General features: G+C 42.6%; 3 pseudogenes; 1 reads left to right on the forward strand and 2 right to left on the reverse strand.

The window, feature by feature from the left end:
* Positions 1-8,553: 8,553 nt before the first annotated feature.
* Positions 8,554-10,588, reverse strand: LOC147442565 (high affinity nitrate transporter 2.5-like; annotated as a pseudogene).
* Positions 10,589-31,194: 20,606 nt separating this feature from the next.
* Positions 31,195-35,097, forward strand: LOC147442566 (uncharacterized; annotated as a pseudogene).
* A 1,819-nt stretch (positions 35,098-36,916) lies between these two features.
* Positions 36,917-39,316, reverse strand: LOC147442567 (uncharacterized; annotated as a pseudogene).
* Positions 39,317-72,089: the final 32,773 nt, after the last annotated feature.

Raw genomic sequence — 72,089 nt, forward strand, 5'->3', positions numbered from 1 at the left:
GCACAAAAATGAAGTAGTATGCATGCTTAGATCAAGTTTGTGGGGACGACGTCTCCCAAACACCAAAGTAGAGCTTGTCACTTTACTATGGAAGACTGATAGGACTAATGTGCAAACATGCTTGCGGCAGCCTCAGGCTCTCAAGCGCCAAATGGACTAGTCATCCATTATGGAATGATGTCGTAGGGTAACATAGGGATCCTCTACCCACTAAGAAAAGGACTCATGCATATGGTTTATCTTCTCTACACCATAGTCGAGGACGACTATGATTTCAAGAGAGAGGTAATGTCATAATAATCAATATCTAATTCTCCTAAATGATTTTCTCATATTAAACTGATCATTTAATGTGGGGAAGTGCCAAGGGAGAAAAAGCTAGAATATTGGTTAAGTTAGCAGACCGGCCACAGTAGGGATCCAAAGGAGGGAAAATAGGGATCCAAAGGGGGGGCCATCTACAAAAGAGCCATGTGAAACAATGGGCCAAAAAGACCCTAAGGTTCAGCCCATTAAGACTTCCAAAATGCTAAGGTTCCAAAATTCAAAGGTTGTGTCCAAAGGTCAACCCTAGGGAAAATTGGATGCTTTGTGTGTGCCCTAAAAGTCTTTCTACATCCCTACATGGGAGGGGGCGAGCCCCAAAGCTAGGGGATGAGAGAGAAAGCCACACACACACACACAGGCTCCCTTTACACAAAGGGAATGAGGGACACATGTCAGCTCCCTAGGCCAGATGCCCACAAGGTGTGCCTAATTCCTATTGGAAGACCCTTGAAGTGGACCAATGAGAATTAAGCTAGAGTAAATCTAGTTTAATTAATTTAAAAACATTTAATAAAAGAAACCAATGAGAATTAAGTCTCCTAGAAGACTATTGGGCAGTCTCCCAAGGGGTCCAATGAGCATTCAGGAGCCCCATGGCTTGCCTGATTCCTATTGGCCAGGAGGCAAAGGGGTCCAATGAGAGTTTAGTTTAATTATTTAATTACCTAAAGCTCTCACAAAAGGGGAAAGGGGGACACATGTCTAAAGGCTATCACTTATGCTGCTTAATTCCTATTGGCTTGACCCGGGGAGGTCCAATGAGGCAAAGGCCAGACTTATTTAGCAGCTAGGGCTCGCCCAAGAGAGAGAGGGGGATGATTTTTGCTTGGCATTGACACACACACTCTCACACTTGACCATGTGTGAAGGGAAACTACTCTATCTCCTCCCAAGCTTTAATGGAGAGCTCATCACCTACTCCAAGCTTGTGAGATAGAAGCCTACATCAACACTCTCTTGGCATGTGGATGCAAATCCAACCAAGAGCCAAGCTTCAATGCATGCTCATCTTCTCTACCAAGCTAATTACTAAGCTAAGCTATGCTAATATGAGTGATTATGTGAGGAGATGTACTTCTTTCTCGTAAGTTACTTCTTTTTCGTCTCAATCTACTCTCATACCCTGCTAGCTCTCACCATCTTCGAAGGTGTGTGAGGTCTTGGGTCTGAGAACGGGGATAATTCAAGTTGTGTTTGATTAAGTGTTTTGCTTGGTGTATGAAGCTTCCATCTTCATTGCACTAGCTAGTCTTGAAGGAACACAAAGAATTGTATTGTACAATGTCTCTCTTGATGGGAGAAACCATAATACAAAGCCTTTTGGAGGGGGGACCGGCTCCATGCAAATCCGGTCCTCAACTGTTGTCAATAGCTTAATTGCTCTCTCTTTTGAAAGTATTGTCGATGCTATCTAACTAGGTGTTATGCTTTTTGTTGCTCTCTCCACCCAAGCACTCTTGTAATTCTCATTAGGAATCAACTCTAATGAAATGCCCACTATGTTCATGCTAAATTCCGCTACACATAAGATTTTAGGCCATTAAATGTTACATGGTACCTTTTCCCACTAATGTGCCTCCTGGAGGTATTCCTTTTGTTCCCTAGTGTGTACAGGAGTGTGTTGATGTTGATAGGATTTGGACCTTCATGGAACCTTTCTCTCGTTCACACTTCAAATCAAGCGCGACCATCAACACAAACAGGTGTTTTATGTCCATTAACATTGCCCTTATCTTTTTGCATCCATGTTTGTCTGCTTTGATTGTGATTGGTAGCATAATATTCAACGCATTTGCCTAGTATCAAACATTTAATTCAATGTAATGTTTTGTCATAATCACTTGTCTAGGTTTAAAAATCAAGCAGTCCGACTATAGTAGTTTGACCAAGCTAGGTATTAGAAATCTTCTCTTAATACCATGGGGAATGCCTTCCTAATACGCAATGGTTACTTAGGTTCTTAATCCGATTTAGGCAGCATTGTGTGAAATGTACTAGGGCTTTCTAGTGGGCTTAACCCTATTGACCTTTAGCTTAAGTATTATAAAGGGAGTTTACTAATGTGATGAGCCTGGGGAGGGTAACAGTGTTATATAACCCCCCAAAGTTACAAAATTAAAATGCTGAAAATGAACAAACAAAAAATCAAAGTGCCACAATGTAAAATTTTAAGCTGGAAGAGAAATCCCTGCTTAAATTGATACTTCACTCACATGTATCGCCTATGGTACTAGAGCCCTAGAGGTTCCCAGTGTGGGCGCTTTTCCTTGAAAAGCAAAAAACCCAAGGCATACAAAATAAGCACACACATCAAAATTGAATCATTGTGAAAAGACTTTGGGGGGTCAAAGAAAAGGTAATCAGTCAGGCGATGATTTCATGAGAAATTACTTTTATCGTAGCTTGACTACAAGGTCTTCTAGGTATAGCCTCTAGTCAGCCCTCGAACATCAAATACTTGGCTCTCGCGATTAAACAACTTAATTGACCAGAAAAAGTTGAGAAGTTACCCATGGTATTAATAGTCTAGCTCTAGTGCCTTTTGACCATTAAATTAACGACCCCCGACTTGTTTAATTTTTTACCTTTACATCTGTTTATGCATTTGATTATATTGCAATTTAATGTTTATTGCTGACAAATTGTCTAAAATTCTGTTACCAATCAATTTGTCTGTCTAAAATTGCATATGATTTTTAATTGTATATGAGAATGCAATTACTGTGGCACTGTTATTTGATTTTGCAGTGATTGAAGAAGGCTACGCACATCCATGTCAACTGCTCTCCCATCTCGACGAATGAGATTCAACTGGATAGCTTTCGAGGACGGAATCTACATCAGGAAGGGGGGCATGTTAACCCTCACGGCACACAGACACCCTATGATCTATAAACGTTGTATTGTTTAGAGTCAGGTACCGGGCTTGTCGGACCAATAGGAACAGGGTAAGGGTGATCGCCGATGACAGGCGCACTCTAACTGGAATATTCAAGGAGTTAGTTGGCTAAGTATGGGCGCCCAAGTGTGAATGGGGTGAGCTCATATAAAAGCCACTAAACCTAATTTTTACTCATTCTCTCATTGTGCAATAGAAGCCGCTCTTGCTCCATCTCCACCTTCGCCTTCACCATCTCCTTGTGTGTGTGTGTGTGCGTACGTGTGAGAGAGAGTGTGAGAGTGTGTGTGTGATCGAGTGTTGCGGCGGCACGACGGCGGCGAGGCGGTTGAGCGCGGCGTAGCGGTGTCTCTCTCTTCTTTGCGGCACGGGAATCCTTCATTCGCAACTACGCAAAAAGGTGAGTGACACACCATTCTTCCTTGTGAGCTTGTCTGTTGTATGACTGTGTGCTAGGAGCCTTTGTGGCTCGCACACGGTGTGTAGCAAGTCCCTAGCCGTGACATCTAGGTACCTGTCTCCGCTATAGCTTACAGGCACCAAGTCCCTGAACTCGCTTGGTCTATCTTCTATTTTCACACAGTAGCGGTCTATACCGTCTTTGTATATCTTGGCACCTTGCTTGTTGTCATATTGATACTTGATGAACAATAGCTTTAGTGTGGCCGAGGGGTCTGATGGTCCTGCGGCCATGTTTTCTCTTCCGTTTAGTTTTATTTGCCCCAAGTGTTCTGCGAAGCTCTCTGAAGATCTCTCTGAAGAAGTATCGGAAATGACTTCTTCAAGGATCGGTTCCAACTGGCGTACTATCCCTTGGTTTACACTCCCCTCCGTTGACGCGACACTCGTTTGATCTGCTAAATCTAGGTGTCTGGTGTTGATTTGTTTTCCCGATCTCAAAAACATGAAGAAAGTGGGATTTACTGACCGAATCCAAACCTCTTACCTGGAGATGGAAAAATCTTTCAATTCCGGTGACTGCATGGGCTGTTACTTGACCGGTCTTTGCAAATGAATACACTGGATGGCTATGAGATCACTGTATCATTCCAACTGTTAGCAGATTCAACACTTCAAAATGATCTCAACACAATTTTGCTTGCAGATTATTGACAATATGTCCAATTTGAGTTTTGAAAACTCCTGGTATCTCGTGTAACCTAGGTTTATGATCAGGTAAAAAATGAGCTAGATCTGGGCCAGAGGTACACCGATCGCGGTCGTAGTACTGGGTCCAAATCAGATGAAACTTCACCAGCTTGTTCACTAGGCTATTTTAAGACTACCTGCCAGACACTTTTGTATTTGGACTCACAAAAGTCAAGTTTTTATCATTTCTTGGTTGGAAGTGCCTGTTTCTCCCATATTTATCAGTTTGACTGGATTTTGATGTTTGATTTGAGATTTGAAGGATATCAGGGGTTGCTCTGTGTACAGGCTATTCCTCTGTATGGTTCCTTCCCAGTTTGGATGTGTTTTGGTCAACTGAAAGTCAATTTCTAATCCAGTTCAACAATTTTTGACTTGGTTCTGTATTCAGGTGAATTGATAGGCATCCTGAGGTTTCTGGTTCTAGGTCCTTTAGACTTTTATGTTTGTAGACACCCGGGGATTCCACAGATGAATTCTGGTCAAAATCTGGCACATAGGTACACCGATCGCGATCGTATTTCTGAGTCCAAATTAGACCAAATTTGGCATGCTTGTAGACACTGATGTTTTAAAGCTATCCCCAAAGTCTTTTTACAAGTGGATCACCAAAAGTCAATTTTTTTCAGTTTCTGAGTCTGTCATGCTAGTTTTCCTGAAGTGGCCTGATTTTCTTGATTTTTGATGTTTTTGGGTGTGGTTGCTTTAGACAAACTTGTTTAGAATCTTATCAGGAAGGCACATGTCAAATCTTGTCCAATTCTGGCTCTGAGGTACACCGATCGCGATCGTAGTACTAGAGCCAAATCTGATGAAATTTTGTCTGCTCCCTCTGACAAGTGTTTCCTAGTGTTTTGTGCTACCACTCTGTTGTTTGAATCAATGTTAGCCCTGTTTGGTCATATTTTCAGAATTTCAGAGTCTTATGGCTTTTTTGGCCAAGGTTTTTCGACTCTAACTTTTGTCCCAAATCTGATTGGAATGTGAATTGCTTATCCTACTCCTAAGTAAAGATCTGAAAAAACATAAGAATTTGAATCAAACATAACAAACACAACGGATTTCGGGTGAGATTTCACTACTCAATCGAATTAGAGAAATTGAAGAGCAAAATTTCTTATACACGTTCACTCACAGCTCCCTAAATCTCCTAAGAGAGGATCTGGACGGTCCACTGGCTCTAGATTCCCCTAGGCCCCAAACTCTTGTCTAGCAACCTAACTGAGGTGTAAAATGGATTTGTGGATTGATCTTTTTTAAGGAGTCTAACTGCGCACTCTGTCACTCATCACCTTAGGTGCATTCCCCTGCAACGGCGCCAATGTTTGCGGGTCACCGCGACGGACGTCCATAGCATAGCTTTCAAGCATCAACATATTTATCCATACAGGGGAAGCGACTCGAATGAGGCATGGAAACTCACTAGGTTGTCACTCCTAATGAAGTGAACTCGATGAGATGCATCTACTAATTCTACAAGTAAATCAAACGCGTCACTGCCAAGTAATCTGACTATGTCCTTCTACTCAGCTCTATAGTCGCCATGCCCGTTTACCATGCAACTCTATTGGGAATCGCACGAAACTTGAAGGGAAGCTTCAGGGGACTATTAGGATCATAACCTATCACTGTCACAGTATTTTGAAGAGGTACCACGATCACGATTGTTCGTTCCAAAGTCAACAAAAACAGCAAACAGTTGATCCTAATGGGTCGTTTTAGGGTCCCTAAAGCCCCTCCTAGGGTCGAAACGACATATAATACGCATATAAACACTCAAAACAGCGATTTAAAGCTTCAAACATGTAGTCAAAAACCTTCACCGAATCTTGAATGATTATACTTGAAAGAAAGAGTAAGAGGAGAGGAACACAATGCAATAATCAAAACTGAATTTGGATTACCGTAGCCGCAATGGCGAAGATTACAAGTTTGAACAAGAAGAAGCTCTCATTCGTACGCTGTTTTTTCCAGTTTCTTCTCCAAAAAGATTATCCAAAACTTACAAAAATTGACCTTTATAGATTAGGTCTTTGCAAAAAATGGCTTGTCCGGCCATAAGCTCCTACTCTTAAAACTGGCTCTCTAATATACAATTGCTCCCAAAAGAATAATCATACATCCTTGACAATTTCCCGGCTTAGAGATGCTTCTTTACAAAAGAATTTTACAATAGTTTCTCAGGAAATTATGGTCCTTCTAGCCACGGCCGCCTGTTGCTTCTTCCGCCAAACACTAGGGAGAAAACTGCAGCCAACTTGAAACTAGCTTTTCGTCCATATGCTAGGTCATGGTTTGAAATTACTGTATTGTATAAAGATTGGAGCATGCTATATGACATCTTTGCTAACAATCTAGAAATATGTCCTTCCTACATGACGGTATACCTCACATATATAGAGATAACTGAGATCGTCAGACAAATGAAAAAGACACTCTTGCTGCTCCCACTTTTGTATTATTGTTGGGGGCTTTGCCATCAGAACGGAAACAACAAGACTTAGCAGCATTGCATCTACAGTCCATTACCAATTCAAGAAACCAACCATGAATCAATTGTATCCCCTCTCTATTCATGAGATCGATGAGCAATATTTGGACATGAAAGAGGCAGATATTATAATTATAGATGAGCTACTCATGTTAACCCAAATGACTTTTGACCTTATTGTAAGAAAAAATGTCAACATAACAAGCAGTACATTGGCAGATCCCTTCAGCAAAAAATGTGTTTTCTTGCTCGGTGATCTTGCCCAACTATCCCAGTTTGTAGTCACGTACGGGAGCTTTGTAACACATGCCATATCACAAGCTCGGTCCACTGGCTACATACAATTTTGTACAAGATGTCATACTCTGTAAGGCATGCAATAGACCCTGAATTGCTTCAGTTCTTGACCATTATTCGTGAAAGAAAACCAGCCATAGATGAGATCAATTGTACCTTGGGTGCATGTATTATAGATGAAGCTCATGTGCAGGACTGCATCAACAATTCTACTACGATAATTTATCTGTACTCACAAATGAGACATCCAACAATAAAACAACCTTGCCTTGAATAAGTTGTACAATCAAATTGACATTGCAAAAGTTGAAATGAAGGCGGATGCGGGTAACAATATAAATGTCCTTCAGTTATGGCTTCTAATGTCCTTCAGTACTGGCTTCTAGACCCTAAGCTCAATGAGGTGGATTCGATCGCAATTGGCATGTGCTGCATGATTATTCTATAGATGTTATATAGCAAGGCCCACCAAGCAAGACTAGTTTTATAAACAAGTGATAAAATCACAAGGCGTGCCTGTTAGAAGATACGTGTATATATATATATATATATATATATATATATATATATATATATATATATATATATATATATATATATATATATATATATATATATATATATATATATATATATATATATATATATATATATATATATATATATATATATATATTTATATATATGTAAATAGAAATAATAATTTTACAAAAAATTCTGCAAGAAATTACATTGCATCCACTACATGCTCTTGGCAAGGTTCATTCAAAGAATGTGCAAAGGCATTTATTCATCAACCAAGTCAAAACTTAGCATATGCACAAAGACAAGGCTTGTCCTCGTCACAACAAAAGCTTCAGAATTAGTGCCAAAACTAGTGCCAGGGCCCAGGACGATTGGACAAATATTTCAGGAATAGAGCCAAAACAATCAGACATTACCCACTCTATGAGGAGTTTGAACAAAAACCCATAACATACTTTATAAGGATTTTGTAGAAATTGCCTGGCTAACTTTTTGACTTCTTTAGGCCAAGTTGCACTCCAAAATAAAGTCTGTTTGTCAGGTCGAATCTACAGATGCCAACAATTAGAACAAAGGAGAGATTTATGATAAACAAGCCTTGTCATTCAAAGTTTTTATATTTCATTCAAACATGGGAAACAATTTTCCTGATTTGAGGTTCAAAACCCATGTCCAGCATTCGATCCGCCTCATCAAGGACAAGATATGTAACCCTACGAAGGTTGGTTTGTTTACCATTGAGCATATCAATCAAGCGGCCTGGTGTGGCTATAACTATATCCACACCTGATTAAAAGACTTTTCCTTTGCCTGTGTGTGTGTGTGTGTGTGTGTGTGTGTGTGTGTGTGCCTATATATATACCTTTTAAAGATCCCGTATCTGCGGTCCTTTTGGTCCACCCCCATAAACGCATGTACTCTTTGATGAAGCCCCAAACTTTGTTGCCTCTTGTTGAATTTGGACAGCAAGCTCTCTAGTGGGTGCTAAGATGAGAACAATCGGACTATCACCTGGTGCTACACTTTCACAAACATACAAGTGAATCCAGGTTATTTCTAAGAAAATTTATATTTCAAAACAAGCTAGACATACATAATGCAGGCTGGGCATTGACATGTAGAGTTGCTGGTAATAGGTAGGCAAGTGTTTTCCCTAACCCGGTTACCGCAAGCCCAATAATATCTCTTCCTTTCAAGGCCATCGGCCAGCCCTGAGGTTGGATTGCTGTTGGCTCTTTGAAACCAGCTCTGATGATGCCTCCAAGAACATAATCTATACATCAAAACATATTAAAACACCCAGAGATCATGTAAATGCTCCATTCTTGGTGAATGTCACAACTGATGCACATAAAACAGGGAGCAATGTTGAGACGAACCAGGAAATGAAGCTTCCTCAAAGGAGGGAACCCACAAGCGCCCCCTCATACCAAACCTTTGAGCTACGAAATCGGAGAGCGCGCCTCCAAAGGGCCTTGTCACAAAATTGGCAAGTCCAAAGATGGAGGCCATCACACCAGCTACAAATAATGTTAGCTTGAACTTGTCGAAAAAGTACTCTGCTATCACATTGTGTATTATTAGCTCCACACCAAAATAGAACCCATGTATCATGCCGAGCACCGCACCCACATCCTGTAGTTCTTCACCCCGTTAATAATGACCTGTTATGGGCACAACAAAAAATCAGGATAAGATCATGCTATCAATTGATCTGAAAGTGCCATTAATACGCGAGTGCATTCAGATCCATAAGACATGCTTGGACATCCACCGGAAGATTTGGAAGGTGGTCATAAGCAGAGGTATAGATGACCAACATAATATATAAGGAGTAGCGCCATATGGGAGAGGCATTTACAGAAGTCATTCCCTTAAGCCAACCATCTAGAAAACTGTTCAGATTGGTAATGTGTACCTTGACATAGTTGTCTTTGATGTGATTGCCCTTTCTTCGGAGTTGGCAGTAGTTTCCGAGCGGAGTGTCTTGGGTGCAGGTAAGCATAATGATCCCTATTAAGACTTGCACGATACCCGGGATGAAAAACAATAAGCGCCAGGCTATATTGAAATCTGGTGAACCAATAAATCTTGGACTTGCAATCAGATCAAAGAGAACAGGCATAAGGAGCTGTGCAGCACCACCCCCCAAGTTTCCACACCCAATTGTGATCCCTGTGGTAAGACCAACGATTGGTGCACTGAAGATGGGGCCATCCAGAATTGACATGTCACAAATGTTGCAAGCGAGAACCCGATGAAGAACCTACATTTGCATGAAATCTTTAAATCTTGCTTCATGTGCTTATATGAAGGTGTTAAGTTGTAGCATGAGCAAATTCACACAATTTTGATTCGAGCAAGAAAATATAGGAAAATACCTGCACAGAATGAAGCCTGTTGCAGTGGACACTGTTGCCATGTAGAAGACGGCTGGTGCCGTCAACAATATAGCACATGCACCTGCATATCTCGGTCCCACCATATCACACGTGAATCCCATGACAAGTTGTGATGCAATGGAGACACACACTGATGCAATCCCCGCTTTCCCAACCTCGTCCTTTCGGAGATTGAGATATCACGGGTAGCATAGGGCCTGCTACAAACCTAGATACAAAACATACAAAGAAAGAGAACTAGGAGATATGGAAACTCCTCAAATATGGTTGGGCCAAGGAGAAGAGCTTGATCCTCTTGGCCTTGTATTCCCAATCCACAGGCAAGGGGAATTTGGTTAAGTGAGGCTCTACGTCATACAGATTTGACTCCAAGGACACAGCTACATCTGTAGTAAGCACCTTGTTGTCATCGACGGGAAGGTGATTTGAGGCCGATGCTACAATTGGAGGGAGCTTGAGCTCGTGTGAGTTTTGATCTGCAAGCTCGAAGATGCCGTGGGAGTGATTGGAGGGTTGATGTCACCAGAGCTGAGAGATCTCTTCATCTTGGCAGGAGGGATTATTGGGGAGTCTAAAGTGGATCTGCCTCACGATGATGATGACGATGGAATTAACTAGTGCACGTAGTGTCCTGGAAAGTCTATTTCCAAGTCTTACGTGCAGCAATGCAGCAGGCTGCGAGGCGCGTGCAATTGGAAGAGTGCAAGAAGCTGAGCTGCAGAGGATCCTCAATACCCGCGTCGTGCGGACATGCCCATAATTACACACCACTTCCTCTCAAGGAAAACAGAACTGGCAATCATAACTCAAGGTGGAAATTTACAATAAGGCTATGGTCACGCGAGGCGAGGCTTAGTTCTTCGTAGATCAGCCGACAGGCATGGCAGCTTTCCAAAGCTTCTCACCGGCTTAGTACGCCAACTATGCCTATTTAGGCATAGTCACAAAATTATGCCGGTGTACTCCCGGTCAACTCTTTCTCTCTCTCTCTCTCCTACCTGCGCCTTGCCTTTTCTCTCTCTACTTGCTGTCGACGGTGGACGCTCTGCGCTGCTGTCAGTAGCTGTCGAAGCTTAGTGAGAACTAAGCCTCGCGTGACCATGCTCTAATAAAGAACAATATGCACATACGTATCTCCCACTTATCACCTTCAGTAAAGAGTTTCAATCATTTTTCCTAATGAAAACCAAAACTATTTTTCCCCAAGAAAACAAGTGATAAAATCACAAGGCAGGCATGATAAAAATTTCTTTTCGACATCCAAATTTTCAAGCCCCCTTTCATATGCTTTGTGTAATGCAAACTTATATAATTTGTCATATATAACGTTAACTTAAAGATATAAATACAAAAAATGACAAGCAATTTTGAGATTGTTTTGATAGGCAAAATAGCCCTTGACAAAAAAGTAGGCGTCAATTTTAAGCCTTGATCTGAGGTTAGATCTCACTTTAAAATCATTACATCTCTAAGTTTTTTTTAAAAAAACATAAGCGTGCACATAGAATTGAATTAAAAAAGCACCCTTAAGATACACCCTAAGCTTTAGATCCCTATGCTCTACACCCCACTTTAAAAATTCTACATTTTTAAGCTCTAGAGCCCTTTTTATAAATTTAAAACTGTAGATCCTTAAGTTGTTTATCCCACTTTAAAAGCTTTAAAATTCTAAGTCCTAAAACTCTAGCGTCTCGGGGTGACCCGCCCTTTACTTGTGGATCCATGTAACATTTTCACTTTCTTTAATTCAAAGTTTTACCTTCCAATAAAAAAAAACTCTAGATCCTCATTGGATCATTGGAGACTTTACTTTAAAAGTTCTACATCTTTAAGTTCTAAACTTAGCTTTAAAATCTCTAAAAATAAAAATAAAAAATCTTTAAAGGGAAATCCCTAAATGATAAATTCCTTCCATAAAGTTTAAACTAACAAAAATGTCAACTTTAATCTATTACCTCAAGTTTAAAGGGGTGAACCAAATTCTCAAAATGAAAAGGTGGGTAACACAAATTTCAAAATGAAAAGGTGACTCTTGGGATTTGTGGAGCCTCTAAGGCTTTATCATTTAACATGTAAGGCTGTCAACTTTTCATGCTTCCAAAGTCATTGGCCAACCCAAAATCTTTTCCTTGATATATGAGAGTTCATTTCATATTTCAAAACTCAAGACATGTCCATCATTAGATTTACACAATTCATTTCAATGAGTGCCCACTATCTTATTTTAACCAATGAACATTTTTGACATGTCACAAAATGCTTAAAAATACAACTCAACATTTTTTCTATTTTAGTCAGCAAAAAGAGAAGGCAATGCTATAGCCTTTCCCTTTGGGCAGGCCAAAAAATACATATGAGATTTTTCACTAACAAAAGGAGAACACATCACTATGACCTTAGCCTTTTGCGTAGGCAAAAAATAAGTGCCCACCATCACCTGGAATTGGAAACAATAAAATCAACCGGCTACTTTGATTGTGCAACCAGCTCAAGGCTAAGTTGAGACACACTTTTCCAGAACACTAATTCTCTCTCTAGATTTATTAGCTACAAGCATTTATAAGATAGTATGTATCCGTGCATAGTATCTTTCTCACCATACTTAGCAATGAGTGCCCACTATCTTATTCATCTATCAAAAAATTGTGCATTTAAAAAAATCAAACAAATCCTATCATCTACTAACATACTATGGCGGAAGCCTTCATATGCCAGGTGTCGACTTCTGCGACCTGAAGGCGTACGACAAAAAAATGAAGGCTGGGAATATAGCGAAATATACCTACTGCAAATTAACCCACTTTTCATCATAGCGTTGGTGGCGGCTCTGGGTAGCTTTCAAGTACGCATTGAAGTACGACTGCTGGTGGATTGCAGGGAACCTCAACACCCATATTCTCTGCTCAGTGAAGTACATACTACCTCATTAGCACCTCATGAACATAGTCGTTCCCTGCTCTCCATGAAGTACGAGAGAGAGAGAGAGAGAGAGAGAGAGAGAGAGAGAAGAAGAAGAAGAAGAAGAAGAAGAAGAAGACGCAGGAGGCTCAAAGCCAGCTTGCTGGTACGTTGCTCTATCATGCTCATGCTTGCTTTTCATGCTCATGCTTGCTTCAATGTCCAACGCTCTCTCTCTCTCTCTCTCTCTCTCTCTCTCTCTCTCTCTCTCTCTCTCTCTCCCGGCTATGCATGGATTGAGGGTACTAACAAGCCCGACTACAGCCAAGGGTGAGGATGAGGAGGGGCCGTAACAGATTCGAGGACGCATATGAAGGAGTACGAGCGGAAGTGTGACGCGAGAGAGAGTGCGAGAAGAAGAGCACGACGATATGGTGAACTCGCTCTACTGTAATGTGTAGAGCATAGTGCGTTCTTATTAGGTTTTTACAAAAGAATATGTGTACATACCTGGCGGCCCGCCCACTTACCTGGGCGACCACATTGGGCTTTATACCCCAAAAACCTCCCACTTAAAGTCCAATGTGGTACTTTAAGTGTGAGAGAAGCTACTATACAAGCTAATATACAAGAGATGTAGAGAAGTGATGTACTACCCTACACCTAACTGCTTGCAAAAATGCGCAAAGCTCTCTGAGGGAAGTCCTTTTCTAAGTAGATCAACAGGATTTTCTGTGGTGTGAACTTTGACAAGCTGAAGTTGCTTATACTCAAGCATTTCCCTGATGAAATGATACTTCACATCCACATGCTTTGTCTTTGAGTGATAAACTGGATTGCGAGCCAATTGTATAGCACTTTGACTATCACAATATAACACAGGCATCTCTTCTTTGATTCCCAAATCTGTTACTAGTCGATTAAGCCAAATTGATTCTTGCATGCCTCTAATGCTACAACATATTCAGCCTCTGTAGTAGACTGAGTAACACAATCTTGTAATCTAGAACACCATGATACTGCTCCACCAGCCAATGTAAAGACATACCCTGACGTAGACCTTCGGTTGTCTAAGTCACCTGCATAATCTGAGTCTGTAAAACCCTTTACACTTAGCTCCTGACTCCCATAGCATATACACATACTCTTTGTAGCTTTCAGGTATCTCAATATTCCTTTCACTGCCTCCCAATGTTTCTTGCCTGGGTTTGACATGTATCGACTTACTACTCCCACTGCAAATGCAATGTCTGGGCGAGTAGCAATCATTGCATACATCAAACTACCCACTGCAGAAGCATATGGAATCTTATCCATTTCAGCCTGTTCTGCCTCAGACACATGACAATCTTGTTTGCTAAGTTTCACATATGGTGGCAATGGAACACTCAATGCCTTTCCCTTCTCCATATTGAAACGTTGCAAAACCTTGTCAATATACTCTGTTCGAGATAACCAAATCAACTTCTTTGATCTGTCTCTCTCAATGCGCATACCAAGTATATGACTTGCCTCACCCATGTCTTTCATGTCAAACAATTTTTCCATCTTTGACTTCAAAGCTGAAATTTCTTCCAAGTGCTTGCCAGCAATCAACATGTCATCCACATACAAAATAAGGATCAGCCAACTGCCATCCTTAGCCTTCTTTGTATATAGATAGTGATCGAACTCACTACGTTTGTAGCCTTGAGAAAGCATAAACTTGTGGAACTTATGGTACCATGCCCTCGGTGATTGTTTTAAGCCATAAATACTCTTTAACAACTGGCATACCAAATCTTCCTTGCCTTTCTCAACAAACCCTTCTGGCTGCTGCATGTAAATTTCCACATCTAAATCACCATGCAAGAACACTGTCTTGACATCCATTTGGTGCAACACCAAATCTAAAATGGAAACCAATGCAAGAAAGAATCTCAATGTAGTCATCTTGACCACGGGAGAGAAGACTTCATCAAAGTCAATGCCTTGTTCTTGCTTAAAGCCCTTGGCAACAAGCCTTGCTTTGTACTTTGGCTGACTATCATGAGGGGTGATCTTATACCTGTAAACCCATTTACAAGGGAGAGCCTTTTTTCCCTGTGGTAATTTAACTAGCTTCCATGTCTGGTTTTTATGCAGAGCTGTCATCTCTGACTGCATGGCCAATTGCCAATTCCCGGAGTCCTTCATTTGCACTGCTTCCTTGTAACATGAAGGCTCATTGCAATCAGTCAACATGACATAGTTCATAGATGGAAAAAACCTATCAGGAGGTCGCGTGACACGTCCAGATCTATGCACAATAGGTGGCTCAGGCTCAGCCATAACCTGTGGTTCCAATCTATCCTGTCCTTGCTCCTCTTGAGCCCTGACATTTTGTCTTTCACGTGCAGGTCCATCTTCTTGGAAGATAACTCTTATAATATCGTCAACCCTCTCTGGTTTAGAATGATATTTGGATTCATTAAAGTGAACATCATTGCTGCGGATAACCTTTCTGGATTCGGGATCCCAAAGTCTGTACCCCATCTCACCAGAATTACCATAGCCTAGAAAGATGCACTTTCTACTCTTTGGCTCAAGTTTGTTCCTAAATTCCTTTGGAACGTGAGTATATGCCTCACAGCCAAAGACTCTGAGATGCTTGTATGAGGGCATTTTGCGTGACCATACCATCTCTGGCACTGAATCCTCCTACAAAACCTTGCTAGGAGATCTATTTATAAGATGAACAGGTGTTGATACAGCTTCAGCCCAAAACCCATTTGGCAGTTGTGCATTAGACAACATACTTCTAACCTTCTCTTGTATGGTCCTATTCATCCTCTCAGCAACACCATTTTGAGGAGGATTGTAAGGAGCAGTAAGTTCACGTTTTATACCGTTTGACTCACAAAAGTCCTGAAAGGCCTTTGAAACATACTCTCCACCATTGTGAGTGCGTAAGCATTTAAGCTTCTTGCCACTATGATTCTCCACAAGTGTCACAAACGTTTTGAAAACACTAAACGCTTCATCCTTGTGCTTGATAAAGTAAACCCATACTTTCCTCGAGTAATCATCTATAAATGTCATAAAGTAAGAAGCTCCCCCTAGAGATAGATTAAGCATAGGTCCACACAAATCACTATGAACAAGTTCCAACTGTGTATCTCTTCTACTGCTTCTATGCTTATGTGGCTGTTGTGTTTGCTTACCATACAGAGAATGTTCACAGAATTCAAAATCATTAAATGAAAAGCCAGGCAAATAACCAGAACGAGACAAGATTTCCATTCCCTTCTTGGACATATGTCCTAACCGGCTATGCCACAAAGAAACGTTCGGCTGCTCGGTTACATTGATTACATTTTTAGAGACATTTGATACATAAATCATGTAAAGTCCTCCAGACTTTACTCCATGTGCTACTGTCATAGAATCCTTGGATACCTTCCACATGTTGTGTCCAAAAGTGGTGACGTAGCCAGCATCATCAAGTAAACCTGTGCTAATCAAGCTCTTTGTAATTGCAGGAACATGTCTCACATTCTTCAGCGTGAAAGAAGAGCCATTCTGAAACTTCAATTGAACATCTCCAACACCTAAGATCTCACATGTCTGCCCATTGCCTAGCCGAACATGATCTTTAGTGGTCACATAAGAGGTAAACCACTCCTTGTTTGGAGACACATTAAGTGATGCCCCTGAGTTTATAATCCAGTCACTCAGTGCATTTCCATCAGATGCTGTAAGAAGAGCTGAGTCCATTGTATTCTTCAAGAAGTAGATGTCTCCTGAAAATAGACTGTCATCCTCTGCAACAGTGTTTGTCACATTTATTTCTTGAATATTCACTTAGGACTTGTTCTTCTCACCATGGTCTTCAGCTTTCTCTTTGCCTTTTTCTGCTTTCCATTCTCTGCAGTCTCTTTTCATGTGACCCTTCTTGCCACAATGGTAGCATTCTATGTCACTCTTGCCTTTAGCACTGCGGGACTTGCTACGAGACTGATTCCTCTTTCCACCTTTGTACTTTTCTTTGGTCCTTCCCCTGACAACTAAGGTTGTTCCTTTGCCTTTGTCCATTGTCTTTCTATTGGTTTCTTCAATAAGCAGACTTCCTTCTACACCTTCTATGTTCAAACCATCTGGAGGTGCAGAATTACTCAAATCTGTGAGAAAAGTGTCCCAACTTTCCGGCAATGTGATCAACAGGAACATAGCTCTAACAGGTTCATCAAACTTGACACCTTGAGCTGACAACTGACTGTAGATGGTGTTGAATTCATTCAGATGATTGGACATAGGGGTCCCTTCTTTCATCTTCAAGTCAACAAGCTTCTTAAGCCAGTATACCTATGAAGCTGCACTCTGCTTCTCATAAAGATCAATCAGATTTATCCATGCTTGATAAGCCAATATCTCTTCTGCTACATTGAAGTAAACGCTTTCTGCCAAAGTCAGCATAATGGTAGAAAGTGCCAATTCATCCATTTCGCTCCATTCATCTTCGTCCATATCTTCTGGTTTTATCCCCTTGAGCTTTATAGGTTGTATCTGCTTCTTTTGTACCAACACGTGCCAAATCTGCTTCTTCCACAATGGGAAATTGGTTCCATCCAGCTTCTTGATATTGTAAAGAGCAGTGTCCTGTGATCCAGTCATAGCAACGCTTCACAGTAGTTTACTTTCCTGGGAAAACTTTGGCAGCGTTTCCCCTGTAAACTGACCTCTGAACCAATATCAACCTGTCAAGTGAACCAAGAAAGCTTCAGATTCTATAGAAATTTCGGCAGAGTCTCCTTTGTAAAATGGCTATGGTGTACTAAAAAACACACCAAAAATAGCTCAAAAAACCAATGCCTCTCTAACACTGTAAGATGTGGGTAAACTTGTCCTGCACCTGTACTGTCTCTCACTGTCCTGTAAGCATAGACTACGACAATGCCTCAACGGCAGTAAAGCAAAGATGCAATCCCAACTGTCTAACTCACAGTCAATACATCCTAGCTGCCTATCTAAGGGTGCTCAAGGGATCGCTCCAAGACCTGTATCACCGAAAGGAGCTCAACATTCGAGAATCCCCCAGCTCAATAAAACCTCACTCGACCCTCAACAAAGGCTGCAGTGAATCTGACAATACATAGACTTCCCACAAAATCATACATCCACAAATTTCCCACTATATGCTATAACCGCTGTGGCGGTTGTTTGCTGCATGACTCACAGCCAGCAAATCCTCAACAGACATACATCATCTCTGACAATACATCCCATGTGGAAGTACCTGTAATGTCAGGATGAAATCTGGAATATCAAGCAGCAAACACAAGCTACCTGATGAACTAGTGGATGTCACCTACAGTCTGTGTGTAGATGTGCCCGTGTCGTATGTGACACGCCTCCAAGAACTGTGAGCCGTCCTTCGATGTGTAGACAACCAAAAATCAGCACTCTGGGAGTGCCGATATCATCAGCACCTGCAGTCGTAGACCGAAACCCCAAATTTGCAGAGTCGGATCTGCACCCACCGAGACCACGTAGTCGAAAATGGCCTGCGCAGAACTTTCTTGAAGCCGAACGGTGACTAAGATGACCTCAGAATGAAATTCTGAGAACACCGAGCCTTCGGGCTCACCCACAAGATTTGGGGCCCTGTCTTCGCCTGTCGAATTTCACTCCAATCTGAGCTGGTGACTCTAGCCTCCTGCAGTGCTGCCCCGAGCCTCGATCTGAGCTCTGATACCAGTTGAAATTGTACGAGCGGAAGTGTGACGCGAGAGAGAGTGCAAGAAGAAGAGCACGACGATATGGTGAACTCGCTCTACTGTAACGTGTAGAGCATAGTGAGTTCTTATTAGGTTTTTACAAAAGAATATGTGTACATACTTGGCGGCCCGCCCACTTACCTGGGCGACCACATTGGGCTTTATACCCCAACAACATATGCATGGACTGAGGGTACTAACACTGAAGCCCGACTGCAGCCAAGGGTGAGGACGAGGAGGGGCCGTACCTGCAGCCAAGGACGAGGAGGAGGTGGCGCCTGTTGCTAGGCCAAAGCCCTCTCTCTCTGCGTCGTCCTTTTTGGCTGCTTCTTTGTCGTCCACCTGCAGCATGCTGTGTTGGCCCCCCGCCTTGCTTGCGAGCCAGTCAAATAGCTTGAGCACATGAAGGCCTTCCAACCAGCCTAGCTTCATATAGAGGGGTGTGCTTCGAGGTGGCTCTACCGGCCATGCCTGCCTCTGTCGGCTATGCCTTCGAGGTGTGCTTCCATGACTGCCTCTGTCGGCCAGCTCTTCCACCTTCAAGGTCACTCCCGCCATGCCTCTTTCCAAGGTCATATTGAATGACTGCCTCTCCCGCCACAGCTGCTGCCTTCATGTGCTCAAGTCATCGTGCCATCCTGCAGGCAAGGGGATGGGCCCTATTTGCCGGCTGGAGGCTGGTCGCAAGCCTCATGTGCTAAGTGCAAGAGAGATAAGGGGACTGACCAGCGTGGAGATGGAGAGAGAAAAGGGCAGCCGATTGCAACGTGGGGGAGCATGGACAATGACACCCTCATCCCCCCCCCCCCCCCCCTCTCTCTCTCTCTCTCTCTACAGGTCAAAGAAACAAACTTGGTGGCGAGTCTTTTACCTTAGTTCAAATTAAAGACAGGGCCATTGTAGGTGAAAGCCCTCTTTCTCTGAGTCGTCCTTAAGTTTGCCTGGAAAATAATTAAGCCTGGAAAACATACAATAGGGCGCGTTCAACTTTCTGTCAACAACTCCAAGACAGAAAGGGGTCTCACATTATGTAGCACAGTTCGGCCAGCTGTAATGGGGTTTAGAGTTTAGGGTTTCGCATTTAGGGTTTACAAAGTGCTCTAGCCTATGCCCTCTGTTGCTTGCATTAGCACATGATCAAAACACTAAATTGCACAGTAAATATGCGATGAGCTCCATGCATTCTTTGATCTCCAAAAATTTAGGAATGTAACTTTCTGTTAAAAGTTAAAACGCTCTAAGAAAAACAGCTTATGTTCATAGACAAGCTTCCGTTGCCAATGCTAGGGTACAACAATGCTAGGGTACAGACACAACCCCTCATCTTCCGTCGCCAATGCTAGGGAACAACAATGCATTCAAGACGACGCACCTATACGAAGCATAGAATGCTCAAGTCTGCAAGTTAAACCATACAGAAAAGAAGAACAAATAAATACAACATTTTGTTAGGGTTTTTGAGATCCGTTGGGTGTTCAATGACCATAGCACTCACCTAAAATTTTAGACTACCATTAACCCCGCTCACTCATGCTTTTTTTATTGTAGAGATAGGCAAGGTTAATGCTGTCGTTTTTATTGTAGAGACAGCAGCGTGTGCAAGCGGAGGCGAGGTGTGAAGCTCAACCAGGTCACTCATTAGGTAAATATTTTGGTCTAGTTTTTAAAAATTTTGGTTAATTTTTTATTTATTATCATTTGTTTTTTCACTCAAAAAGAGAAAGAGAAAGAGAGAGAGAGAGATAGAGATGTTTTGGTTAATGAAATGAAATCAAATCAAATATAACTAGGTTATGAAATGGATGAATTTAAAAGACCAAAATGATGGTGAATGTTTTGAGTTAAATTAGGTTAATGTTTTTAGGTAAATTAGGTTGAGGTTAATGAAATGAAATGATTTGTTAGATTAATGCTAGGTAAATTCAAGATAGAGAGAAATAAATGAAATGGACCTATGCGACCAAACTCTTACAAAAATGCCAAATTCACCTATGAAATGAAATGATTTGTTAAATTAATGCTAGGCCAAAATGATGGATGAGACCAATTTGTTACAAAATTGTGAATACTTAGGTAAATTAGGTAAAGGGCCAAAATAACCTATGAGACCAAATTGTTACAAAAGCTGTGAAGATAGAGAGAAAGAAACGAAATAAAATGAAATGTTCTACTAATATTTACAATTAGGTCAAAAGGCCAATAACCTATGAGACCAAACTGCTACAAAAAACATGAAAAAAAAAAAAAATATATATATATATAGAGAGAGAGAGAGAGAGAAAACGAAGTCGAATGAAATGAGATGTTGTCATAATAATCAATATCTAATTCTCCTAAATGATTTTCTCATATTAAACTGATCATTTAATGTGGGGAAGTGCCAAGGGAGAAAAAGCTAGAATATTGGTTAAGTTAGCAGACCGGCCACAGTAGGGATCCAAAGGAGGGAAAATAGGGATCCAAAGGGGGGGGCCATCTGCAAAAGAGCCATGTGAAACAACGGGCTAAAAAGACCCTAAGGTTCAGCCCATTAAGACTTCCAAAATGCTAAGGTTCCAAAATTCAAAGGTTGTGTCCAAAGGTCAACCTTAGGGAAAATTGGATGCTTAGTGTGTGCCCAAAAAGTCTTTCTACATCCCTACATGGGAGGGGGCGAGCCCCAAAGCTAGGGGATGAGAGAGAAAGCCACACACACACACACACACACAGGCTCCCTTTACAAAAAGGGAATGAGGGACACATGTCAGCTCCCTAGGCCAGATGCCCACAAGGTATGCCCAATTCCTATTGGAAGACCCTTGAAGTGGACCAATGAGAATTAGGCTAGAGTAAATCTAGTTTAATTAATTTAAAAACATTTAATAAAAGAAACCAATAAGAATTAAGTGTCCTAGAAGACTATTGGGCAGTCTCCCAAGGGGTCCAATGAGCATTCAGGAGCCCCATGGCTTGCCTGATTCCTATTGGCCAGGAGGCAAAGGGGTCCAATGAGAGTTTAGTTTAATTATTTAATTATCTAAAGCTCTCACAAAAGGGGAAAGGGGGACACATGTCAGAAGGCTATCACTTATGCTGCTTAATCCCTATTGGCTTGACCTGGGGAGGTCCAATGAGGCAAAAGCCAGACTAACTTAGCAGCTAGGGCTCGCCCAAGAGAGAGAGGGGGCTGATTTTTGCTTGGCATTGACACACACACTCTCACACTTGACCATGTGTGAAGGGAAAATACTCTATCTCCTCCCAAGCTTTAATGGAGAGCTCATCACCTACTCCAAGCTTGTGAGATAGAAGCCTACATCAACACTCTCTTGGCATGTGGATGCAAATCCAACCAAGAGCCAAGCTTCAATGCATGCTCATCTTCTCTACCAAGCTAATTACTAAGCTAAGCTATGCTAATATGAGTGATTATGTGAGGAGATGTACTTCTTTCTCGTAAGATACTTCTTTTTCCTCTCAATCTACTCTCATACCCTGCTAGCTCTCACCATTTCGAAGGTGTGTGAGGTCTTGGGTCTGAGAACGGGGATAATTCAAGTTGTGTTTGATTAAGTGTTTTGCTTGGTGTATGAAGCTTCCATCTTCATTGCACTAGCTCGTCTTGAAGGAACACAAAGAATTGTATTGTACAATGTCTCTCTTGATGGGAGAAACCATAATACAAAGCCTTTTGGAGGGGGGACCGGCTCCATGCAAATCCGGTCCTCAACTGTTGTCAATAGCTTAATTGCTCTCTCTTTTGAAAGTATTGTCGATGCTATCTAACTAGGTGTTATGCTTTTTGTTGCTCTCTCCACCCAAGCACTCTTGTAATTCTCATTAGGAATCAACTCTAATGAAATGCTCACTATGTTCATGCTAATTTCCGCTACACATAAGATTTTAGGCCATTAAATGTTACATTGGTATCAGAGCTCAAGGTTTCTCTTTTCTTGCTCAAGAAGGGAAGTCCTCAAGCTAGCTACAAATGGTTGGTATTATTAATTGCCTGTGAGTAAGTAGAATAGGGATTTTTCAGCCTTGCAGTGCGCCTGCCTTTGTGCAGTTAACGGGGCATCACCGTCGAGAGCTATGATCTTAATAGTGGAGTCCTACGGGGCTTGCCTACGGCTTAACCACTATTGAGCTATTAGAAGCTTGACAGGAGCCGGTGCTGTTTTGGTGTCGAAAGACCCTCTCTTCTATTCCTTGCAATTAATGGTATTCGAGCCGCGGGTACAGTAGCTTGAGTGCTTTTTCTAAAGGGGTAAAGAGGAGTAGCAACTAGGGCTTGAAGTGCCAAAGTACACCTAAAAAGTTTACACCTAAAAGTTGTTAGAATGGCTGACAATATTAAAGAGAGTGAAATTAATGTTGATAACTTTGATTTTGCTCATGAGCAAGCTACTAATGATGCTTCAATGCTTGTTAATTATCTTGTTTCTAGGCTTCAACAAGCCATGGGCAATCCATCTCTCCAAAGTGAAGTGCAACGGCAGCTCCGTGCTCACGGGATTCTCCAAGCTCATCACCATGACGAGAGAACACCTAGGAAGCCTCCTTGTGAGACTACCAAAAGAGGTCTCTCTCCGATTCGGGAAGAAGAAGAGAATCCATATGAAGGGCTCAAGAACTTACTTCTTGATGATGCATCTCCTTCCCAAAGGAGAACTCAAGAGCCTCCACCGAAGGAACGAGAAAGAAGCGAGTCTCCCGCCACCTCGGCGGAGATGGCTCCACGAAGACGGCGGGCTAAACGCTCTCCATCACCACCAAAGCGGAGAAGACCATCACACTCTTCTCCACGCCATAATTCAAAGAGGGATGATAAAAAGCAAGAGAAGAAAAAGGCGAGAAAGAGGACACCCTCTTCTCCATCTTCTTTATCCTCTTCCTCTTATGAAAGCTATGGTGAAGACGACAAAGATCAAGAGAAGAAAAAGGCGAGAAAGAGGTCACCCTCTTCTCCACCTTCTTCAAATTCTTCATCTTCTGAAGAAAGTGATGGTGGAACTTTTGAACCATCAAAAAGAAGAGGCCATAGGAAATCCTATGCCGCATGGAAGAGGTCGTCCAAGCTGAAGAAATTCAAAGAGGGAGGGAAGAGCATCTCTTTCCTTACCTATGATGGCACCTTCGGTGCTACAGACAAAGTTTTGGCCTTTATCCAGCAATTCGATGCGGCGTTTGGAGATGAGGGCTTCACGGAGTCCTCTAAGCTACGCCATGTAGCTATGCACTTTCAAAAGTCCGCCAGACAATGGTGGTCTAGCCTACGAGCCAACGGTGAAGCTCCACGAACATGGAAGGCTTTAAGAGCTTCCATTATGAAGCAGTTTTTGGCCACCGATGCCAAAGACAAAGTACTCACCGAATGGCGAAGCTTAAAGCTCTCTCCCAATGAATCCATCCACAAATATGTAGACAAGTTTTGGGACCTACAACTCAAAGCCACTGTCTTCAAAAAGTTGGATTTTGGAGAGCAAAAGCAACAATTTTGTGCGGGCTTAACCGAAGAAATGGCGGAGTATGTCAACTCCCAAAGGCCACGTACCATATCGGCGGTAATACACCATACTATGGTGGCCTCGCGAATCAATTTCCAAACGGGGGGTAAAAGAAATAATAAGCCCCCGGAAAACAAAGGTTCCAATGAGCCTAAGGGGAAGGACAATGTCCAAAAGTCTCCTAAGGGCAATTCCAACAAAGCTAAAGAGAAGGGAGTTTACAAAGGAAAGAATAAACTCTCTCCTGAAGAGATTGAGCGTTATCGTAAAGATAACCGGTGTTTCAAGTGCGGCGAACAAGGGCATGCGTACCGCGCTTGTCCCCAAAAGAACAACCGCCAAGATCCTCCTAGAGCTTCTTTGGTTGAAATCCAAGAGGAGGAGATTCACCAAACTCACCACAAAGGATCTCCTCTATGCCATGCTTGGGGAAAGGTAAGAGAACATGATGCTTTTATTCTCTTTGACCCTGGTTCTACTCACAATTTCATATCTATGGAGTTAGCCACCAAGCTAGGCATACAATCCTACGAGATGGGAGATATCCTACCCGCAGACAGTGCCTTCAAGGGGCAAGAAGCTTCAGTCACTCCCTTAATCGGGAAATTGAGGCTTCATGTCCAAGGCTATGTGGACAAAGAGGATTTCTTTATCTCTCCTCTCAAGCATGAGGATGTAATCCTAGGGGCACCATGGTTTGACCGTCTGGCTGCCCATGTTAAATTTCCTGAAAGGAGAATCTCCTTTAAGTTCAGGGAAAAGGACATGTATATAGATGCTAGGGAGATGGGTAACACCATCCCCATTGTACATACACCAGCTTTCAACAAGTCAATAAAGAGCTCTATTTCCGTGTACATGATTTTTGTTAAAGATTCTCAAAATGAACCTAATGCTTTAGCAAAAGAAAATAAAAGCAACCAAAAGGAATTAGAGTTATCCAATTTTCTCAAGGGGTTTCAAGATGTCTTTATTGACGACATCCCTTCTGAGCTACCTCCTAAACGAGGTAATGACGACCATGCAATTGAACTTCTTCCAGGAAGTTCACCGCCTAACAAACCTCCTTATAGAGTTTCTCAAGCTCAACAAGAGGAGATTATGCGGCAAGTGCATGACTTAGTTGAGAAGGGCCTGGTTAGGCCTAGCTCATCTCCATTTTGCTCACCTGTGCTATTAGTGCAAAAGAAAGACGGCACATATCGTATGTGTGTCGACTATAGAGCACTAAATAGGATCACTATCAAGAATAGGTTTCCCGTTCCACGGGTAGAAGACCTATTTGATAAGCTACAAGGATCGATCTACTTCAGTAGGATTGACCTAAAAAGTGGCTATCATCAAATAAGGATAGTTGATCAAGACATTGTAAAGACCGCATTTCGTACTACATTTGGTCTTTACGAATACATTGTCATGCCTTTTGGCTTGACTAATGCACCAGCCACATTTAACCGCTTGATGGAGAAGCTGTTCAGACCTCATCGAACCTTCACTGGAGTGTTCTTTGATGATATTATCATCTACTCTAATTCATTAGAGGAACATAAGCAACACCTCCAGGTAATATTTCAAGTTTTAAGAGAGAATAAACTTTATGTTAATCGAAAGAAAAGTGAATTTTTCTTGCAAGAGATTCAATATTTAGGTCACATTATCTCTCAAGATGGAATCCAAATGGATCCATCCAAGTTAGAGGTAATAAAAGGATGGCCTAAACCAAGGAATCTTCATGAACTAAGAAGCTTTATAGGTATGTGTGCATACTATAGACGCTTCATAGAAAAGTTCTCACAAATTGCGGGACCATTACATGACCTAACAAAGAAAAATGTTAGGTATATGTGGTCTGCTAAGGAGAACAATGCTTTCGAAAAGCTTAAAGAAAAGCTTATCTCTCAACCTGTGCTTACACTACCGGATCTCTCAAAACCATTTGAGGTCCAATGTGATGCTTGTGGTGATTGCCTTGGGGCTGTTTTGCTCCAAGAAGGGCACGCCATAGGCTATGAGAGTCTAAGGCTCGACCCTGTTGAGCAAGCTCTAGGCATATACGAAAAAGAACTCCTTGCAGTTCTACATGCCTTAGACTCATGGAAGCACTATTTATTGGGGACTCCTTTCATTCTGCGAACGGATCACCAAAGTCTTAAGTACTTCATGACGCAGACCAAGCTCTCCGACAAACAAATGAGGTGGGCAAATTTCCTTTCGCAATTTCATTTTCATATTGCTCACATTGCTGGCAAGCATAATCAAGTAGCCGATGCACTCTCAAGACGACCGAGAGTGAATGCGGTTTCCATAGCAACTCACAATGATCTATCTTTAATGATAGATGAGTATGCTATTGATCCCGATTTTAGAGATGTGATTTCAGCCCTTGCCTTAGGGAAGAAAGAAGAACCATTTACTTTACAAGATGGTTATCTTCTCTATGGCAATAGACTATGCGTTACTAACTCACTACGTGAGAAAGTAATGTATGAATCTCATGCTCCCCCATATGCGGGGCATAGAGGGATTCAGTCTACCCTAAAGGGAATTGAAACATATTTCTATTGGCCTACCATGAAAGTGAACATACATGAGTATGTTTCCAAATGTGTGGTATGTCAAAAGACAAAATTTGATAGAGGGAAGCAACTTGGATTGCTTCAACCCTTGCCAATCCCTAATTCACCATGGGAGAGCATATCCATGGATTTTATCTTTGGATTGCCTAAGTCTATCCATGGGAATACGGGAATATGGACAATAGTAGACAGGTTCAGTAAACAAGCTCATTTTATACCTGTCAAAAAGACTATCAAAGCCCATCAAATGGCAACCCTCTTCATTTCGCAAATTTTCAAGTACCATGGCTTGCCAATGTCCATAGTGTCGGATAGAGATCCTAGAATGACCAGTAATTTCTGGAAGGGTCTCTTTGAGAATTTAGGAACAAGGCTAAACTTCTCTTCGGCCTATCATCCACAAACTGATGGCCAAAGTGAAATAGCTAACCTAACTATTCTCGATCTACTAAAAGCCTATGTAACGAAAGTAGATCAAAGATCCCAATGGGAGAAGTACTTACCCTTAGTAGAGTATGCTTACAATAACACTGTACATACTTCTACAGGAAAAGCACCTTTCGAGGTAATTGAGGGAAGATCAAAAAGTCCCTTGCTACTTAAGGTACATGGGAAGATCTTCGCTGCAGATGAGTATAGCCGAGACCTACAAGAATCTTTCCAAAAGATTAAGGATGCTATCTCTATCTCACAGCAAAGGCAAAAGGCTGCTGCTGACAAGCACAGAAGAGCCCAAGCCTTTAAAGAAAACGATTGGGTCTTGTTAAAGTTTCCTAAGGCTCGATTAAGGCACACGACGGGCAAGAATCCTACGGGCCACCAAAAGTACTATGCTAAACTAGCAAAAAGGTACTATGGTCCCTTCCAGATTCTTAGGCCAATCAATGAGATGGCCTATCAACTTAAGTTGCCCAATCATTGGCTCATACACAATGCTTTTCATGTGAGCCTCTTAAAGCCTTACAAAGGAGAGCCACCTCAAGAACCAACTATTGAAGACCCACCGGAGATCGAGGACCACGAGGAGGTGCTGCAGCTCGAGTCCATTCTCCGACATGAAGACAAGGTATTAAGAGGCGGTAAGACTATCCGACGATATCTTATTAAGTTTAAGAATTATCCTTTTGAAGATGCTAGATGGATGCAAGGCATACAATTAAAGGATAACCTAAACCTTGTCAATGCTTACAATGCTTCCCAAGAGTAAGCAAATGTACAAAATGTTAAAAATGAGCAAAAATTTTTGTCTTATAAGACTCTCTTTTTCTTTATTTGTGCACAAAAATGAAGTAGTATGCATGCTTAGATCAAGTTTGCGGAGACGACGTCTCCCGAACACCAAGTAGAGCTTGTCACTCTACTATGGAAGATTGATAGGACTAATGTGCAGACATGCTTGCGGCAGCCTCAGGCTCTCAAGCGCCAAATGGACTAGTCATCCATTATGGAATGATGTCGTAGGGTAACATAGGGATCCTCTACCCGCTAAGAAAAGGACTCATGCATATGCTTTATCTTCTCTACACCATAGTCGAGGACGACTATGATTTCAAGAGAGAGGTAATGTCATAATAATCAATATCTAATTCTCCTAAATGATTTTCTCATATTAAACTGATCATTTAATGTGGGGAAGTGCCAAGGGAGAAAAAGCTAGAATATTGGTTAAGTTAGCAGACCGGCCACAGTAGGGATCCAAAGGAGGGAAAATAGGGATCCAAAGGGGGGGGCCATCTGCAAAAGAGCCATGTGAAAAATCGGGCTAAAAAGACCCTAAGGTTCAGCCCATTAAGACTTCCAAAATGCTAAGGTTCCAAAATTCAAAGGTTGTGTCCAAAGGTCAACCTTAGGGAAAATTGGATGCTTAGTGTGTGCCCAAAAAGTCTTTCTACATCCCTACATGGGAGGGGGCGAGCCCCAAAGCTAGGGGATGAGAGAGAAAGCCACACACACACACACACAGGCTCCCTTTACAAAAAGGGAATGAGGGACACATGTCAGCTCCCTAGGCCAGATGCCCACAAGGTATGCCCAATTCCTATTGGAAGACCCTTGAAGTGGACCAATGAGAATTAGGCTAGAGTAAATCTAGTTTAATTAATTTAAAAACATTTAATAAAAGAAACCAATAAGAATTAAGTGTCCTAGAAGACTATTGGGCAGTCTCCCAAGGGGTCCAATGAGCATTCAGGAGCCCCATGGCTTGCCTGATTCCTATTGGCCAGGAGGCAAAGGGGTCCAATGAGAGTTTAGTTTAATTATTTAATTATCTAAAGCTCTCACAAAAGGGGAAAGGGGGACACATGTCAGAAGGCTATCACTTATGCTGCTTAATCCCTATTGGCTTGACCTGGGGAGGTCCAATGAGGCAAAAGCCAGACTAACTTAGCAGCTAGGGCTCGCCCAAGAGAGAGAGGGGGCTGATTTTTGCTTGGCATTGACACACACACTCTCACACTTGACCATGTGTGAAGGGAAAATACTCTATCTCCTCCCAAGCTTTAATGGAGAGCTCATCACCTACTCCAAGCTTGTGAGATAGAAGCCTACATCAACACTCTCTTGGCATGTGGATGCAAATCCAACCAAGAGCCAAGCTTCAATGCATGCTCATCTTCTCTACCAAGCTAATTACTAAGCTAAGCTATGCTAATATGAGTGATTATGTGAGGAGATGTACTTCTTTCTCGTAAGATACTTCTTTTTCCTCTCAATCTACTCTCATACCCTGCTAGCTCTCACCATTTTCGAAGGTGTGTGAGGTCTTGGGTCTGAGAACGGGGATAATTCAAGTTGTGTTTGATTAAGTGTTTTGCTTGGTGTATGAAGCTTCCATCTTCATTGCACTAGCTCGTCTTGAAGGAACACAAAGAATTGTATTGTACAATGTCTCTCTTGATGGGAGAAACCATAATACAAAGCCTTTTGGAGGGGGGACCGGCTCCATGCAAATCCGGTCCTCAACTGTTGTCAATAGCTTAATTGCTCTCTCTTTTGAAAGTATTGTCGATGCTATCTAACTAGGTGTTATGCTTTTTGTTGCTCTCTCCACCCAAGCACTCTTGTAATTCTCATTAGGAATCAACTCTAATGAAATGCTCACTATGTTCATGCTAATTTCCGCTACACATAAGATTTTAGGCCATTAAATGTTACAGATGTTATATTGACGTCTTCAAAAGGCTAAAATCAACTATGAGTCCAAAATGTTACAAAACTGTGAATCTGATACCATGTCTGGGTGCTAAAAGACTAGAAAATACTACTACTACTACTAGAATCCATCCTCATGTGCAAAAGGGGTTAAATGTACCAGGAGTAGTTTAAAGGGGCCAAAGATAAAAAGTGTCGATTGTGTGATTGTCGATTGTGTGTGTGTCATGGAGAAATGTATAAAGATGTACACACACACAAACACATATAGAGTGAGGTGGTTAGAGCGAGCGAGGTCCGTCGATAGACGGGGCGCGCGAGCTAGTTATACATAATGGTGGCAAAACTAAAATTCACTTTATTTTGCTTGTATTTTCTAACAGTAATAACTTAGTTAACTAAAATCAAAGTTTGAAAATAGAGCAAAGACCCAACCACGTGGCCCAACTCTCTCCTTTCTTTAATCTCCACTAGACTTATCACTTATGATTCCACTTTCATCCTATCATTATACATAGTGGTGGCAAAACAAAAATTCACTTTAATTTTATCTGTGTTTTTCAACAGCAAAAAGTAAACCCATCTCTATAGCCTTTCCTCAGGACTATATAACACATAGCATTTAAAGAGGGGGGGTAAGGGGATCAATGGCAGGGAACTGGATTGGGGCTTATCGAGGGGATCTGGACCGTGCATACCTGTAAAAACTAAACCTGGACAGCGGGGCGGGCTGGGCATGCTGGCCAAATTCAAAACATGGGGCATGGGACGCGTGGCGACTGCTGATTGGTTGCATGGTGAGCCCGCGAGTGGGGGGGTACGGGGGTTTGGCAGGGGGAAGGTCCTTACAGGATTTTGCACTATTGGTGGATAATCCCGTCATCGCTATTCGGTCATCGCTCAGGCCCAGCATCGTTTGAGAGCGAAGTGGAGGAGCAGCAAGTAAGGTGAGGGCATCTCCTTTTCTCGCTGGCTGTGAAGGTTGGGATGCATGCGTTCTGTGTGGGCAGCATTGAAGGTGAGCACAATTTTTTTTCTCGCTGAAGGGTTGGATGCGTGGGTTCCATGCATGCTTTCTGCAAGCATCTCAGGGCTCGCCCATGGGGTTATGCACGAGCTTGGCCATGTGAAGAAAGGGAGTGCGTTGTGTGGCTGACTGTGTGTGTCTGTGTGTGTGTGTGAGAGAGAGAGAGAAATAGAGGGAATTATTGTCATGCTTTTCATGAGCTAATTTGGCTTGAGGTTGTGGCTAGGGGATGGCTCGTTCACCTGCTAGAAAGGGGAAAAGAACATGGCAAAGGGGTGGTTGCTCTCGCATCACAAGAGGAAAGGCCGATGTCTCACCAAAGGCAAAGAATGGGGAGGAGGTCCATCCTACGGAGAAGTCCGAGAAGGTGGACATAGCTAAAGAGCAAGAAGAGGAACCCTTGTGTCATGAGGAGAGATTCACTACTCCTCCCACATCTCCTCATGTAGAAGGGGCTACTTCTCAACCAAGGAGAAGTCCACGAAAGCACACCTTGCCTGAGATGGGCACACCCTCGAGCCTAAACATCCGTCCGCGAAAGAGGTTGGTGGGCTCAAGGGGATGTGGAGTTGAGACAGAGGATGTAGCAAAGGGAGAAGCACAGGAGGTATTTGAGGATCTGCGAAAGCAAGAAGAGGCAGCTAGCATCCAAGATCCAAAAGTCTATCTAGAGATTGAGCTCCCTGATGGACGGCTAGCACGCCAATGCCACGCAAGTGCTGATTGCCCAAAGCGATCGGCCTTCATCTTCAAAAGACTACGGATGATGTCTCACCTCAAGACTTTCCATGGAATCACTATAGAGATTGAAAAGCGCCCTGGAGGTCGCCCCCTCCACAAAGAAGCTGAGAGAAGAGCAAACCTCATGCCTAATCCGGAAGTGAAAGCTTGGCATAAAGTAGCTTTAAAGAGATTTGGCGACAAGGATAGGAAGTTTAGGCAAAATTGTAAAAGGTATCAGCGCATCACGCGCATACGGGCTCACCAAGTATGGAAGGACCTTGGAAATCAGTACAAGCACATGTCAGAGGCCGCTTTTATTGAGGAATTTGTGGCTGGGAAGATGCGAGACTACATGGAAGTCAAGGCTCTCCGGCTGGCAAAAATTCAAAAGCACATTGATGAAGGTTACAACACACATGTAAGTTTCCGATTTGTCTAATTTAATTTTCTTTTGTCATCAATTTTCATAGTATGTTTGCACACCATGTTTGATTAGTTCATTCATTTCTACTAATTCTCTAACTACCATGCTATGGACATTCACAGAAGAGGATGCATGACATTCCTCCTTGGCTTGAGGCAGCCTTGGAGGACATTGACAATGAGGACCCTTTCCAGTATGCTCCCGAAGAAGAGGACGACAATGAGAATTATGAAGACAAGAGAGAAGAGGGCCCAGGACTTGCAGAGACATTAAGCAATATTAAGCTCGATGAGGATGTATGTGTCTAGGATTTGTAACTTTTGCTTTTTTGTGCATAAGTAATTTTGTTTAGGTGTTGAGAGCGGTGAAAAAAAAATCCAGCATGCTGATGTGTTCTAATAAATGTGCATTCCTTTCTAGCCTACATTGCTTGCAACTCCAACAAAGAAAAAGCTTCCGATTCAAAGAGGGAAGACACAAGAGAAAGCTATTGAAATAGGCTCTCCTGATGATGCATCTTTGTCGGCTCTCCTATTTTATGTCGGTAATAACCAGCTGACAATTGAAAAAATAGGCCATGAAATCAGCCCTGCCACTCCAACACGTAGTAATCGGGCCTTGTACAGGTGGCTTTTGTCAACCATCCCTATGTTCACAGTTTTCTAATTGTTTGATACTCACTATGTTCATGATTGTGGCATGTTGGATGTAGATTCTCTTCACATGTGCCTATGTCGCTTAACTCTCTTCGCTTTGGCCTACGAGTGGACATTGATGATCAGGCTCTACGCTTCATCTTATCAAATAAAGCATCCACGCGCACGATGAATCTATTTGCAATGTAATCATCGCCATGTTTTTGTTATTGAGTGGTATGCATTATGGTGAGCAAACATGTGCTTAACATACTCACTTTTACAGGTGGATGGAGTACACACTAGGCTCAGATGTCCTCATGCAAGTGATTCTTGTGGACTCTATGTGGTATCCTGTTGTGGATGCGACTTTGGCCAAGCAAGATTCCATGCGGGTCTTACATAACTTCTTCGTGGAGAGGGACTTTGGTGAATGCGTGCTTACATTTTTTCCAATCATTTACAGGTGGTTTGTAAGGAGAGGACAAAGGACTGCTAGGTATGCTACATTGTGGCTTCTCATTGATATGCTGATGTTGTCTCTCTTTGCAACAGGGAGCATTGGACATGTTGTGTTATGTATCTTGCCACACATGCAAAGATTGCTGGGCTACGTTGGAGAAAGAACCACATTCTCTACTATGACCCACTTGGGTGCACGACCATGATGGATATTGTACCTGTTTTGCACAGGTACATGGGTTGACTTTGTTCATCATAGCTTGGGGAGGTCGGTATATGAAACAAGTTGATATGGCTATCAATGGTTTTTTATCTTGCTGGTTATGAATATGCAGTGCTATGGAGGCGATGGCCCAAGGAGTAAAAGCTCATGATGTCCAACATGCATTGCTTGAACCTGCCACCAAATTTGAGTTAAAAGTGTTGAAAGTATGTCTCCTTGTGCTCCTCTCATGCTTGGAAAATTTAGGGCATGTTAGTCATGTTAATGGTTTGATGCTGCAGGGCCCAATTCAACCAAATGCGATTGACTGTGGGTTTTATGTCATGGCTGCCATTCGCTACATAATTCGGTCTTGCTTGCAGGAGAAGAGCAAAAGCTGGGTATGCTTAGAGTGTGTGTCGAGTGCTAGCTTTCTACCATATGCATCTGGATATTAATCTCCCTTCTAATTTCCTTCAATCCTCTTGTGTTTGTCGATGTTGTGCACGTGAAGAAGACATGGTTCATACACGATGATGTATTGGCATTGAGGCAAAGCCTCCATAGTTGGTGCTTAGATATAGTGGGGGAGGAATGCGATTATGGCTGGTCACCATATGTGTTGCATTTTGCGCTAAAGGGAGCCAGGTCTATGGCCGTTTTGTAAAACAACCCATGACACTTTATGTATGATCGGGTTTAGGGCGAGGTTTTGTGTCAGCCTACATGTAATGTCCAGGGTTTGTGTCGATAAAGTATGTATGGCGAGTTTTATGCTGCAATATTGGTTCAAAGAAAGCAAATCATTGGCTACTGACTATGTTTATGTGGGCTTGTTTATGGCGGCTAGCCACGTCCGAGATCCATATTTTGTCTATGTGCAGGTTCAGGACTATGTTTGATGTATGTGGGAAGTGGCCATGTTTATGTATACAAGCAGGTTTATGGTTATGTCTGGGTTTATTTATGTTTGCAGGTTTTTGGCTACGTCCGGGTTTAGTTCCATGTGGGGCTAGTGGCCATTTTTATTTCTGTTTGCAGGTTTATTTCCACGTCTGGGTTTAGTGTTTATGGTGTAAGCGGCATGTATCAGAGTTTTATGCTTGAGCTCGATCGAACCCCGATTCCTCATCCATTTCTGGACATGCATCTAGTCCAGCTAAATTATTATTTATGGTGATGTTTGATTTTTATTTCCTGTTGAGTAAAATTTATGGCAAGGTCCGATTCTGTCTAAGGCGACTCCCCGATTATGTATGTTTATGGTGAGGTTTTGTAATGTGTTCTCAGTTTGTGGTGCATTGTCCTTTGTGACGAGCTTTTGGTGCAATGTTTCACGTTTATATCTGGATCTATAATAGGTGCTCGGGTTTGGGTTGGTTTATGGCTATGTCTGAGAGCCATGTATGTTTTATGGCTTCGTCCGGGTTTAGTGATCAGATGTATGGTTGTTGGGCCATTTTTATTTCTGTATGCAGGTTTATGGCTTCGTCCGGGTTTAGTGATCGGATGTATGGTTGTTGGGCCATTTTTATTTCTGTATGCAGGTTTATGGCTTCGTCCGGGTTTAGTGATCGGATGTATGGTTGTTGGGCCATTTTTATTTCTGTATGCAAGTTTATGGCTTCGTCCGGGTTTAGTTATTATATGTACTCTCTGATAAGCCAATGTTTATGTGTATATTAGTGATCATGTAATACAAATGGCTCGATCAATTTGACATTATGGTGACTCTAGGTTTATGGAATTATGGCGAGGTCCAATTGGTGTTTTGTGCCGAGTGACTCTAGGTTTATGGCATTATGGTCCGATTGGTGTTTGTACCGTTGCAGTCTATTTCGAGTCTCCTATAACTGATCATGTAACCCTAAACCGGCTTGATCAATTTGATGTTATGGTTTGTGCTGACTCTACTTTTATGGCATTATGGCGAGATTTGTTTTTGTGTGTGTTTATGGTGAAGTCATGCCAGCTGGGTGTGTTTGACAATCAGTTTATGGTCATGTCCGAGATTATGGCGAGGTCCGATTGGTGGTGTTTGTGCCGACCCTACGTTTAGGGCATTATGGCGAGGTTTGTTTTTAGTGTCATGCTGGGTGTGTGTGAGCTTTCACCAATCAATTTATAGTCATGTCCCAGAGTATGGCGAGGTTCGATTGGTGTTTGTGCCGACCCTACGTTTAGGGCATTATGGCGAGGTTTGTTTTTAGTGTCATGCTGAATGTGTGTGAGCTTTCATTCATGTCCCAGAGTATGGCGAGGTTCGATTGGTGTTTGTGCCGACCCTACGTTTAGGGCATTATGGTGAGGTTTGTTTTTAGTGTCATGCTGAATGTGTGTGAGCTTTCAGTCATGTCCCAGAGTATGGCGAGGTTCGATTGGTGTTTGTGCCGACCCTACGTTTAGGGCATTATGGTGAGGTTTGTTTTTAGTGTCATGCTGAATGTGTGTGAGCTTTCAGTCATGTCCCAGAGTATGGCGAGGTTTGATTGGTATTTGTGCCGACCCTACGTTTAGGGCATTATGGCGAGGTTTGTTTTTAGTGTCATGCTGAATGTGTGTGAGCTTTCAGTCATGTCCCAGAGTATGGCGAGGTTCGATTGGTGTTGTTTGTGCCGACCCTACGTTTAGGGCATTATGGCGAGGTTTGTTTTTAGTGTCATGCTGAATGTGTGTGAGCTTTTAGTCATGTCCCAGAGTATGGCGAGGTTCGATTGGTGTTGTTTGTGCCGACCCTACGTTTAGGGCATTATGGCGAGGTTTGTTTTTAGTGTCATGCTGAATGTGTGTGAGCTTTCAGTCATGTCCCAGATTATGGCGAGGTTTGTTTTTAGTGTCATGCTGAATGTGTGTGTGTTTATGGTGAAGTCATGCTGGGTGTGTGAGCTTTTGGCAATCAGTTTATGGTCATGTCCGAGATTATGGCAAGGTCCCATTGTGTATGGATGGAAACTATAAGGACCCTTCTTCTAAGGCTGATCTGGAAGATGCAAAACCTAGCAAGAGCGAGAGCAAAAATCAGAATCCCAGAATTGGTAAAAGCATATGTACATGGCTGATGTGCATGCATCCTAAACCTAGCAAAATCGCCATCAAGATCAGCTTAAGCATGACCCTTTTGGGCTCAACCTATAGCCCTATATAGAGATGCAAGACCTGGGAAAATCCAGAGAAAACTCGGCCCATGAGCTTGTTGTCAACCACCTGGCAAAAGGCTTGTGTTGATGCATTATGGTTTCATTTTGCTGGTGATATCAAAGAGACAACACTTCATTGTTGCGACCACTTACGAGTGATAAAGAACAAACAACCAGATTAAGACAACCCAAATGAACTTTAGGATATCTACAAACTAGCCTAGCTTCTTGGGGACCACATCATATCAATCTAATTGTTCCAAAAACAAATATATTGCAATTGTCCAAGTCATGTTCACAAAACATACATAGCTTGCAAAGTTCCAATGAGGCATGACATATGAGGATGACCCTAAACCGCACGCAAGTCATATAAAAGTAATTCGTGTCTGCGAGGCATAGATCTTCTCATATATCCGACCATCATCAAGCTTCACAGTGAGATGTTGTTCACAATCAATATGCGATACCTCGTGGTCACATGCTATGATAGAACCATTGGCCGGGTTCTCACCATCCCATAACTGTACAAGGTGGTTCATGATCTGGGAAGTTGAATTTGCAGACAAGTGCTTCTGAGATAGAGGGAGCAAAGCATGGCATGTATGGCAACATACTATATTTGAGCCATCAACAAGAAGGGTTTTGCTACAACAATGCCGGCAATTAACACGTCGCCATTTCTCAAAGCGCACTTGATTTCGCCCTCGCTGGTGCTTACGTTTCAAGGAACCTGTGTTTCTGGTTTTTTTTGCTGGTTCTGGACAACGTTCAACCACCTCACCTATGCCATCAATGATACACGATAGCCTGCCATGCCCAAGTCGTGTTTGTGTGACATTTTCCTGGATGTGTTTGATGCTACCCTTTCTTGGCAAGCTGATCTCCTCTGGCTCATGGAGATTCTCCAAGTTCTCCATAGAGATCTTTAATTTCTTCAGAGCAACCTCCTTTTGCTGCAATGTCCACTGCGGTAATACATCAGCCAATTGTCGCAAGAACTCCCTAGATTTGTCGATACAATTGACTATCTCCATGTCAACCTGTTGCAAGTATGGTCCAATACCATTCATATCAGTATCCAGTGCTTTGTCATCACATCCACTCCCTGTTTCAAAGACTTGGGCACATTGTTGCATTCCATCGTTGGTTGCAAGGTCAGCCATTGCATGCACGCTATCCACAATAGGTAAAATTTCATGAAGCATTGGAAAATAGCTTTGAAGTATTAACCGAAGCCCATATAGATGCTTGCATTGGGAGGACCACTCTGGGCAATCACAGTACGAGGATTGCATGCTCACACGGTACCAAGAGTCTGATGTCATGCTTTGAATCTTGAAGAGTAATGTAGATTCGTTCACCACCTGAAGAGTTTCAGGATTAGTCTTGTATCATTGACATAGCTTCTCCCCAGCAGCTAGTGCCTTTGTTGCACTCTTGCTTGAACCATACACAGCAAATCGTCCAGAATCCGCTGTCAATGAACATGCCATGAACTTTACTAAGAGGTAGATCGAAGAGAAAGTCCAAGGAGTGGGACAATAGCTCACCTAGCTCTTGCTTTTGCTTGAAGAACTCCAAGAGAGTTCCTCCCATCCAGCTTCCACTCCTTGCATTGCCAACAAGTGCATGTAGTAGATCCAAGGCTGGCCTATTTATCCTCGCATCCAAGAGAGTATACTTGACATATTGCCATAGTCTTTCCACCAAATTCATTGTGTCCACATTGCCATGGGGAAAAAGACGTCCAAACTTCGGCCAGCGTTCACGCCATACGCATGACTTCGAGCACCATTCATTGGAGACATAACGTTGAATATTTGCATGATTGGAGTAGTCTAGCAAGAGGCGCTGAAAGCGATCTTCAAAGTCGTCCTCGGAGCTGGAGTGCATCAAGTTACACATTGAAGAATAAACATGGTCTTGCATGTGTCTTGGCACTTGCGGCAAAAGGTTCTCCACCCAAGCCTTTTTGACATGAAACCAACAAACCAGGACATGACATGCTACTTGGACTCGTTGTCCTTCACTGTGTTCATCCCAACAAGCAGGATCATCTTTGACGGCACTCAAGATGGCATTCAATTCTTGGGGACATTTGTCTATCACAATTGCATTCGGTCGTATGCTGCCCATTCTCGAGAATATCATCCGGATGGTCAATTCAAGGGCAACGCTCTCCTGACATGTCCCAGGGTCACTTGTGCACATCATCAACCACAAAGGAATCCCTGTACCATTTTGATTTGGCAAAACAGCTGCATACAATGGCAACCCATAAACGTTTGTCTTGAATGTGTTGTCCACGGCCCATGCATTATGTTGTGAGAATCGAATACACATCTGAAGCATCCAATCATCTTGAATGATGACGACAAACGGCTTGTTGACGTCTTGCAAAGCATTTGGATTGTATGGTTGCACATATGCGACCTTTCAAAAGCAATAAGCAACTAAATAAGGACATAAGAAAAAGGAAAACATAAAAATGAAGATAGGGCACTCCAAAGTACCGTCCCTGCGGCTTGTAACTTTAGAGCCTCCATGTACATTGCAGACCAATCATTCCCAGATGCACGACCTAGAGAAAACAAAATGGTTAAGTAATTAAAGGGGTGACAGGAAAAGAAAATTATCTTGCTACCTTCATGCCGTAGGCTATATGCCAACTGTTGGACCTCCTTTGAGATCATGAAGAATCGAAAAGTTGTGCGATCTAACAAGGATGCTCGTTGCTTGTGGAAGTTTTCTTTTGAAACTGACATTTTGGCAACATGGCGACATGTTCCAACATCAAAATAATCCTCCATGCAACATTGAAGCACACTTGGATGAACAGGTAGATGATATAAGTCAGCCCGAGAGCCAGGAACATGGCCCTCATGCGTAGCACGAAGCAAAATCGTGACCTCATGAACTCCCTCACTGAATTGCACCTGTGCCTTGAAAGGACAACCGCACTTCTTCGTTTTCCTCTCTCTACGCTTGTTTTCTCCATGATGCCTTCTTGAACCACCACGATGACAGACATAGTAGTCCTCTACCTTTCCTTCGCCTACCTTGGCTGATCTTATCTTAACAATCCTGACTTTATGATTTATCATAATACTCTCCAGCACATCACACACATGAAATCTATCTAAAATAATTTTTTCACTTGGAGTTTTCTCACCGGCATTTCCCTTCCCTCCAACCTTCTGAAACATAAGCGATTCAGATTGGAGGATAGGATCCTTCTTACATACCTGACAATTTCTGACCGCATCTCTAATGAATGAAGTAGGTATGCCATGCCTTTTGATATCTGTGCACCATGTAGTTTTCATCTGATTCATAGTTTCCAACATGCTCAAATGAGCCCCTTGCTGGTCGACATGACATTGTTCTGTAATGGTTGTCCACTCCTCCTTTGGTGCAATGGCTCTGGGAGGGAGACCCTTCAAGAAGATCCTAACTGATCCATGCCGAGGGGATCCTCGGATCACAAGATCGTCCTTCATCTTGTTCCACCGTTTTACATCATGCATGCCGACATTGTGCAGCATACCCAATGTTGGCTTACAAATCCCTTGAAGATCTAATAGCATAAGGTCATAGCTCTCCCGAGAAAAGCTAAAGAATGGTGAGAAGCATGCAACTCTGGGTCAAAAGATTGGGTCACAGGTTTCCTCCTATGGATTGAATCTGCAAGGAAGGTTGAAGGGAATTCGGTAAACTCCTTTACTTGGTCACCACCACTAGAATGGGATCCTGATTCCATGGAAGCACTACTTGAGCCTGTTGATGACGAGCTGCCTTCCTCCAACTCCTCATTCAAATCAAATATACGATATTTCTTTTGTTTCTCCCCATCCTCGAAAGCATCCAATCATGCCTCCATCTTGCCCAGCATCCCTCGATCTCCCTCTGTCTTCCAGGTTACGTTTAGGTCAATGGACTGCATAACTTGTTTTGCCTCCCAAGGTACATTGAGGTCCAGCATTTGTCTGCTCTCCATACCTGTTGCGGCTTCTTCCCTCTACCCTCCTGCCTCTCAGAGATAATGCGTGGCCTCTCTGCCCAAACCCCAACAGCGTGGCCTCCCCGCCTGTCGACCCCCCTGAAAAGCGTCCCAAATTCAAATTTCCACCCTGATGACATGGCACTTCCCTCAGCCTTATCCCGCTTGAATTTGGCCAGCATGCCCAGCCCCCCCCGCTGTCCAGGTTTAGTTTTTACAGGTATGCACGGTCCAGATCCCCTCGATAAGCCCCAATCCAGCTCCCTGGCATTGATCCCCTTACCCCCCCTCTTTAAATGCTATGTGTTATATAGTCCTGAGGATAGCCTTTGCCTTTGGCAGGCCAAAAAGTACTAACCACTTTAAAAAGTACCTACTAATAATAATGAAGAGTACACTTGAAAAGGACTTCATTTACTATCAAATGGACCCTATCCTAAAATTTCCAAGTATTGTGATTAATGCATCAATGGTAGAATTTTCACAATTAATGGACAAATTGGTGAATTTCTCAACTCTCCAAGTAGGGCAAAAGTGATTTCTGCCAAAACAAGAGGCAAAAAAGTGATAAAATCACGAGGCCTACCCTATGAAAACCAATCTTTAGATAGAAATGTGTTAATCTTTAACCAACAAAGATCAACCAGGAATTTTTATACAATGGTATTTTGGGAATTTTTGAAATTTGAGGGGTATTCAGGGAATTTCCACAAATCAAAGTGGTATTTTGGTAATTTTCCCTTTTTCTTACACTAATTTCACCATTTTGAGCGAATTAGTTGTACCGTACATTGCCACTGCTCAATATTGCTTTCTTTTGCACCCCCTCCATGCTCAAAACACAGTAGCATACCCAGCCCTACCGCTCGCAAGGAAAGTTGGGAGGGAAAGAAGCAACTGTCCGATGTCCACAGAGAGAGAGAGAAGTTGACTCTTCCTACCTTAAAGCTGTGTTGGCTCCATATTTCATCAAGACTAACACAAACACACAAACGCCACACCACACAAATCAATCAAAGAAAAAGAAAATAAGGAAGAAAAACGCCAAGGAGACCAATAGAAGAAAAGGAAATCACCCTGTCAGGAGACAACAAACCAAAGTAGCAACGAAAGCTCCACAGTCGAGTGCAGCCACCACTGAGGCGTCCAAAGAGGCGACCGTGTTGGCAGACGACAATGGTAAAGTGGATGTTGCAACCCGGCATAACCTGTGCACGTGCATTCTCTGTATCTAACATTCTTTCCTAGTTGGAGAAGGCGGATGAAGATAGGTAAGTGCAGCCCAAGCACACCCACAACTAGCTATCCCTCATGCTGTGCAAAAGGGCCAATGGAACACCAAAAGCACATGGCAACAGACATGGGCAATGCCATATTGCAGCCAGGAGCAGCAAACACAAGCACGAGGCAAAAGAGATGATACCAACCAAGAAGTAAATGCTAACGAGGCAAAGGTGGCACTAACAGTAAGTCGCGCGTAGTGGCAACACAATCCAAGCGCGGGATGGAAAAATGGTATAGCGACCAGAGCTGGAAATGGTTGGGCATAGGGCTGGAGGTAGCAACAGTGGTGAGCATTACTAAATGTGAATAAGAAGAGGAAACTAGAATGACCTTCCTATCACCCACCCATGGTAGATAGGTTATCCCAGCTCCCTCTTTGAGTAAGAGATCTTAAACTCAAGACTTTATAGAAAGATCTTTGAGATCTCTCAAGATTGTTTCTAGGATGTACGTTAAGTGTGTGTGTGTGTGAAGAAGAAGAAGAAGAAGAAGAAGAGAGATCTGTGGGAACAATCCCAAGAGTTGACGGAAAAGATCTATCAGACAAGTTTTGAACTCTAAACCTCTTTCTCAAGAGGGAACAAGGATAACCAAATTCTCTCTCTCTCTCTCTCTCTCTCTCTCTCTCTCTCTCTCTCTCTCTCTCTCTCTCTCTCTCTCTCTCTCTCTCTCTCTCTCTCTCTCTCTCTCTCATGCCAATATGGTACCAGATCATGAACTCTTGAAGTCCTCAAAGGTGCAAAACATCGACATTCTGGAACAGTTCATTCCCCATTAATGACTGTACAGATCATAATACACTCTTGCAGACCAGAAAGAAGAAAAACATACTCGAACATAATTTTTATTATCTTGGTGATACATAAAATCGTAGCTACTGCAAGTGCAAAGCGACCTTGACCATGATGAAGCTAGTACAAAATCTAAATTGAACAGGATAATTTACAAAAAATGACGGCTTTTAGGGCAAGTTTAAGTGGGAAACTTTGATTTCAACTATTCTCAAATGTCAAGTTAGGGAGGCGATTCAGTTGGACCTACAAATGAATCACCACTCATGAGATCTATTGCTAGAGCACAACTCGCTGCTGAAGCGGAAAAATTGTTTTGAGGTTGCGACTGTGACTCACCGGAGCAGGTAAAGCTAGCATAGAGCGGCCAGAGGCTCTGCACTTAGTCCTCGCTCAACACCACCACTCCCATTTTGCAGGCTCGACAAGCTTGGAAGATGCGGGGTGGGTAGCTGTGGCCACTGACAGAGAATCGACGCAGTCAAGGTCGAAGAAGGGACTGTGTTTGGCACGGTGGAGGGCATCGTAGAGGGGCTTCACAAGATTGTCCTTCTGGTGGCCAGAGTGACTGAGGAAGATCTAGGGCTGATCCTTATCATCAGCGTGAGCTAGGTCACCAGAGGATGAGGAGAGAGTTGTAATAGCTATGTCGTTAGGATGTCGGCCTTCAGCCCTCTTCTGCACGTCCATCCTTACTTGTGGGCACACACACACACACACACACACACACACTATTGAGCCAGCAGAGGATCACACCCACATTTTTGCTCACACTCATCATTTTTGTAACCATTGATTGTAATAAATATCTTTCCGACATTGATTTTGAATTAAGCCATTCATTAAGTAACGGGACTCAATTGAGTTTCCAGCTTGTAATCCCGAAGTAATTTCACTTGCTGATGTAATTAGTAGAGATGTTCTCACCTCCAAGGCTGAGGTATATAAGCCAAAGTTTTGTAACCTAAGGGGATTCAGTTTTTATTAATCAAAGTGAGTTTTTGAGCGCGGTGACTGTGTCTGAGAGAGAGAGAGAGAGAGAGAGAGAGAGAGAGAGAGAGAGTCTTATCTACTTGCTACGCGAGCTACGGAGCCGCCATTGGAGAAGCGACACCGCCATTGTGTTAGCAACGGCGAGAGCTACGCACTGATACCAAGAGTGCGCGCTATCGGCTTCTATGTGTGGTAAGTTCCTACGAGCTTCGGTGTGAGTTTTCTTCCAACTCGTGTGTCGGAATAGAGCGTGCAGCATATCTATAGAACCACAACGAGTAGAGCTACACATTAGTACCATCGGGGTCAAGTTTCGATCACCTGTATTTTTCGGCCTGTCTTCATACGCGTTTACCGCACGGAGTGGTTATAGGTTGATTTTGCAGTTCAAGTCTTTAGGGTGTTGTTCTTACCTAGTGTATAGACTTCCCCTTGAGTTTGAGATCGATTCAATGATTCTAGATCCTATTTCGTATAGCATTCGTTCGTAGTACGGATTTCAATCACTTGCGTATTCTAGAACTTAGATTTGATTTCCTTAGTAGTGATTGTCATTAGAAGGTCGAGTAGGTGATTTGACACCCACCTAGTTGTTTCCATGCGCCTGCGGGTCAAGCTTCGTCCTCGTCTGACAAATTCTGTTGCTATTTAGCTTCCGCTAGCGGCATAACCGCCTTAACATTTGGCGCCGTTGCCGGGGACGAGAGCCCTAAGTAGGTGACCTTAGACTAATCCTACGAGGTGAGTCGTATAAACTACTTTGTATACTTTAGTTAGAAAAGATCTAGGAGTGGTGGACTCCAAAGATCTCGAGAGATACTAGGAAGTGGGGTATTCCTGGGTCTTCCGTGTTGACAGTATTTTTAGATTAGCTTAGATTTGTTTGTTGTTTTGTTGGTGTTGAGTAGTTGTTGATAGAAGAAGAATTTGCTAGTCCGTGAGTGACAGTGGATATCTTTAAAATCACAATTACCAAACCCATTTTATGATTAGGAATAGCTTAGGTAGGACTTCATTTGATCCTGATCTAGAGCTAGCAATCATTGGAGTATTTGCTTGATATGGTTGATTGCATGTTAGATCACTAAACCGTTGAGTTGGTAGTGAAACTTGCAATAAACAAAAGTCAGAGAAATTTTCTGTGTATCTGGGAGTTGCTGAGCGCTAGAGGAAGCTTTAGGAAGGATTCTGTGCCAAAAAACTAGAAATCTGCAACTTTAGACATCATACACGTATGATGTCTAAATGACCAAACAGAGACCAAAACAGAAATTTTGACTTTACCAGAGTGTTCAAAAGGGGGGTTATACCCTAATTTCAACTTAAAACAAGAGCATTAACACTCAAAGAAACCCGAAAAGACAAGTCGGAGTCCAAGAAGCGCAAAGAATAGGAAATTTTGGATTCAGATCTTGTTTTTACATTCAAACCTGACAAAAACACTTGAAACTCAATTGTAAACATTGGAGAAGGCTTAAAACCAAGAATAGTCAAAATCTGGGACAAAAGACATCATACGCGTATAATGTCTTTTGGCACATCCACTGCTTATTTTTTATATCTGACCTGACAGGATTGTTACAAGCACTGTAGAAAGCATAAATATCAAGTCTTGACCCAAATTGATGAAAAAGACATCATACGCGTATGATGTCTTTGACCTAATTTTGGACATATTTTGATACTTTGCCAACACAGATCCATTGTAATAGCTGTCTAGAGGTTATATTTCAAGTTTCATCCCATTTGGATCACAATTGATCCAAAACAAGTCAAAAGCGGAAAATTGCCAAGAAAAGCCTAAATTAGCCATAACTTGCTCAAACAGAGTTCAAACTAAATTTTGTGAGTGGACAGAGCATAAGGGGGCTACTGAGAGTGAGCATAACCAAAATAGTCCAAATCTGTGAAAAAAGACATCATACGCGTATAATGTCTTTTTCAACATAACTGCAACAAAATTCTCACTTGATGAAACAGAAGTTGTCCAACTGACAAGATTAAACAATTGACCAAGTATCAATCAGTTTGGATCAATTCTGACCACAAAAACTTGGGGAAAACAAATTGCCGAGACGGAAAAGTTAAAGTCCTTTAGGGGAATTGATGAATTTGAGATCGGGCAGGAATCTCCAGAATAACCAACCAAAACAAGGGGAACAAGCAAGTGTCATATCAACCGAGGGAAGTGTAAACCAAAGTTGGGTACAACCATTAGAGCCGATCTTTGAAGGAAGTGTCTCTGATACTTCTTCGGAGAGATCTTACGAGATTTTCACCGAACACGGGGAACACTTGAACCTGAACAACAGAGAAAATATGGCAGCAGGATCATCAAACCCTTCCGCCACAATGAAGCTATTGTTCATAAAATACCAGTACGACAATGAGCAAGGTGCCAAGATCTACAAAGATGGAATGGACCGCTATTGTGTAAAGATAGAGGAGAGACCTAGTGAGTTCAAGGACTTAGTGCCTGTGAGCTATAGCGGAGATAGATATCTAGATGACGAGGGTACCATGTACTTGGTAGTCCTAAACCCTAACATTGTGGACAAGTGGGGATTGATGGGCACCAAAGCCAAAGTAGATGAAGAACTTGAGGAGAAAGCACCAATAATGAACTTCCCTGATGCGAGGTTAAGAAGAGAGAATGAAACTACAAGGATCAACACTGATAACATCTATGTAGGGCTATACAAATATAATAATGGGGAGCAAGATCTCTATTATAGATGTGAAGAACCCTACACCGGAGAGTTGACAGACCAAAAAAGACTTTATGTCTTTACCTACACAGAGGGATCGGAAGTGAAAATTGCCGCTTACGACAAGTATGGGAGGCAATACTCAACAATGGGCAAGAAAGAATTAGAAGGATATACATACTTTGGGGGACCACTACATCAGTATTATGTTACTTCTAGCTCACAAAGACCAGCACCAACAAATGGAGGGCAAAACCCAATGACGACAGGAGGACAAAGAACTCAGGCTGCTGACTCTTTCAGTCAACCTCAGTACTCGAAGCCCGGACCAATGGGATCATTACATTCCAAAGAGTCAATGGATACGAATCGAGGTAGTGCAGTTCCAATCCCCACATATACCACTCCAGGTCCAAGGCTCGAAGCGAAACCATCACATTTACCTCCTAGTACTAGATTCAGGACAGGGGAACCGACTAGGGTAACCCATGAAGTCCATGATGCTAGAGAAAGCTTTAGCCGGGACACAGGAGCAATGAGGTTGGAAGCAGACCATAGACGTATGAGACCATCTCAAGTAGCGAAGTGTATGCCAAAGAAGTATGGTGGTTCAGGAGATCCGTATGCACATGTGTCACTCTTTAAGCAAGTCTTAAGAGCTGAGCAGATAACAGATTTCCATACACAATACGAGGGATTTGGTCTTACTCTAGAAGGTACGGCGTTGACATGGTTTCAACCACTGAACATAGGGGGATTCTAGGACATTGACCATTTGCTAAGAGAGTTTGCTGAGGAATTCTCAAAACGAGGGATTAAGCACAATACGGTCTCACAAATATATGCTTTTAAACAGAGAGAACACGAAAAAGAGAAGGAAGCTTCACTTCGCTTCAAACAATACATTGAGAGATGTCCAGTACGTGAACGACCACAAGATGACAGACTATCTGTTCTCTTTATTGAGGGATTGAGGAACGACACTCTCAAGAAGGACTTGCACTTGAAAGCTTGTACAAGTTTCGAGCAAGTGACGAGAGAAGCATTGTACTTAGTGGATAACTGTACGGTTTATGGAGAGGTGTCAGCGGATACAGATTTCGCATCCAGTAGCTCCTCCTCCGTAGCGAACGAGACTACCACTAAAAAGAATGTTCAAACAACAACCATGCCAAATGTAGAGCAAATGATAGAAGATGCTCTAAAAAGGATGGCACCATACCAAAAACCATTGCCAAAAACACTGAAATGGTGTGCTATTGAACAAAAATGGACAAACCACCCAACAGAGGAGTGCTATTACAACAAAGGGTATGTAAGGGAGCGTCAGTATGCACCTCCTGCTCAATTAGCACCACCTCAGGCACATCCAGTACCTCGATACCCAACGGGAAATGTACCAGGACCTATGGGGATAGAAAGACCGCAACCGGTATTGGGACAACAACCACCTTTACCAGGAGCAAGACCAGTGGGCATTAGATATGCACCAACCTTAGAGAATCAGGAAGAACAAGCCTTAGTGCATGTTCGAGCCTATTATGAAGAATCTGGTGCACACATGTCTCCAACTGTGTATTACCCACCAGAAGAACCCAAACAACAAGAACCATGGGGCATGATTGGGAATGTTGGAATACCAACAGTTATAAGTGCTTCTGATGAAGAGAGATACAATTTGGACGCAAGAACATTGATGTTCATAGCTCATGGAGGGTTAGCAGGACAAAGACCATCCTATCCACAAAGGACGAATCAAATGGGACCAAGACCAGCACTAGGACCCTGTTACAAGTGTGGAGGTGACCATCTGATGAATGTTTGTCCACATACGGAAATCATTAGAATTAACGCTTATTGCACTGAGTGTGGGGTTACTCACTTCATTGAGGATTGTTCAAAGAATCCAAACAAAGTGCAAAAGACGACATTGAATATGCTAGAAACTATTCCTACCAGCAGTGGGTCTGAAAATGAAACTCTGAGACCAACGCAAGTTGTTACTAGAGCTCAAGCTAAGAAAACCACTAGAGAACCTGAGAATGGAAAGTTAGCGACTGAAGTGGTTAGTCAAGGACCGCGGAGTCAGAGAAACACATGGAAAGCTAGAAAAGCACACATGAAGTTGAGAAAAGAACGTGAAGACGCTATTCTAGCTGAGGAACTAAAGCAAACAAAAGAAAGATTAGAAAAACTTGAGAGTCAAAACGGGAAACAAGAGATGAGCCCGGAAAGAACGAAACAAAAGAGTATCAAAGAAACAACGAGCTTAAGCTCAGGGGGATCAGTGCTAGTCGACAAAGTACACGAACCATTGGACGCACTGATGAGAGCTTACAAAGCTAGGTTAAAGAACAACCAAACACAAGAACAGAGGTGGATGACATACCCAAACGCGGAATTGGAAAAGCAGAGACTTGAAATGTGCCAGAGAATGATCGAGACTGCACAAGCCTTATTAGAACCACCAAAAGAAACAATGAATTGTGGAACGGAAAACCCAATTCAGCAAGAGACTATTGTTTCACGGGTAGCTGCAAAGACTCCCAGTGCACAAAAGCCTGAAAATACACACAAGGATGACCGCATAGTGTTGAACACAACCGATCAGGAGATAGAGAGTTTTCATCCAGTCATACAGAGGTCTTACGGAAGAGATGAGGATTACAATGAATTTTGGAAACAAGTGAGAGAGGCAAACTTTGCAAACGAGCTAAGTTGCCAAGCTAATCAGACAAATTGGGAAAAGGACATCAGGAATCCTCCCATAGTGGAATTTGAGGCAGGATCTCAAGTGGACTTGGATCTGCAATCTTACGGGGGAGATGGGGGCTCTGTTAGAACAATGGAGAGAAAACCTCATTCACTGAATACCTTACCTTCATACTTAGGAGAGTATGAAGCAAAATCCGAGATTAGAGCACTTCCCTCACGAAGAATCTCATCAGAAAAAGTCATGGACTCGCAAGGATTGATAGAGATCTTGTCAACACCAGTAACATGCACTATCACTCTAGCTGAGCTTTTGAGGCTAAGACCACATATGTGGACCACTGTAGGAAAATGCTTGGAGAAATTTGGGATAAAAGACCCAACATCGAGACTGCAAGAGGGTATACAAGAGCTGAGTAAACCACAAAAGAACGCTAAGCCTGTACCCTTAAACAAGGTCGGAGAGTATTGCGAAGGTGAAGAGGGGAATACAACCTTACTAGTTGAATTCCAAGGAGTGAAGACGATGGCAATACTAGACAACGGAGCTGGGGTAGCCATTGCTACAAAAGAAATCTGGAAAAAATGGGGGAAACCAGCAATAAGGAAGACTAGGTTGAAACTCCAATTAGCAGATGGACACATGGAGAAACCTATGGGGTTATTAGAGAAAGTTGTAGTGACTTCTTGCGGCATTGAATACGAGCATACTTTTGCTATTGTCGATTTTGTCAAGGAGAATAACTATGATATCATACTGGGAAGACCATTCATGAGACAGTTGAAAATGGTCCAGGATTGGGGCTACGATCACATATACCTGAGAAATATGGAAACCACTACACGTGTGAACCTGAAAGACCATAGCTACAAAGATGTGAACCGAACACCGGTGGAGGAGTTTGATTCAGCTACTTTGGCGGGATCCGAATTTCCAGCTTGGTTAGGTAAACCCAAGGAGTTATGGATGTGTGGAGCTTCGAAATGTGGAAGTCTGAAATGAGAAGAATGTGTTTTAGAAAGGGCTATCGAAGACGAAACTTATGTAGGAGAACCCTTTCCAGAGGACACGCTTGAACCATTAGAATGGACACACATTCTAGCAACCCTAGATGTTTGTGCAATTTCGGATGGTCCCACAACAAAATTTTGCGACAAGGACGGGTACGACGTGGTTCCGTACTTCATGTTGAGAACTGTACTCGAAAAAGAAACTGAAAAGAACGATACACTGGAAAAGGAAGATGAAGAAGAGGTGTTTCACGACATTCTCGATCATCCAGAGTGGGGAAATGAAGCAGACAACGAGTCAACGGACAATTCAAGCGGAAACGAAGAAACTATAACGGATGTCCGATTTTATGATTTTCCGAACCAAACTAAACAACGCCAGAAACGCTATAGAGCAAAGAAAAAAACAAAGGGGGTTAGAACCAATCCGATGCCTAGAATAAGAGGAAAAAATCAATTCCTAATGCTAGTAAACGCGGAAGATTGTGTTAAGGACAAGGTTTCTGGAAGAATGAGAGGCAATGATCAAAAGAGCTTACGAAAAAATAAAAGAGGCTCAAGAAATCGAGTTCAAAGGAATGGAACTTATTCTAGGCAATCCGATGCCTAGAATAAGAGGAAAAAATCAATTCCTAATGCTAGTAAAGGCGGAAGATTGTGTTAAGGACAAGGTTTCTGGAAGAATGAGAGGCAATGATCAAAAGAGCTTACGAAAAAATAAAAGAGGCTCAAGAAATCGAGTTCAAAGGAATGGAACGAAAACTGAAACTGAAAAATCAGAAAAGAACAAGCGCAACAGAGAACACACGGAGTCCAAGCTAGAACGTAGAAACAAGTACAGAGAGCTCAAGAAAACTCTGAAAGAAGTTTGGACGACAGAAATTGAGAGTGGAGAGGACGAAAACGCCAAAATCAAGGAAAACATGGATGTTCCCTCTCACTATAGGAAATTCACAATAGAGGATAGGAAGGTGGTATTAACCCCACCTATTCGAGAGAGAAAGGAGAACGAATCTTATGACGGACCGGAGGATGCAAAAAAAGTTGATTTAGCAGCTCCAGTGAGCCACCTAGACCGGTGTACATAGCCACAGATTTGTCTCGAGGCGAGGAAGAGAGACATTTGAGTCTTCTCAGAGAGTATAGGGATGTGTTTGCATGGTCTTATAAGGACTTAAAGGGAGTTGACCCATCGATATGCCAACACACAATCCCACTGAAACAAGACGCAAAGCCTAGCAGACAGAGACCATACACATATAATGATACGTTTGCTAAGCGAATCAAAGAAGAGATAGATAAGCTAATGGAAGCTGAATTCATATACGAGATTGAACACACCGATTTGGTATCTCCAATTGTGGTAGTACCCAAGAAGAACGGAAAACTCCGAGTGTGTGTCAACTTAAAGAAAGTGAATGCTGCAACAATCAGGGACAATTATCCCCTGCCGATAACTGATCATGTTCTAGAGCGTGTATCAAGGAAAACAGCCTACTCCTTTCTTGATGGTTTTTCAGGATATAACCAGCTAGCCATAGCACTGGAAGATCAACATAAAACAACTTTTGCAATTGAGTGGGGAATCTATGCTTACAGGGTTATGCCTTTTGGTCTAACCAATGCTCCCGCAACCTTCCAGAGGCTGATGACGCATGCTTTCAAAGAATACTTAAGGTTGTTTCTAGAAATATACATGGATGACTTATGTGTACATTCTCTTCTGAGAGATGAGCATCTAGAACACCTAAGAAAAGTATTTGAGAAATGTAGGACATATCGCATTTGTCTCAATCCTGAGAAATGTGTGTTTATGGTCCGACAGGGCAGAATTCTGGGACATATTGTTTCACAAAACGGAATATCCACGGATTTAGAGAAGATAAAAGTTATAGTGGATATGCCTAGACCAACCAATGCGAAACAAGTACAGAGCTTTATGGGACATTGCGGATATTATAGATGATTCATTTACATGTACGCTATAATAGGCCAACCACTTTACAGGCTAATAGTGAACTTTGAATGGACAGAGGAGTGTGAGGAATCGTTCAAGAAATTGAAAGAGGCACTCATTACTGCTCCAGTCTTGAAATCACCAATTGGGAGAAGATATTCCATGTGCATATAGATGCTTCGGCATATGCAATAGGATGCATTCTGGCTAGCCAGAAGAAGGAAACATGGATTTTCCTATCTGTTACGCCAGTCGACAGCTCAACAATGCAGAGAAGAATTACACCACAACAGAGCGAGAGGGATTAGGAATGATATATGCTGTGAAGAAATTTCGGCATTATCTTCTAGCCAACAAGTTTGTGTTTTTTACGGATCACCAAGCCTTGCTCTACCTAGTGAATAAACCATGCAATACCGGGAGAATAGTGAGATGGTTCATTATCTTACTGGAATTCGACTTCACGGTAGTAGTAAAGAAAGGAAAAACACATCTTAGAGCTGATCATCTTTCGCGATTGACGAATGGAGAAGACCCTATAGGAGTAGATGACGACATGCCAGATGCGTACTTGTTCAACATAGAAATGATACCGAAGTGGTCTCAAAATGTCGTTAACCTATTAACCTATGGAGGAGAGTTCGATAGAAGAGAATACAACCAGAAACATATTGCTATTCAGCAATCCAAGAATCTTTAATTGGTTGCAGGAAGGTTGTATCAATTGGAAAATGATCATGTTTTACGACTATGCATCAATCCTAAGGAATATAATATATATCTGCACGAAGCACATGTTCAGGAATGTGCATTTCATTGTTCAAGAAGGAACACATATAGGAATTTGTTACAATTGGGAGTCTATTGGCTAGGAATGAAAGAAAACGTACATGAATATGTCACTGTATGTATTGTATGTTCATCAAAACCGCCAGCAGAGTATTCGACATTATATCAAATAACGATCGCTCCAGAATGGAGTCAGTATATTGTTGAATATCTCACAAATAGAACTTTCCCAGAAGGAACGTCAAAAGCTCGTCAGAAATCTGTAGAGACAGAAGCTAGAGATTACGCTTTAATAGGAGATCAACTCTATAAGAGATGTAGAGACAACGAGCTTAGGATTTGCGCATCAGAGTCTGAGTATGTGATAATCCTAGAGCAAGCTCATGGAGGAGTAGGTGGAGGCCATTTCTCAGGTGATAAGACAACAAAACTTGTCTTAGCTGCAGGAATATGGTGGCCAACATTACATATGGACGCTGAGGAATACGTTAGACGGTGCGATGACTGTCAGCAAACCAAAGTACCACTTAAAAGAGATGATATGCCGCTTAGACCAATGATGGGGGCAAGAGCTTTTGCAAAATGGGAGATTGATTATGTCGGACCCATTTCACCTCCTGCATATAAGACTCATGCACAATACATCATTGTGGCTATAGACTATCTAACAAAGTGGGTCGAAGCAAAGGCAACTCAAAAAGCAGATGCCAGGACCACGGCACAATTTCTATATGAATACGTCTTTGTACGATATGGATTGCCAATAGAAATTGTGAGTGATCGAGGCACACATTTTATAAATGAAGTGATAAAGATCCTCCTAGATGAATTCATGGTAATCCATAGGAAATCAGCCCCGTATCATCTACAAGCAAACGAACAAGCTGAAGCAACAAACAAAACCATATGCACGGTCCTTACGAAGATTGTATCTGAGTCGAGAACTGACTGGGACCAGAAGTTGCATTCAACATTATGGGCATATAGGGTAGCATATAAAACATCAATAGGAACAACCCCATATAACATGGTTTTTGGGCTAAATGCTATCTTACCAATAGAATTCTTGATTTCAACCTTAAGGGTGGCTAAGGATCTAGAGTGGACAGGGCATGAGCTTTCTGATAGAATAGATGACCTGGAAAAGCTAGACGAGCTTCGCTTAAAAGCAGTAGCTTCTATCTACGCTCAAAAAAGGCGACAAAAAGAATTTTTTGATAAGCATGTGCGGACTAAAGAGTTTAAGGTTGGGGACTATGTCCTAGTTTACACTCTGAAACAGCATGCTAAGAAACTTAAAAAGCGAGGGATGGGACCTCTGGTGATTAAAGATCTATCACCAAGTGGAGCCGTCAAGCTTGCTACATTAGACGGAGAAGAAATGCCCAATTGGATTAGTGGATGCAGAGTGAAAAAGTATCTTTTGCCGCTAACCCAAGACATGCTTCTCAAAATACATCAAGAAAAGCTGCGTGTCCAGAAAAAGAAAAAGATTGTGGAGGAAGCGCAAGCCGAGGCGAAGGAAAGAATGGAGAAAAGAAGACTACTGCGTCAGAAACAGCGCAATGAAGGAGCAATACGAATAAACGCAGTCAGTATAACAGAAATGGATAATGACAAAGAAGAACCCATCATTGAATGCAAAGTAGGAACCAACCAAATCAAAGCCAGAGCACTATTGGATTCAGGAGCTCAAACTAACCTACTTTCACTCAGTTTGTATAGACAATTGACAAATGACACTAAATTACAAACTGCCAAGCAAGAGTTAAAGAGTTACTCTAAGAATTCAATCAAAACTGTCGGATGCACAGTTTTACATATACAGATTAACCAGTATGTGTATCCTCATATGTTTTACGTGGTTGAAGACCAAGCTACACAACATCCATTATTGCTAGGACAACCATGGCAGAAGCAATACAATGCAATGATTGACTGGAGTTCTAAATCAGTGCTTATCAAATACGAAGGTGAAAGTCAATCAGTTAAGTTCACCAAAGGAAAAGAGCCAACTCCAAAGGACGAATCCAAAGACAAAGGTAAACAACAACCAGAGAAAAAGAAGAAGCAATGGCAACCAAAAGTTTCTATACAACCGGATTACTCTTCGACGAGGAATTCTCAACAGTGGATAAGGAAGACAAGCAATAATATAACAGCTCAGCCTTGGGAAAAAACGGAGTCAAAGTTGGTATGGAGACCAAAAAAGGTTGTGCCAGAGAACACAAAGGTGGAAAACAGAGTCTTCAATACCAGATAACAGAGTGATTCCAGACAATCAAGGACAGTGAAACAGATCTCGATTCCAAAGAAGTTCATGACGGCACAAAGCCATAGCAAGCAAATTTGGATCCCAAAGATTTGTAAACAGGAACTCCCTTCAGTACAATAAACGGAAACTCCTAGGTATTTCAAGGCGAGGAAATCAACACAAAAAACAAAGCAGGTTTGGGTCGCAAAGAGTTTGTGGCAAGCACAAGCAAAGCGGAAGCAGATTTGGATTGTGAAAAAGAACAACAAAGTGAAGAAGAATCCATCTACTGATTCTACTACCGAAGTGCCAAAACCAATCCAAAACCCGACCACCAATCCTTCAATCAAACAAAGAGCAGCTTTATTGGAAAGACTGTTGTATCATCGCTCTGCAATTGCATTGGGAACTTATGACCAAAACAACTACAATGCTTCGCCCACAGACACTTCATAGTCGTCCGGGAGGACTCAGACTAGGAGGGGGGGAGGTATACAGGTATACAGGAGTTACAAAGCAGCTACAAGCGCCAAAAACAAAGAAAAACAAAAATTATATTACAAGGGCAGTGTCTTACATGATTTTGCAATTTTTATGTTTGATTGCGGATATTGATAATATTTATGCCCTTATATACCTTGTTTTGCAACAAGAAGAGATCAAATGATGAATTTGGGTCTCTAGACGTGTAAATATCACTAAATAAGAGTGTTTTTGGAGCTAAAAAGTGGAAAAAAGTGGTAATCCAAGTCCAGAAATCACAAATAAGTGTATATTCATATACACAGGGTTACTAGCTATTTATCGTGTATGTTTGGAATTTTTTGGCTTCAATTTGCTATTTTTCTTTATTTTTATGATTTTCTTAATAAAAGTAAAAGAAAAATAAAAAAGCAGGTGAAATGAGATCGGAAAAAAGAAAAGAATAGACGGTGATGGTCCTAATGACAAGGGCAACCCATGGTAAAAATTGGGTACAATTCTGAAAAAGTTGCGGAAAGCCCGAAATGACAGAATTTTGGCAAAGTAGACAGATTTCTCACAAACAGGTCAAACGGAGTCCAAATTGAGAAATTTCAAATCCTAAAGTGCATTTCACGACGAGATAGGAGCACATGTCAAATTTGGTAACAAGTGATCCGGGAAGTCCGAAGTTAAGTATTTTTCACTTCACTTTCAAGCTCATTTCCACTATTACCTTCTTGGAGAGAGCAAAGTGCACAGAGGAGCATCCGACCTTCTACCGCCTTCTACGACTGCTACGAGAGCTCAGAGGACACCAGACATGAGAGGTAGACTCGTTTCCATAAGCTTTTGATGCTTATCATTAACTTTTGTCGCGAAAACTGACCAAAACCAAGAAACAAGAGCAGACGGGGAATGGGAAAGAACGCTAGGTAGGGGCACAACCGCCTAACCAAACCTTGCAAGAACTTAGAGGTGGGTTACCCTAGAATAAAAGATGGTTTTCTAACACTCAAAGCTCGAGAAAGAACGACTTGAAAAACCCTAGGTCAACAGAGCCTGCAAGAGGCAAACAGGAAAAAGTTGTCGAAACGACACAAAACTTCTCAGGAAGCTTAACAACATCGAGGGCAATGCAACCATGGAGTATCTCCGGGTTTGGATCACCAAAAGTAGGTTGGAACAATCGATTCGGCTGCGGACACACAAAGCGTCATTTTGGTATAACGGCTAAAATTGAGGACCAAATGAAATGAAACTTCACAAGCAGCTTCAAATATACATGGATGACTTATGTTTGCAAGCAAAACCCAAAAGAAAGCTGATTCACTTACCAATGGTGAAAAAGACGCTTTGGGGCAACCAAATGGAGAAAGATGGAGAACGAGGAGCCAAAGTCAAGTTCAACCAAATAGGTGGCTTCACAACATATCCAATGAGCTGGAAATGCAACTCTTGAGAAGAAAAGTTGAAGAAATTCAACTCCAAAGCAAAAAGACGACTTCGGAGACTGAAATGCCTATAAGGGGGCTTTTTAGCTAAACTGATGACTTTTTAAGTTGAAAACTAGTTAGCAGGGCTTAGGGCACTAGCACAAAGCATTCTTTGCACAAAAAGACCAACATTTCAAGAAAAGACATCATACGCGTATGATGTCTCACAGCATGATTTTCACATCCATTTCAACATTTGAGTGCATAGCCTAATTCCACATGTTAATCACATCCTATGAACCAAGTATCATGAGAATTGGAGTTAGAAAACCCAAGGAAACCAAAAAGACGCAAAGTAGGCCATAAAATTGATTTTTGGTCCTAATTTTGTCAAAATAACTCCAAACTCATTGAAACTTTGTAGGATTGTTGATTAACACATCTATAAGCTATCTGGAACCAAAAAGCACCATTTTGACACAAAAGACATCATACACGTATAATGTCTATTTGCACTTACAGAGCCAAAACTGCTCATTTGACATCATACATCCATTATATATATCTAATACATGCTACATATGAAGTTTGAAACTATTTGGTCAAGTGGATCACCCCATTAGCCCAATTGAGGGAAAATCCTTCATCCAAAGCCTATTTTAGCCCAAATTCAACATACTCAAGTCCAAACCAAGATTTGAGTAGGGACAGTCCTTCACTAGTACATGGGGAGTCCACAGAACCAATCCCATGAAAAATTGATGAAAAAGACATCATACGCGTATGATGTCTCCAGAGCCATTTTTAGCCCAAAATCTATCCAAAATTCATAAATCCACTGAATAAGCCTATCTAAAGCCATATCCAAGCTTATAGAGAAATTTGGTCCAAAAATACACTAAAAGACATCATACGCGTATGATGTCTCACTATGTGCTTTTGGCACCTCAGGGCTTCAACCACCAAACAGAAGTGATCTACATGCCATTTGAAAGTGAGCCACCAAGTTTTATCCAATTTGGATCATAAAATCCAATTCCCTTTCAAAATTTTGCCAAGAGCCGGAATTGGACTAAATTGGCCAAAACTTGACCAAATGGTATCCAAACTCAAATCCAAGCATATGATAATCATGTATACGCTATCAGCTACAAGCACAACCAATATGAAGTCATATTGACACAAAAGACATCATACGCGTATGATGTCTCCAGCATGATTTTGAGCCCATTTTGCATATTTTTTCACCTACCCTGCATCCTTAGGCCTTGAATAGCTCATGTTTCAATTTTCAAGTCATTTGAATAGTTAAAAGCTTCATTTCGGCTTTCAGTACTAAAAAGATGCTAACTTCTGAAATTGGAAGTTACAGGATCCATGGATTCCGCCAAGTCATCAGCAACAAAGAGAAAAAGACCGACAATCAAAGATGCTCTTGCAGAAGCAGAACCCTTTGACATTCCAGCAGAAACCCTCAAGCCAACCAAAACTTGGGTGGAGGAAGCAGTACTGGAACAAGAGGGAATAAAGATCTACCAGGGGACTTTCAGAGATCCTCAAGGGCAAGCGGTGGATATACCGATGATCCCACAAGAATTGGTGGATTATAGCACGTCAGAGAACATCAGCAGGTACCTGGAAAGGGCAGACTTGCACAGATTCTTCACCTCGAGACCATCAGGTGTAGATACAAGAAGAGTGTATGAGTTGGCAACCTCCATTCAGAAGGATGGGAAAGCCACATTGAGAGCAATAGATGGAGAGAAATTAGAGGTACAGATCACTCCACAGCTCATTGCAGATGCATTGAAGCTGCACAACAAAGGGAGCTCTGTCAGGGAAAGAAGGGAGGCTATAGAGGTTTATGGGTCCAAGAAACAGAATGCAACCTATGGAGATATGGCAGACCAAAGAGCGGCAACCCTTTGCCGACTGTACAACCAGTTTCTCCATATTTGCAGTAAAAGACCGCAAAAGTATACGACACCACCCCATGCCATTGCAACTACCATCACATGGGCATTGAAGAGCAATATGCCAAAAGAGGTGAATTACGCTCAACACATCCACGAGCAAGTAATTGCCATGCACAACGAGAAGCCAAAGTATATAGGAGGAGCTGAAGTTCTGACAAGAATAGCTTATGAAGCTATTGGAGCTAGAGATCAATGGCCAAAGGTTCCCTCCCAGAATGAGTGGCTTAGAGAGACCGATGAGAAGGAAGAACAGCCTGAAGTATCCAAGAGGGCGTCCACAAGAGCACGCAGGAAACTAGAAATAGTTTCAGAACCTGAAGAGGATGTGGATGAGCCGCTTATGAAGAAAGCAAAGAAGAAGGTTGCTCCCAAGCAAACCAAAAGTCAGAAAGCGGCAAGAATGGAAAGACTAGTGGAGCAGTTTAGAGCGGAAAGAGCTCTAAAGGGGGACTTTGAAGAAAAGTGGGTGCCAGACCCGACTAAAGTCGGAACTAGCTCAGCCAGGCCACATGTTGATCAATATGATCAATATATTAGAGCTTATGAGGAGTCAGAGGCTATACTGGAGCAGCAACCTGTCGAGCCATACACTGAAGAGGAAGTACAGCTTTTAAAAGCTGAGCTGAAAAAGGACGACAAGGGGAAGAAGAAAGTAGATGAGTTTACTGAACCTCAAGAGAAAGATGCGCAAGCAAACAAAGGGAAAGCCAAGATGACTGAGGACAATCAGCCCTCCTTTACTGATGTACCAAGCCCGAAGAAGACGGAAATCATTGTGGAAGAGACCACAGTAGAGATGGACACGGCTGGTATGGAAAAGCCGGGGGCCGGGACCAAGGAAAAGGAGATAGATGCAATTCAGCAAAAGAAAAACGATTATGAGGATCTGGTAGCGATAGGGTACACTGAAGAAGAGGCCCTTGAGGCAGTTTATGGGATCACCCTACAAAAACAAGATGATCGGAGAGGGACAGAGGAAAAAATAAAGAGTACAAAAGAGAGTGAAGAGAAACTGGACGAGCAGAACGTACTAGAAGAGCCGAAGCCAATGGAGGTGGTGGCAGAAAAAGCTTTAGAGTTGACAGATGAAGACGAAAAAGACATGCACATGGTGCATGAACTGCTCAGCAAGATCAAAGAAAGATCCAAGGCAAAGGAAGTGGAGATTGAGACAGCCAAACAAAGGGAAGCCGAGTTGCAGAGGAAATTAGAGAATGCTATGACTGAATCTGAAAGTCATAAAGCATCACTCTACGACGCGGAAAACGAGAGAGACGGCTTGATACTCCAGCTAGCCGAGGCTTCAAGATAAGTAACAAGTGCACAGGAAGCAAGGGAGCGGATGGAAGACGACTTGGAGGCGGCTAAAGATGAGCTCATTGAGCTAAGGGAAAGAGTCGAGCTCTAAGAAAGAACAATCACTAGACTCAGGACTACCCCTAGAGCTAGCAGAGCAGGAACCGAACAAGAGGGAGCTCTTGTACCAGATCTGGAAGACCAGGTCCGAAGCTTACAAAGAGAGCTAAGATTAGAGCAAGTGCAAAGGTTTCACATTGCGGAGGGATCATTGGAAGCAGAGGAGAGGCTCACTTTAGAAAATCAAACACTAAGAACAGAGAATGAGACCCTTCGCAAACAGCTCCAAGATCTACAAGAGCAACAAAGAAGAGAGACAGAGACACCACAAGAAGAATTAGGTGGAGCAGCCATAGAGCTACCAGAAACTGGAGAGGCAACCACAATTGAAGATCCAGCCCCAGTTCACGAGGTGGCCTCGACTTCAGGAATCTCTGAAGAAGAAGAACAAAGGCTCCATGACCAAATAGAAAAGTCAGCAGAGGAGAGTGCCAAGGCGGAAATGGAATGGGAGAGGAGACTCCTCATCTCCATTAGACTTCAGGGATTAGACACAAAAGTGCTCCATGAAGAGTGGATGCAACCCAGCCTACCTTTCCCTTTGATGAAATTTGAAGTGCTAAAGACGAAAAAGAGAATAGAAGAGGAGCAGTATGTCGCTCTTTACGAAGGCGACATCACAAAAGAGGAACAATCAAAGAAGATTGTAGATTCGCAGCCTAGATGGAGGAAAGGTTGGCTGAACAAATAGCCAGCCTACCTCATCTACTTGGTGGAGGCACCAAAGGAGATTCGGGAGAATGCAACCTTCTGCCCGGTGCTAAGAGTCAGAAGCTGGAAAGAGCATGGCAGGATTGCAGAAAAGAAGCCAAATTGGCTTAATTACCCCAGGATGCCAGGACCAAAGGCAGGAGAGAGAATAGGTAAAGCCTACATGGTGAAAACCCTAAGGGGCACCATCAAGCTCTTTACTGGCTCTCCTGACCTTTCGTGTCAGATGCTCAAGAAAAATTGCAGGACTCTCTTAGCTTGCATTGAAGTGTTCGCGCCAGATAAAGCCACGACCTCGAGTCTACTATCGACGGCCGACACAGTGACTGATATGATGTATGATCTTTCATTGCAGCCTTCTCCAAAAGTGTTGCACCTCCTATACCAGAGGATTATGTTTTTGCCTAGCTTCCACATGCAAACATTCGAAGAAGCTTTCTACACCGGCTTTTTCACCCACGAAAGCAAAATATTCGGCCCAACCTTGACCATCGGCAACCTACGATACGAATCACATTTGCAGATGCTCAAGACGACAGGACTTTATTGACCAAGCATAAAAGTCATGTCAGGGATGACATGAACGCGGAGGGGGGGAGTGTTGAGCCAGCAGAGGATCACACCCACATTTTTGCTCACACTCATCATTTTTGTAACCATTGATTGTAATAAATATCTTTCCGACATTGATTTTGAATTAAGCCATTCATTAAGTAACGGGACTCAATTGAGTTTCCAGCTTGTAATCCCGAAGTAATTTCACTTGCTGATGTAATTAGTAGAGATGTTCTCACCTCCAAGGCTGAGGTATATAAGCCAAAGTTTTGTAACCTAAGGGGATTCAGTTTTTATTAATCAAAGTGAGTTTTTGAGCGCCGTGACTGTGTCTGAGAGAAAGAGAGAGAGGGAGTCTTATCTACTTGCTACGCGAGCTACGGAGCCGCCATTGGAGAAGCGACACCGCCATTGTGTTAGCAACTGCGAGAGCTACGCACTGATACCAAGAGTGCGCGCTATCGGCTTCTATGTGTGGTAAGTTCCTACGAGCTTCGGTGTGAGTTTTCTTCCAACTCGTGTGTCGGAATAGAGCGTGCAGCATATCTATAGAACCACAACGAGTAGAGCTACACATTAGTACCATCGGGGTCAAGTTTCGATCACCTGTATTTTTTGGTCTGTCTTCATACGCGTTTACCGCACGGAGTGGTTATATGTTGATTTTGCAGTTCAAGTCTTTAGGGTGTTGTTCTTACCTAGTGTATAGACTTCCCCTTGAGTTTGAGATCGATTCAATGATTCTAGATCCTGTTTCGTATAGCATTCGTTCGTAGTACGGATTTCAGTCACTTGCGTATTCTAGAACTTAGATTTGATTTCCTTAGTAGTGATTGTCATTAGAAGGTCGAGTAGGTGATTTGACACCCACCTAGTTGTTTCCATGTGCCTGCGAGTCAAGCTTCGTCCTCGTCTGACAAATTCTGTTGTTGGTTGAGTTCTCGCTATTTAGCTTCCGCTAGCGGCGTAACCGCCTTAAAACACACACACACACACACACACACACACACACACACACACACAGAGCTATCCCTTTCTAGTTTCCTCCCTTAACCTCTCTGTTTCATCATTTCCGTGAAAGCACGACACGTTTCATCATTTCCTTGAGAGGCTTCGTGCTGCAAACAATGAATAACCATTTGCCAATCAAAAAATAGGAAATAAAAAAAATTAACTCTCATTTTTCCTTGGGAAAAAACCTTAGGAAAAAAGGGGAGTCATCGCTATGGCCTCACCCCTTTGAGGTAGGCCAAAAAAGTGGACTATCACTTTATAAGGCTTACCTTGGGCAGCATGCCAAACAATAAAAACCTTTTTAAAAATTTATGAGAGACAAAAGACATTGGGAATACTCTTATGTCCAAATTCAAAATTATCTTTAAAGAAAAAAAAGAAAAAAAAGACTTTCCAAGAAAAGATGCTCTTTGTGCTATCATGGTGGCCTAGGGTTTTGTTTCCTTCCTCTCATGGCAGCTTCCTCCCTGCAGGCACTTGTCCCAAGGGCTCACCTTTTAAAGGGACATATTTTCCCATCCCCATTCAAATGTGCTGAACATTTTCTCCAAGGGGAAGATGGAACCGTTCAGGGTTTCAATGTCCCCTCATAACACAAACACCCCCTATAGATAATCGATGCTACACGAGTTAGAACTCATGACAGCATGTCCCTTTCCTTTTCATGATGGTAGAAATACAGCCACACACCTATCCCCTGAGCTCCAAAGCACTCGGTAATAAGGGCCTCCAAAACGTATTTACTCGCCACACCCCTTTTTGGCCTGCCCAAAGGGCAAAGGCTATAGAGGTGCCTTCTCTTTTTGCTGACTAAAATAAAAAAAAAATCCGGTTGTATTTTCAAGTTTTTTTGATAGATCTAAAATGTTGATTGGTTGAAATAAAATAGTGGACACTCTTTTAAATGACCAGTGTTTAAAACTAATGATGGACTTCTTTAATTCACTCTCTTAGTAATTTGGTAGTGGAGCACTAGTGTGGTAGTGGCACTGTTGACTGTGCGCTCTCTCTTTCTCTCTCAACTTTTTCTTGTTCTCTTTCTAAACAACGAGGAAAAGTCTCCATCAGGAGTCCTCTGACTACTTCTCTTTACTGCCTCAATCCCAACACGCAGCCCTTCTTGAAGATTGTTGCCGCACCATGTGGAGAGTACGGGCTTCTTGTGGCTTCAATATACCTTATTACCTGTTTTTGCAAGGCTAGACCAGGTTTGACATTGCTCAGAACTCCATGAGCCTCCTTAAGTATCATTTGCGATACCTTGACTTCAACAGTCGCTCGTCGCATGATTGAAGCTGCCCCCTTCTTTGTGGTCATGGCTATGGTTGCAACGACTTGCCTTCACCTTCGTGTGTGTAAATCGTTTCTCTATAGAGCTCTTCTACTTCTCGATCTTCCAGCTTGTTGCTCAGTCTCGATTCTCTGCACGTCTGGCTTTTGATTTCACTGCATAGATCCTCAAGATTCCATGGTTGAGCACAAGGTAAGCTGCACATGCGAGGATGAGAAGGTCCGGGGTCGGAGTTGCTCCCTATCACTCTGATACCAGTTGTGGGGAGTGGATCCCCATCCGGGTGTGTGCAAGAAGGGGGGCGCTACTTAAAGGCAGACAAAGAAGTTGAGGGGGGCCTCAAGAGAGCACAACAATCATGAGCGCCATATCACATGAGAGTTGCACCGAGCATGGCTAGTTTAAGAGGACGAGCTCAGTTGGGAGATGCTGCATGGGCCATGAAGAAGCCGAGAGGAGGAGAGAGGGTTGCAGAGGGAGCTCATGACTCAGAGTAAGCGAGGCCTCGTACCGAAGAGTGGGGGACTCAGAGGAGGCTAATGATCAAGTGTCACACTGTCAGCACCGAGAAGCAACAGGAAGGAGAAGGGCGTCCATTCTGAAGCAAGAGGGGAGCGGCCTACGGAGCCGTGGTACTGCCAAGAAGGAAAGGTGAATTAACGGGCTTGCTAGCTGGTATAATAGGGGGTCTGAAGCTCAAGGTGCAGGAGGAAGTGCAGCTCATGTGGGTGTTGATTGCAGAAGGCTGCGGCCAGGAGGAACCGAGCAAGAAGAGGGAGGAGTCCTGGCGGGTTGAAGGAGGGGGGAATGGGAGGAAAGGAGGCCGCATGGGCTGCCATGCCAAAGCACCATATTCAAGGGGGGAATTGAAAGATCACAAGAGGAGAGAAGGTGGATGAGTTGCAGAGCCTCTTTGATACAGATCGAGGGAACCCGTGAGCGGTTGAGGAGTTGAAGCTATTCGACCTATAGCTAGGAGGGCAAGTCACCTGGTCAAGGGAGCTAGAGGCAGGGTTGAAAAAAGACCGGTTTGGAAGAGTCCTCAGTCAGGAGGAGCCAAGAGAAGGTCCCATGTAGATGGTGCCGAGGAGCAACTAGCGAATCAAGAACCAATGCATACAAAGTGGGGTTTGAAGCGTGGCGTGTAACGGGTCCACAAGGAGAGTGTGTCCAGCCAACCTACAAGAAACTTGCCAACAACAGTTATATCATATGAGGGCTGATGTGAGAGCATAGTCGTGAGTAGGAGGCAAAGCACTAGAGGAGGGCTTGCATAAATGAGAAGGACCCACCAAATAAGGTGTATGCTTTAAGAGCATCAATGAAAGAGCCTTCTATATCTCCTTTCTCTAGTACATAAACTATAAAATGTTCTTCTCTTCCTCTATGTGTATAAAAGTAGAGGAGCTCACTCCACTTCATTGGAAGGATATTTCTGTACAGGATTGGTCAATATGAGGTTGGTATGTAAGAGTATGTGTGTCTCCGTCTGGTTTTGGTTTGATGGGTTTGTGTTGCTCAGTTGTCCTGCATAGAAAAACTCTATAACCATCAACAATAGCTTTCAATACACCTCTTCAAGAATCAAAAGTATCGGATCCCTAAAGCGCGCATGTTCTTCACTGCAGAAATAAGGCAACGAGGGGGGAGACAGAGAGGCTTTCAAGCTTTTGGGTGAGTGGACGTAGTGGTCTGGGTTATTTCATCCCAAGCCGTATAATCTTCTGGCGATCCCGTTGGGGAACAGGTTAGCGCAAAGGCTATAGAGATGCCTTCTCTTTTTGCTGACTAAAATAGAAAAAAACTCGGGTTGTATTTTCAAGTTTTTTTGATAGATCTAAAATGTTGATTGGTTGAAATAAGATAGTGGACACTCATTTAGATGACCATTGTGTAAAGCTAATGATGGACTTCTTTAATTCACTCTCTTGGTAATTTGGTAGTGGAGCACTAGTGTGGTAGTGGGGCTGATAGCACTGTTGAGTGTGCGCCCTCTCTTTCTCCCTCTCTCTTTCCCTCTCAACTTTTTCTTGTTCTCTTTCTAAACAACGAGGAAAAGTATCCATTAGGAGTCCTCTGACTCATCACTTCTCTTTTCTGCCTCAATCCCAACACGCAGCCCTTCTTGAAGATTGTTGCCGCACCATGTGGAGAGTGAGGGCTGCTTGTGGCTTCGATATACCTTATTACCTATTTTTGCAAGGCTAGACCAGGGTTGGCATTGCTCAGGACTCCGTGAGCCTCCTTAAGTATCAATTGCGATACCTTGACTTCAACAGTCGCTCGTCACATGATTGGAGTTGCCCCCTTCTTTGTGGTCATGGCTATGGTTGCAACGACTTGCCTTCACCTTCGTGTGTAAATCGCTTCTCTGTAGAGCTCTTCTACTTCTCGATCTTCTAGCTTGTTGATCAATTTCGATTCTCTGCAGGTCTAGCTTTTGATTTCACTGCATAGATCCTCAAGATTCCATGGTTGAGCACAAGGTAAGCTGCACATGCGAGCATGAGAAGGGTCGGGGTCGGAGTTTCTCCCTATCACTTTGATACCAGTTGTGGGGAGTGGATCCCCGTCCGAGTGTGTGCAAGAAGAAAGTCAAGCCTATTAGCTTTGTGTGTATCCTTTATTCTTATGTATACTCCTGCAAGAGTATGTGGGTGCAAGCAACTCTCCTTGCAACAGTGGTAGGTAGTACATACCATCATGTGCCTTGGAGGATCTGTTGTGTCTTGCTTGCACTTCTTGCTTTTAGAAAGGACATCAACGGATTTCAACTCAGAGTGGTGAGACAATGTCAAAAGGGGCGTGCTCATCTTCGCAAGCAAAATGCGCAGGCAGGCATGCAGTTTTGGTTCAAGGGTCATGGATGGAAGGCTTGCTGCTCTGAGGGGGCGTTGTAGGAAAGGGGAAAAAGGTTGAAGCGGACCTAGTTGGCACCACCATAGAGAGGCTATGTGCTTGGTTTTGGCTAGCGCCCAGTGGAGAGAGTAGAGCCGAGTTGAGTGCACTGAAGAGCTTTTCATAAGAAGATGGATTGTCCATCAATACAAGATTCTAAAACTAGAATTTGGGTTGGTTATGTAGGCTTTGGAAACAATTTACTTCATTAATGTTTAACGTAATTACCCTTTTTTGTGAGGTAATTGTGACAAATTACATGCTAAGCACTCAAAAATGGACCTCAATTGTCAAAAAATAATATAGATTAGAAAATCTTGAAGAAACAAGGCTATTTTGGCAATTTGAGGGGTTGTTTGGAAATATCCACAAATTAGAGGGGTATTTTCCCAAAATAACTTTATGAAGCCGGATTTTGATCCTTTTAATCCCTTTATGAGATATTTGAGAAGGAAAGCTTTACAAAAACTTGAACTTTTCATATAAAAATCCTCACATTGGCGATTTCTAAAACTTCTTGCTAAAATGTGAGGCAGTCATATTTTGATTTGGATAAAGTGAACTTGCCTTTTTCCGAACCTTCACTGCTAGTGAAGCAACTATTTGTTATGTGGCTATTTAATTGAGAGAGAGAGAGAGAGAGAGAGAGAGAGAGAGAGAGAGAGAGAGAGAGAGAGAGAGAATGTTGTCTAATTGGGCAAAGAGGGGTTTTGTGAAGTGATTCGCCTTATTTTTTCCAGTTGGTACTACCTTCTGTGTCTTTTTTGATATCCTTGCCCTTTGTCCATTGAACAAGGTGGTTACACTGCAATAGAGGAAATTGCAAGTACCATAATAGTAGTCCTTATGTTCTCTGCAATGTATACCAAACTTTTAAGAGTATGCCTACCCTCAAGACCATTGAACTTGAATGGCATCACAACAAGCCCTACACAAGGATGATGGGAGTGGAAAGCCTAATAACTCAGACGAAGCCGAGAGTTTACCTATAATGATTTTGCATGCATAAATGCACATAGCCCCCCATGTGTAGAGTCATGACTGGAAGCATAATCTAGCCGGGGTCCACCAACAACCTTAGTGTTAATGAAAACCACAAGAGGTTCTATCCCAAGTAGAAAGATGGGAGCTCATGCATCAATTAAGAGATTTCTCACTTGCAAGACAAGGTTAAAAATTCTATAGTTACACAAATTTAGTTCTTACAAAATCACAAACCAATGGCAATCTCTTGTTGCATAGCCAGCCTGTCCAAATTGGCTTTGGCTTGAGGACATTAACTTCAAAGTTTTTATTGCAATGAAATATCTAAGTGAAGGCTAGATTGGGCAATGGGGATTTCGAGACTTGATGGATGCTACTAAGAAAATATAGATTGGGCATTCAAGGACTTAATGAATGTTTAATTATTTCCACAACACACACACTAGATGAGCTAAGAGCTTGCCAAAAGAATCTCTTAATTTTATATTTAATGCAAAGCCTACATAAATGAAGATACAATCTTTATTTTCCCCTAATTATGTATTTTACTTAGTTGTTCCATTTTATGGCAGGCCTTGTGATTTTATCACTTGTTACCCTAGCATCTCTTTTTGCCCCTTGGTGAATACCTCAGAATAGGTGGACCCTTGTTTCTAGACAGTACACAAGCAGTACCAGATGGCCCCCCTTTCTCATTAGCAAGGAAGAGACAAGCAAGATCTTGGATATTTTCAATGCCTTGAGTCACCAGGTACCTTTGCAAAACCTAGGCAAGAGGCCAAGAAAATCCTTAAAGGCCTGGAGCCGGCACGACGCTGATAAAGGTAACCCTAACCCCCTCTCAAAAAATTCTATTTTAATTGATATATTTGAAAATCTTTTCAAGGGATATGAAATAGATTTTTCTCGTGGAGCAGTGGTAGGGGTAGTAGTAGGCCTCTGACCTCCTACTGAGATGATGAAACAATGGCTAAAGCGGGAGTGGGGAGCTAGGGGAATGGAAGTTAGTATCACTATGAACCTGCCTAACAACTACTACATATTTCTATTCAAGTCTAAGGCGATGGTAGTTAACACCTTAGAGTCAGGTCAGTGGTGCATTTGAAACTCCCCTCTCTACCTATTTTGATGGTCCCCAGAGTTCTCCCCCATGGGTCCCAAAACCTCCATGTGCCCCATTTAGGTAGAATTACACAACCTTCCCTTCCACCTCTATCCCCTCATGAAAAAAATCATGGAGCCACTAGGGAAAGTCCTCAACATCAAACCTCTCCTAGAATATAACCCTAAATGGCACCCTCAAATCATGGTTGAGATTTAAATCGATGCTGATCTCCAGGAGGTAATAGATATCCACGTAGAAGGTGGCAACATCCTTAGCTAGCCGGTAGTGTTCATCCACTTTCCCAATGCCTACTTCAATTACATAGGTAAAGGCCATCTGGATAGGGGATGCCCGCTCAAATCCACCCCCCTGGAGGAGAAAAAAGAATCCACACACACCCCCCCCCACCCCCCAAAGTGATGGGTTCAAACAAGTTGTGAGGAATGGAGCACCCAACAAGTCCCCCACCAAACCCCCAATAACAGGTTTCCTACCCTACTATAACGGATGTAGAATACCACATTCTTCAGCCTATGTAGGAGAAATAATCTGCCTCAGAAATAGAATTGATAGCCGCTGAAGATATGGAATCTAAAACGGTCCATCAAACCCCCTAGACAAGGAAGTTGAAGACACGGACTTTCTAAAGGGCCAAAGTATCAACAAATAGAACATCCATACTAAATCTAACCCCCAACACTCTCAAGAGAGGTAGAAGAGAAAACCCTCTCCAAATCTATGTTAGCAACCAAAAGAGAGGCTAGGAAAGGAGAAGTCAAAAGGGTGAAGCCCTCTAAGGAGGTCCCCTCCTCCCAGACAGCCAAAAAAACAAGAAGGAAAGCAACCATTTAAAAAAAATTAAAAATGAAACTTATCTCCTTCAACATTAAGGGACATTCAAATCCAATAAGGGCTGATCTTACTCACAACTAGATGTAATCTCTACCCATGAAACCGAGTTTCATAGGGATCCAAGAGCTCAAATTCCAAGGAGAAGAATTAGAGAAAATCTAGAAAAATATCTCCTCCGAGCACAAATGGTTCTCCACACTTCACCATGCCAATAGTGTAGGTTGTACTCTTGGAGTTAGCAAGGAGATTTCCCCTTTTATATCCAAAATCCACAAAAGCCCCTATAGTAGATGTATTGTAGCTAAATGCGGAGGGGATATTCAAGACAAAATCCTCTCTCTCTATGGGAGACTTCCAAGATGGTGGAGGACCTCTTAAACATATGGTAAGAAAAAGGCCTAGTGATACAAGGAAGTGAGATATGCATTGTTCCACATAGACCCCTCCCTCTTTGAGCTGCCCTCGATCAAAAAAGGAATGGTTGATATTTGGAATGCTAGATTCCATGGAAATAATACTCTATCCAAGGACTGTTCAAAAGCTTTAAAAGAGTCCCAATATCTTCTCAACAATGTTAACAAGAAGTTGCAGCAAATTAAAGCCGAAAGAAGAAAGGCCAAAGCTGCTCTACTCCAGTCTTTGGAGGACCAGTAGTAAACAAAGGAGACTCCCACATTCAAATGAGGGTATTGGAGGTCAAGCAGAGCCTAAGGTGAGAAGAGGAAATCTCTTGCATGCATTTAAATATGTAATCTCAAATGTGCCTATAGCTTTTTGCAGGTGATAGCAATGGCCTCGCCCACAATGACCTCCACTTTACCAAGATGTTCTAGGAGTTTTTGTAGGTCTATTGTATTTCCTTTGGATCCGCTATCAACTACTATGAGAAAATGGGGATCAAAACCAACATCTCCCCCCACTACTTTTGGAGTAGGGCTACAAAATTATCCCAAAAGGAAGGATATTTAGATTTCTTGGGATCGTTGTGGGCTTCAATGTCTCACTAAAATAAGGGTGGGATTTATTTAAGGGCAAGTTGAAAGAAAAAATTGAGATATGGAGGGGTTGCTAGATATTAATGGCAGGAAGAGTTTTGGTTTTCAAAAACTTCGTGATCCCAACTACCATATAGTACTTCTCTTGCTAGAGACCTTCAAACATGGCTATCTTAGAAAGCATTGCTCTCTATAGGAATTTTTTATGGGCTAGGGACCCATTCAAACACAAGATTCCTAAGGTTAGAGGGTGAAAGCATGAATAGGTGGAAAGCTATATATGTGATATAATTAAATAGCATAGCATGACATTGGGGGTGTGGTCATTGGTGCCATATTTCAGAAGTCCAAATTTATATTCTAAAAAATGTTATACTGAAAAATCCAGCCTTCACACAGCCACTTTGTTTCATGAGAAGTTGGCAGTTTCAAACACCGTGACCCCCCCCCCCCCCCCCCCGACCCCCCGTCTCTCTCTCTCTCTCTCTCTCTCTCTCTCTCTCTCTCTCTCTCTCTCTCTCTCTCTCTCTCTCTCTCTCTCTCTCTCTCTCTCGCGCGCGCGCGCGTGCTCAAGGTCTAATGTGCTTAGAGCTTCTACTGTGCAAGCTTGGATGCTTCAAGGACGATTGCAATAACCACACTCTTCTCTTCGAGGTATGTCTCTCCCATTGAACATGTACACTCTCTACTACTTGAGCACGCACGCCCCACCTGGGATCATTTGGCTACATTAAGCTGCATTTGGAGCTGCATGAGTGCCACACCTTGCTCATTTGCAACAAGAGGCGAGAAAAACCTAATGCTATTGCTGGCTGCATGAGAGGACATAGACTCCCGAGGTAATTTGCTAGTCCACAAGCTGCATGCAACCTTGGGGCAAATCCCATAGCACATCACCTTGAATGCCCTGCTTACAAGAGCAGGCCCATGAAGTTCTTGTTTCGTTTTAGTAGGGATGATAAGCGAGGGCACACCACATCTCATGAGTTCATTGGATGATGTGCAGGTATATCACTTGAGACTGCATCATGGCACCTTCCTCAAAGCATCCGATTCAAGCAAGCAGCAGTCTAGTTAGGAACATCGAACCACCTCTGCATACAAAGTTTTGTCGTCTTGCCGAGGAATTTCATATAGAGTGTGGATTGCCATTGGAGGGAGTTGATCCGCATAGCTTGACAGGAAACAATGACATCTCTGAGGAGGACTGGGAAGCTGTCTTTATATGCCCAAAGCCTGTTCCGGGTAGCTAGAAGAAAGTGAAGGCATACCATGCTCGGTTGGAGTTCTTACAAAAGCTTGTGTGGACACTGGATGTCTACCAGGAGGGTCCCTTCATGTATG

Source organism: Adiantum capillus-veneris, chromosome 14, assembly GCF_014529385.1.
Source record: "Adiantum capillus-veneris isolate H3 chromosome 14, ASM1452938v2, whole genome shotgun sequence".
Lineage (NCBI taxonomy): Eukaryota > Viridiplantae > Streptophyta > Polypodiopsida > Polypodiales > Pteridaceae > Adiantum > Adiantum capillus-veneris.